The sequence below is a fragment of the Calonectris borealis genome, chromosome 2 (genome assembly GCF_964195595.1).
Source record: "Calonectris borealis chromosome 2, bCalBor7.hap1.2, whole genome shotgun sequence".
Classification (NCBI taxonomy): domain Eukaryota; kingdom Metazoa; phylum Chordata; class Aves; order Procellariiformes; family Procellariidae; genus Calonectris; species Calonectris borealis.
In genome coordinates, this window is record NC_134313.1 from 106,249,307 (window position 1) to 106,321,395 (window position 72,089).

Consider the following 72,089-nt stretch of genomic DNA (forward strand, 5'->3'; position numbering starts at 1 on the left):
GTTTTTTGGGGGGGTTGTGTGTAGGTTTTTTTTTCCTCCCAAGTCAAAGATTGTTGCTCTTGTCTTCCATTTCTTAAAAAAACGCATTAACAGAAAGTTAATGCTTCTAGAACAAACTTACCAATTCTGCTTCTGATTACTCACTTTTTTTGGTGAGAAACCTGTTCATATTTAGTTTCTTCAGAAAGGAGTAACCCCTGATGCGGGTAATGAAATTCAGATTTCTGGTATAAAAACTTCAGAATAACTGCACCTGACCCTTGGTTTCCTTGTCAAAGGAGCCATCAGTTGACACGAATCTTTTATTCCATGTAGAGGTAGATTACACTCCCCACAGGTTCAGTGATTTATCTACATGAAAACTTGACATAACTTACTGTTCAGTTTCAGAAGTGTTGCTCTGCATTATATTTAATATGCAATCTACAAATAAGAATTGAATGTTAGAACAATTGGCAGCAGGTTAATGCAGAAAAGAGGACTTTCAGAAAAGCAAATGCCATTCTAGTTCCCATGGCATCATCCCAATATTTGTTTTATATTCCTGAGAGAAAAGAGGAAAGCAGAACAAATGTTAAACCTCCCACACAAAATTCTCAGAGTAATATTATTATTCCCCCTAAGACTCCAGCCTTGCTGTCAGACTGCTTTTTCTGTCAAGTTTCCAAATGCCTTTATTGAGAAAGAATAATAATTATAATTATCCAAAGTTTAAGTCAGTGAGTTTTTACTCAAATAGATTAGCTGCACACTCTATCATTGAAAAATCTTGTACAGTCATTCATCTAATTTGCACAGCACGATTACCACAATCAGAGAGATTCGTATATACGCTTGTGCAAATGGGTTATTTGCCTAATCATCACCTTTATGGGAAAATTCCTGGTTTGTATCAGCAATCTCAGTATTTATTCATACAAATGATCTCAGTATTTATTTCTACACAGAAATATTCACTTGTGCAGATTTTTTTTCTGCACCTTCCAATGATGCTGTACAGCTTCTGATGAACTGCCATACCCTTCTTCTTATCAGTCCTGGTGTCTGCTTTGCATAATTCTTTGGGCTGCTAGAATTCCTTGGGCATAATTCCTTGGGCTTCCTAGAATGCTCAAGAAATTATTCTTTTATTTGTTTTTTTAAGATTTCAGTTCAACCATGTTTATATGCCTTTGGGGAGAGGAAATGTTATCAAAGGTCATTTGTAAATATGTTTTCAAGGCTGGAGACCCTGGTATTCCTAGAAACTAAATTTTAACTTGGCACCTAAGTGGTGGTACCACAGATGCTTAAACACTGAAATAGGCCATATAGCTTATCTGGTAATATCAGAAGTGATGTATAGTGAGGTAATTAAAGAAACAGAAAGCAACAAAAGCAATACGATTAAGTCAATAGTTGGAAACACACCTTAGCTTCTCTATGCACATATGACAATTCTTCTGTTTTCATTTATTTAGATGCCATTAGAAACTCAAGTCTTTCCTGGACTAAGTGGAAGAGGAGCAGGCAGAGCAGATCAGACAAGATGCTTTATAAGGTGTGATAATTAGACAAAACAGCTGCTTAAAAAAAAATCTACAAAAAAATCTTTTAGACAGTGACAGTCTTTGGACCTATGTCCTTTAAAAACCTAACTTTGGCACCAAACTTTAAGCACAGAAGTAGTGTCTTGCACCCCTGGGGAACTCAAGCAAAGGACCATGCTGAAGTACTCCAGATAAATGCTTTTCTGAATTAAAACCTGTCAAAGTTTTTGGAGTGTTCCCAAGTCATCAATCCTTTCTACTTTAAAGCCGCTTTCCAACACTCTACAATCCACCCACAGATGTTTATTTCACCAGATCTGCTTGCCTCTAGTAGCACCCTATAGCCAGCTCTGCAGTCTGAGGAAGATGAGTCCACAGGCTCTATCTGAACAGAATATGCCAGCTGAAGGATAAACCAGTATACACTAATATCTTCATTAGCACAGGTGATGTGTGAGTATTTGCCAAAGCAACATGAAGGTAGTTTTTAGTAGTATTTTATGTATATTTACAGATTAGACCGAGTTTAAAGGCAAGTTTATAAAAAAAAACCCCAACTTTATACCAATAAAATGCAGATAGGAAAATAATTGCTAGAATTGGAAACAGTAACAAAAAGTTAAGTGATAATACACCTTAATAAGCAGCTAAATACTTGAGTTCAGTTTCAAAGTCTATTCTATACTTTATTCAGCTAGTAGAGTTGACAGGATAATCTTACAGCCATCACATCCAGGCCCTGCTTTCTTAGACAACTTTGTCACCTAGACAGCTTTTTTCTGAGTGGGAAACATTAGCTGGGACACTGCTCCCCTTTAGGTGCGCTTCTACTTATGGTAGGTCCCAGCAATTGTATTTGTGCAGTAAGTGTGTTGAAAATATCAACCTTTAGAGTGAGTTTAATTAAAATGTTTAACAAAGTAATTTGATGACTTCCTAGTCCTCAAAAGAAAGGCTGTTCTTCCAGGGTTAGTCTTTACTCTGGGAAAAAAAAATGTTTTGGAAGCAAAATCTCTTACTGGACAGCTCTAGAGACTGCCAGCACAAGAGGTTGCCAATAAACAACCTACTCAGGTGCTCTTCCAGCAAAACTGAGAAAAGCCTAAGCACCTTCAAGTGGCCACCTCTTTTGGTAGCCCTGCTGAGGGAGGCCAAGTATGGTGCAGCATAAAGGAGCTGTTAATGGCTCTTCTTTTCTCTTTGTGATTCTCCTTTCTTAGTGACTCTGATTGAAGAGTTACAGTGGGCAAGTGAAGGGAAGCTTCAAGCTACCTCTGGCTCTTACATCCTTTCCATGGACCAAACCTGATCCCAAAGCCTTCTGAAATCAAAAGAAAGACCTAAGCCTTGCAGTGACATTAAGGGTCTTTCAGTCAGGCTGAAGAAGAGGTATTTGTTATTCCAGGCAACATTGGTTGGCACTTCTCACCACCGATGAACAATTCTGAAAAAATATCCTACTCTTTGCAGTATGTAGGGAAATGGATTAGTATTTATTTAGCCAGTAAGTCTCTAACAGTCTAAAATACACATAAAGGTAAGAGCTACTGTAGCTGGTTTATTTGTATCTATCTATAATTATAAGCTCAGTTTTACATTGAAACATAGCAAGCTCCTGTCTATGTGTAATGTCAAGACATTAGAAAGAATGGGATAGCAGATGGTAAAAATCAGATAGGCCTATAACTGAGTGGCCTAGGTTTGTGTTTTGCTCTGCTTTACGCATGGCCCCCAAGCTGTGGTGCTCATACCATGGTTTGACACAAGGCCCATATGTTTTCAGGTAGGTTTAAGATGATGCTGAGCTCTGTTCAAGGGAGAAATTGCTGGCCTGCAGTCCCTCAAGCAGAATTTGCTGTGACGATCCTGACCCAGAGCAAAAAGAGCAGCATGCTCCTCCAGGCCCTTTTGAATGGGAGTACAACTGTGTAGTTTTAGGATGAGGGCCTTTCCTGGGAGATTTTTGACTGCTTCACACCTGGATTGCTAAGGAGGCTGAGTACCAGCCTAGTGTTATTCCTAGAAGATTACCAACTGGAATAAAGCAACTGCCCTATTTAATGATTAATGATTACCTCAGATGGATTTATTTGGTGATCGTTCTCTCTAGCAGCAAAAATCCTTAAAGACAATTCCATGACACCTCTTTGCTGCTTCTTCCACAAGTAGTGCACCAGCATAAATGAGGAGATAACAAACTGCTGCAAGAAATAAGAATGGTAGGCTAAGGATGGAAGCTTAAAGCATATTTGCAATCAAAGAATATGCAGCCTCATGCTATTGCTTGAGCTTATGTAAAATGGAATTCCAGAGCAAATTACTGTACAAATATTTCTACAGTTCTAATGACTACAGCTTATGTCTATACCATAACAAAAGAAATCTGGGGGAAAGGAAAGTTGCGTGGAAAACAGTGTGCTCTGCAGTCTAGCTTGCTGCATATTGCTGAGTACATTTTGATCTAGCCTTGAAAGAAGTTGATCTGCAGCAATGTAAACGGTAAAAGGTGTTTTGCTGTAACTACTAGCATTGTACTCAAGTTTGGGCATTCCACTGGAAATGCTATTTCCCTTACCAACCCGTATAGAGATGTAAAAAGTTGGAAACTTCTTCCCAGAGAGTTTATCTTGGCAGCAGCAGGGAAGAGACACTATATGGCAGCCTGACTAGTAAAAGACAATGCAGGGTAGTTACAATCAGTGGTAGAAATTCTGTAGAGAAATTATACCACCAAGCATCCTAATTCCTGTCTTCCTGTGGAAGTGGACGAGAGTGGCACAGACCACTCCTGTTCCTTGAACGACTTTAGCAGACAAATGAAACATAAGCAGATATTGACCAGTCTATCCTTTGAACACACTTTAGGAGGGCAGATGAATTTAAAATCACAGGTAAGAAAATTGGGGAGACTAAAAAAGACAAGCAACTTGTCCAGAAATACATTCAGAAGACATCAAAGCAAAGATGCAAGTAGCAGATTTCTTTATCTGGCACAGAACAAATGATAAAAGCAAAAGGAAGGATTATGATTTAAATGTAATTTTTATTAAGTAAAAGGAGGGAATTATTTCAAACAAACTATATATTTTGTACTTCTTAATGGACAGAACACCACAGCTTTCTATACAATGCTTTTATTTACTCAAGTCTACCCAGAAGACTTCACTGGACCTTCAATCATTGTTCTAATCAAGGCTTATTATGTATGAAATATAACTTCATCTGGCTTGAATTTGAGCAAGAAATGCTTCTTTAATTAACTTCTTTAATGATCTTAATTATCTTTCATTTAAACTCAGACACGATCCTTAGAGAATTCAATGTACCATCATTAAAATTTGTAGACAAAGCTATTTTGTCTCAGACCCAGCAGTTTTGACATACAACCCCAGATGCCTGTTTTAAAATGCATGCATCTACATCTTCATTCTTTATCAAATTACCTGACACTTTTTAGCGGACCACATCAACTTTATTCTCTTCAACTCTTACAAACAAATATATAACATATAGATAAATTAAATAAACACAAATCCTTGGCTGATTTCTAGAAGCTTGCTCTAAAATCATCATATTGTTCTCAGTGTCTTGGCTCTCCTACCTTCTAAACCTTCTCACCCCTTTCTAAATGGAAAATTATGAAGTGCAGCACTGCACTGACAGTGACCCATGAAAGTAGGATCATTTGAAATGAATTGTGTATTTCCACGGGTCCAAAGTTTTAGACAGTTATTTAACCTTTAAGATTCATTTTAGAAAAATCACTGTCTTTGCATAAATTCCAGTGGATACATTGGGTAATAAAAGCCTTCCCTCTTCAACCTCCTCTCCCCCAATTTTGAAAATCATGTCACAGGATCTGGGTCAGAAATGAACACTTTTAGCTGCTTGGAAAAATGTTAGTCAAAGAAATATCTCATAAAATAAGCAGTCCTCAGCTTGGCAAAGGGTCTACATTTGCTTTTTGCAAGAAAAAAAAAAAGATTTTACTTCGCTATTTCAGGATTATTTAACTGTTATAAAATCCCATATTCCACACACTTTAATGTGCTATGCTGAAAGTCTTTGCCTTCACCAGGCTCAGAATTTCATCATCTATGCTTATAGTGACCTAGATCCCAGATATTTTTCTAAACCCACTACCCAGTGGATGAGATGGTTAAACTATAGTACAAAATAACTTCTGCCATAGCATGGAAAACTCACTGTTTCTCATCTTTGGATCAAATTCTGCAACAGCTTCTTTTTATTTGGCAAAACATTTTATATCCCAAAATCTCTCTTTCTGTAAGGCTAAGCAGAGAAATTCTATGGTGTTACATTACATTACAGCTAACATTACATTTTGAAGAGGGATTTTCACTGCAGCAAAGTAAGTCTTGTTCGTTAGGGCTTTTGAAACTTTCAGTCAGCATTCCCATTCTCACATGACTTGCTAAAACTCAAGGATTCATGCTTGCCATCTAGTGGCTTTAAGCAGAATTAGAAGCAATCCATGGAGAACAAAGTAGAAATTTTTTTTGTGCTAAAAGATGGTTGGTTTAATTTATGGTTATGTTTGAAAATCAAAAAATTGTTCTGGAATTGTATCTGGAATAGAGGACTGTTCCCTCCATATAACCATTAACTGAACACGGAAAGAAAACAGAGGATTAATGCATGGCCACTGAGTCTCCTGTGAAAAGAACAGCCACGGTTACTGCAGTTGAGCATGTGACAGACTTGTACTGACTGGGGGAGAAGATTACCCTGAAGACTCTTCATATCCAATGTGTCCTTCCTTACAGCAGTCCTGGAAATCCATAAGACAATCCAAGCAAAGCACAAACATTCTTTGTCTGCCTTCATTAAAATAAAATTGTTACCCATTTGCAAAAAAAAGGCTAAATAAGATTCCATGGGGGCTGATATGACTATCTGTTTCTGTTCTGCAGAAAATGTGTTAACATCAGAGTAGATGGTTGTTAAATACAAGATAGAAACAGTTCAGTCTAGAACCTCCCAAGCTCCCTCTTCCAGCTGAATGGCCTAATCCCTAGGTTGTAGTAAGGCTCCGTATTATATGTTCCTTGTGTAGTTTCATTTCCGTTGTACTCTTGGATATAAAGGAATGTCTCTTCAACAAAAGGAGCGGAAAATACTTCCCTCCAAAACCAATACAACCTGTTTCAAGGTGATTCTCTTCAAAGATACAGATTCAAAGTCTTTAGAATTTAAAATTGTGTTGAACTAAAATTTTCAAGAGAAAAAAGTCCAAAATGTCCATTCTATGCAGGGAATGCAGGGCAGTACTTTCCACACAACTGGAAAACAGGGGGAGATAAGCCTCCCTCATTGCGTGAGTTTTCTTTCTGGAATCACCACCTAAAACAAATCACTCATCAGAATTAGTTAACGACGATTTTAATAAAAGATTAAACTACCGCCAGCCATAGCACAAATCCATGTATTAGCAAAACTGCACATAATAAAAATGGTCTCTAAATTCTGCTCAACTCTCAGAATACTAACGTGTCCTAGTTTGAGTAGAAATACTTAGAATATCTATGAAATGCTAAGAAAAGGGTAAACTACACGGCTGGGGTGTCCTGGTTTCATCTGGGATAGAGTTAATTTTCTTCCTAGTAGCTGGTATAGTGCTATGTTTTGGATTTAGTATGAAAAGAACGTTGATAACGCACTGATGTTTTAGTTGTTGCTAAGTAGTGTTTACATATTCAAGGACTTTTCAGCTTCCCAAGCTCTGCCAGGTACACAAGAAACTGGGAGGAAGCATAGCCAGGACAACTAACCCAACTGGCCAACAAGGTATTCCATACCATATGATGTCATGCTCAGTATATAAAGCTGGGGGAAGAAGAAGGAAGCGGGGATGTTCAGAGTAATGGCGTTTGCCTTCCCAAGTAACGTTTATGCGTGGTGGAGCCCTGGTTTCCTGAAGATGGCTGAACACCTGCCTGTCAATGTGAAGCAGTGAATTAATTCCTTGTTTTGCTTTGCTTGCACGTGCGGCTTTTGCTTTACCTATTAAACTGTCTTTATCTCAACCCATGAGTTTTCTCACTTTTACCCTTCCAATTCTCTGCCCCATCCCACCAGGGGGAAGTGAGTGAGGGGCTGTGTGGTGCTTAGTTGCTGGCTGGGGTTAAACCACAACATGGGGAAAATGACATCATCTCGGATCAAGGAATGAGGAGGGGAGGAGGAGTAAACTGCAGGAACAGCTGGTCTTCACAGCTTTTATAGCCTTGATATAATCAATGAGTCTACAGAAAGACCAAACAAGCAGTGCTAGTAAGGTCTGTTTTCGAAGCAGAGAAAACGTGTATACCCTCAATGAAACATACACATGAACTTGCAATTTGTGGAGCCTCTATAGTTCTTAAAGAATCTCAAATCCAGACCAGAAGATAATGCCATGCTTTTGCATTATCATGGAAGTACTCCAATATCTGTTACATGGATCATCAAGACAGGGACACATGACAATATAGACCTGTATTGAATGAATACTCATTTTAAGTCTCTAAATCTCTTTACTTCTGTCCTGGTTAAATTTCTTCCTAGTGCTGTGTTTTGGATTTAGTATGAGAAGAATGTTGATAACACACTGATGTTTTCAGTTGCTGCTAAGTACCCTGCTAGTCAAGGACATTCAGCTTAAAAAACAAACAAACAAAAAAAAAAACCAACCAAACCCCCCCCCCCTCCCCAAAACCTCAAAACAAAACCAAAACAAGCACTGGGAGGGAGCATAGCCAGGACAGCTGGCCCAGCTGGCCAACAGGGTATTCCATACCATGTGATGTCATGCTCAGAATATGAATGGTAGGTGTGTTCCAGGAAGTAGCAATGGCTACTTGGTTATGGGTCAGCGCGGGTGGTGAGCAATTGCATTGAGCATCACTCATTTTGTATATTCTATCATTTTTTATATTATTATTATTATTGTTGTTGTTGTTGTTGTTGTTGTTGTTGTTGTTTGGTTCCCCCCCCCCCCCCTTTTCTGTTCTATTAGACTGTCTTTATCTCAACCCACAAGTTTTTCTCACTCTTACCCTTCCGATTCTCTCCCCGTCCCACCGCTGCATGGTATTTGGCTGCCTGCCAGGTTAAACCACCACAGTCCTTTTTGGCGCCCAACGTGCGGCTCGAAGGGTTGAGATAACGAACAGGTTAAAACAAATTTGTTATAAGCATTCATTATATCAGTTTAGTAGTCGCTGGTCACAATGTTGGTTTATTTGCTCTCAGAATTGTTGGATCTGTTCTTGGAGTTTTGTTATGTAGCACCTTACTGGCTGTATATACTGCTGTTTACCAGTATTTATGTAGGGTTTATCATCTCTGGGAAATGGATTAAAGTCATCGCTTTGCTATACTGTGTGACATCGGTTTATGTTATGATAAAATTATTGGTCAGGAGACTGTACTCAGCACTGCCGTCATTCCTGTTCTTCGGGAGCTCTCTCTTGGAAACTATTAATAATTACACTTTTTACCTCTTCTCCTCGGAGAGCCAATTTACGGGGGAGACAGCTTCCTTCACCTTCCCCTTCTCCTCCAGGCTGATTACAATAGCTCAAGGATTTTGAATATCCTTGGGATGTTCAAACCAGCATGTTCCTATTTCTATGTCTCCTGAATGTGTTTCATGCCTTGTTTAAGGTTAAACAGCTATTTAAGAATACCACCAAGAGATCTGCCCCGAGGCTGGATAGTTGAGTGGCAGGGTGTGTGGGATAGTATGGGCAAGTACCTAGGACAGTGGTCACCTCCAGTGTTTTGGAGCTTCACCCTGAACAAGTGCAGAATCCTGAAAAACTAGTAAAATATTTGGAAAACATATGCTGTCACCCTGGCAGTTCCAGAGAGACCCAGATTACTGCAACGTGCTGGGGCCTGGCCCATGCCTACCGAGCCCTGTTCAACACTATTCAGAACCCTCAAGGGGGAGAGAAGGTCTCCAGCTCTGATGACAAAACGATGAGCACTGCAGCTACTCCAACCCCCGTGACGGGCACTGCAGCTGAACCAGAGAACCAACCCTTGCTGGTATCCATCGCCCCTGTACAGAAGAGGAAATCTTGGAAGCAAAAGTCAGGTCACTTAGAAAGGGATGATGGAAAAGCAGGGCCATCACGAGGAGGGGAGGAGGAAGAGGAAGAACTCGTAAATGAGACGGAAACCACCCGATCCCTATCCCTGAGTGAGCTGCGAGATGTGCGGAAAGATTTCAGCCATCGTCCAGGCGAGCATATTGTCACCTGGCTGCTCCGATGCTGGGGTAAGGGGGCCAGTAGCCTGGAATTAGAGGGTAAGGAAGCAAACAGCTGGGGTCCCTTGCTGGGGAACGGGGCATTGACAAAGCGATTGGAAAAGGGGCACAGGCCCTCAACCTCTGGAGGTGACTGCTATCAGGCGTGAAGGAAAGGTATCCCTTCAAGGAAGATGTTATATATCGCCTAGGCAAATGGACCACTATGGAGAGAGTTATCCAGTACCTGAGAGAATTAGCCATGCTGGAGGTGGTTTATAGTGACCTGGACAACGAGCAAATGCCCAAAGATCCAGATGAAGTCCAGTGCACCTGACCCATGTGGCAGAAGTTGGTACAGAGCGCACCAGTGTCACATGCCAATTCATTGGCAGTACTGTCCTGGAAAGAGGAAGAAGCACCAATGATGGATGACGTTGTTAGCAGACTCCAAGATTTCGACGAAACTGTCTCCTCCTCCCTTGTTTCGGCTGTGGAGAAACTGTCCTGGAAGGTCCAGCAACCCAAAGAGGATATGTCCTATTCTCCACCTGTATGGACCAGTATCTCAACCATTAGGAGTCAGCATTTTTCTGCTCAAGGATATAGAAGGTACACACCATAGGGCACCCTGTGGTTTTACCTGGGTAACCACAGAAAGGACATGAGGCAGTGGGATGGAAAACCTACCTTGACCCTAGAGGCTCAGGTACATGAGTTGCAAGGAAAAACAATCACACAGGGGGGTTCTCCCAGGAAAAATGCTGCTCCAGTCTTCAGGAAAAAACAGTCTCACGACGGTCCAGTTTCCAGTGCACAGTTCCCCAGACAGAGTAGAAAGGCTGATCTTACTTTGCATTGTAAAAAAGAAATTTTGGACTTGCGCTTCCAAAAAGTGAGAAACGGATACTATGACCAGAACTAGAGGGGCCCTGCCTCCGGCCAGGTGGAGGAAAGGGACAACTGGGTTTACTGGACTGTGTGGATTCGATGGCCTGGCACATCAGACCCACAGGAGTATAAGGCTCTCATAGACACCGGTGCACAGTGTACCCTGATGCCATCAAGCTATAAAGGGGCAGAACCCATTTCTATTTCTGGAGTGACAGGGGGATCCCAAGAGTTAACTGTATTGGAGGTCGAAGTGAGCCTAACGGGGAATGAGTGGCAGAAGCACCCCATTGTGACTGGCCCAGAGGCTCCGTGCATCCTTGGCATAGACTACCTCAGGAGAGTGTACTAGGACCCAAAAGGGTACTGGTGGGCTTTTGGTATAGCTGCCCTGGAGACGGAGGAAATTAAACAACTGTCTACCTTGCCTGGTCTTTTGGAGAACCCTTTTGCTGTGCAGTTGCTGAGGGTTGAAGAACAGCAGGTATCAATCGCTACCACAACAGTGCACTGGCGGCAATACCGCACCAACCGAGACTCCCTGATCCCCATCCATGAGCTGATTCGTCGACTGGAGAGCCAAGGAGTGATCAGCAAGACTCGCTCACCCTTTAACAGTCCCATATGGCCAGTGCGAAAGTCCAATGGAGAGTGGAGACTAACAGTAGACTATCGTGGCCTGAACGAGGTCACGCCGCCACTGAGTGCTGCCGTGCTGGACATGCTAGAACTCCAATACGAACTGGAATCCAAAGCAGCCAAGTGGTACGCCACAACTGATATCGCTAATGCGTTCTTCTCAATCCCTTTGGTGGCGGAGTGCAGGCCACAGTTTGCTTTCACTTGGAGGGGCGTCCAGTACACCTGGAACCAACTGCCACAGGAGTGGAAACACAGCCCTACCATTTGCCATGGACTGATCCACACCGCACTGGAACAGGGTGAGGCTCCAGAACACCTGCAATACATTGATGACATCATTGTGTGGGGCAGCACAGCAGAAGAAGTTTTTGAGAAAGGGGAGAGAATAGTCCAAATCCTTCTGAAGGCCGGCTTTGCCACAAAACAAAGTAAGGTCAAGGGACCTGCACAGGAGATCCAGTTTTTAGGAATAAAATGGCGAGATGGACGTCATCAGATCCCAACGGATGTGATCAATAAAATAACAGCCATATCTCCACCAACTAGCAAAAAGGAAACACAAGCCCTCTTAGGTGTTGTGGGCTTTTGGAGAATGCATATTCCAAATTACAGTCAGATCATAAGCCCTCTCTATCACGTGACCGGGAAGAAGAACGATTTCAAATGGGGCCCTGAGCAACGACAAGCCTTTGAACAAATTAAACAGGAGATAGTTCATGCAGTAGCCCTTGGGCCAGTCCGGGCAGGACAAGATGTGAAGAATGTGCTCTACACCGCAGCCGGGGAGAATGGCCCTACCTGGAGCCTCTGGCAGAAAGCACCAGGGGAGACTCGAGGTCGACCCTTAGGGTTCTGGAGTCGGGGATACAGAGGATCCGAGGCCCGCTACACTCCAACTGAGAAGGAAATATTGGCAGCATATGAAGGGGTTCAAGCTGCTTCAGAAGTGGTTGGTACTGAAGCACAGCTCCTCCTGGCACCCCGACTGCCAGTGCTGGGCTGGATGTTCAAAGGGAGGATCCCTTCTACACATCATGCAACCGATGCTATGTGGAGTAAGTGGGTCGCGCTGATCACACAACGGGCCCGAATAGGAAACCCCAGTCACCCAGGAATCTTGGAGGTGATCACGAACTGGCCAGAAGGCAAAGATTTTGGAACATCCCCAGAGGAGGAGGTGACACGTGCTGAGGAGGCCCCACCATATAACAAACTACCAGAAAACGAGAAGCAATATGTCCTGTTCACTGATGCGCCCTGTCGTCTTGTGGGAAAGCATCGGAGGTGGAAAGCTGCTGTATGGAGTCCTATACGCCAAGTTGCAGAAACTGCTGAAGGAGAAGGTGAATCGAGCCAGTTTGCAGAGGTGAAAGCCATCCAGCTGGCCTTGGATATTGCTGAACGAGAAAAATGGCCAGTACTTTATCTCTATACTGACTCATGGATGGTGGCAAATGCCCTGTGGGGGTGGTTGCAGCAGTGGAAGCAGAACAACTGGCAGCGCAGAGGTAAACCCATCTGGGCTGCCGCGTTGTGGCAAGATATTGCTGCCCGGGTAGAGAACCTGACAGTAAACGTACGTCATGTAGACGCTCACGTACCCAAGAGTTGGGCCACTGAAGAACATCAAAACAACCAGCAGGTGGATCAGGCTGCTAAGATTGAAGTGGCTCAGGTTGATCTGGACTGGCAACATAAGGGTGAATTATTTATAGCTCAGTGGGCCCATGACACCTCAGGCCATCAAGGAAGAGACGCAACATATAGATGGGTTTGTGATTGAGCGGTGGACTTGACAATGGACACTATTGCACAGATTATCCATGAATGTGAAACATGCACTGCAATCAAGCAAGCCAAGCGAGTAAAGCCTCTTTGGTATGGGGGACAATGGTTGAAATATAAATATGGGGCGGCCTGGCAGATTGATTATATCACACTCCCAGAAACCCGACAAGGCAAGCGCCATGTGCTCACCATGGTGGAAGCAATCACCGGATGGTTAGAAACATATCCTGTGCCCCATGCCACAGCCAGGAACACCATCCTGGGCCTTGAAAAGCAAGTCCTATGGCGACATGGCACCCCAGAAAGAATTGAGTCAGACAACGGGACTCACTTCCGAAACACCCTCATAGACACCTGGGCCAAAGAGCATGGCATTGAGTGGGTATATCACATCCCCTACCATGCACCAGCCTCCAGGAAAATCGAACGATACAATGGACTGCTAAAGACTACACTGAGGACAATGGGTGGTGGGACATTCAAGCATTGGGATACACATTTAACAAAAGCCACCTGGTTAGTCAACACTAGGGGATCTTTCAATCGAGCTGGCCCTGCCCAGTCAAAACGTAGATGGAGATAAAGTCCCTGTTGTACACACAAGAAATACGCTGGGGAAGACAGTCTGGGTTACTTCTGCCTCTGGCAAGGGGAAACCCATCCGTGGGATTGCTTTTGCTCAAGGACCTGGGTGCTTGGTGGGTAATGCAAAAGGATGGGGAAGTCCGATGTGTACCTCAAGGGGATTCGATTTTGGATGAAAATAGCCAATGAACTGAATTGTATGATGTTAATTGTTATATGATATTGTATATCATTATTTCTATGGTTGCTATCAATGGTATAGCAGTAAAAATCACCCAGATTAATGAAGAATGACCTCCAATGAAACTAAGCAGAGTGCAACGATGATAGAACCAGATGAGCGCAGCAATAATGGAATCAGAACTGGCTTCAGGATGCAACAGTCCAGCACCACACACCATCTCTCCTGCCCTGAAAGACTGTTATGACAGATGGAGCCCAAAGTCATGGACTCAATGAACTCAATGGACATTTTAGAGGGATGGCCCATAGACTAAGGGAATCATATCTCTGTGTATATATAGGGAGAGATAAAGCGACAAGAAAGGTGGTGGTGATTAATCGGAATGTATTGAAAAATGTGAGACCTAAGCATGACATAGATGGTATAGAATAAGGGGTAGATACTGTCCTGGTTTCGGCTGGGATAGAGTTAAATTTCTTCCTAGTGCTGTGTTTTGGATTTAGTATGAGAATAATGTTGATAACACGCTGATGTTTTCAGTTGCTGCTAAGTACCCTGCTAGTCAAGGACATTCAGCTAAAAAAAAAAAAAAACCAAAAACGAAAACAAAAAAAAAACAAACCCAAAAACCCACAAGCACTGGGAGGGAGCATAGCCGGGATAGCTGGCCCAGCTGGCCAACGGGGTATTCCATACCATGTGATGTCATGCTCAGTATATGAATAGTAGGCATGTTCCAGGAAGTAGCAATTGCTACTTGGTTATCGGTCAGCGCGGGTGGTAAGCAATTGCATTGTGCATCACTCATTTTGATATTCTATCATTATTTTTCCTTTTCTGTTTTATTAAACTGTCTTTATCTGAACCCATGAGTTTTTCTCACTCTTACCCTTCCGATTCTCTCCCCGTCCCTCCGGGTGGTGGGGGAAGTGAGCGAGCAGCTGCGTGGTATTTGGCTGCCTGCCAGGTTAAACCACAACAACTTCAACAGCCACAAATCCACTACGGTCTAGAGTCTGTATAAAATTTTGCCTTTCAGTAGTCTTCCTATACCTGGCTTTTATGTAAGTTTCTTTCAGGTACCAGTATTTCCAAAACAATGATTGTAGGAAAAATAGAGTACACAATTGCAAATGACTGAAGGTGGTACAATCTTCTCCTGCCCACCCCCCTTCTTTTTTTGGGGGTGGATAGGGAGTAATATTTCATAAGTTATTTTCAAAAGTAATATAATGAACAGACACTTAGGCTTAACAAAGAGGCTCTGTTTACATAAGTATAGATGCCATAATAAAAATTTACTAGCACTTGACAATTGTGCAATTTTTTAATGCACAGTTTATAGCGTTCATCAATAAAAATAGCTCATGACAAAATCTTTCATCTGATGAATGTATATTATAACATTGATTTAAAAGATACAAACAAGGAAGTAACAAAATACACTATCATTAAAGTATTTCCAATACCAACAGCTAGGAGGCATGATGAATATCATCAACTTAAATCTCAGTATTTTATCTTCGTTTAAGAAAAATTAAACTTCTAATTTGGAAACTCCCCTAGCATTTCATTCTTTCAGCTGACTGCAGATAAAATACTTGCAAATACAAAAGAAAAAGAAGAGTTGACAGTTTTGTAACCAATATTATATAGGATATGTATTTACCACATGAAAGTTGACTCTGTTCCTTTAGGAACTGGATGGATACATTTCCTGGCTTTTGCATTACAGAATATTTTTCTCCACAGATCATTTTTAACTTTTGTCATGTTTATAAAACAAAACAAAACCAAACTTCATGCATTTTGAAGGACCTTCCTTACACATTGTAGTTACTCTTCAGTGAGAAAACATGGTTGACTCTGGTTCATGTCCTTGCAACAACACAAAAAAGTAGTATTACAAAACACCATTAAGTGATCTCTTGATTTTAAACTTTTGAACCTGATGTAATTAAAAAAAAGTAATACTTAATATTAAATTTCAAGATAAAGAGATATCAGTATAAAAGGTCTGGGTCACCACTGAGCACTTCGAATCCTTCAAAGTTTCATTCTTGTTATTTCAGAAGCAATAACAAATAGCACATTTATGGCAGAAGTATCAGATCCTAAGACTGAATTTCTATTGCTATTAAAAATATAAAAGAAATCAGAAGTGTAAGAACTGATGCATGAATAGGAAGTTAGTGATTAAGAAACAAGGAACAGAAGTCTGCCCACTTTTAATAACTGCAAAAGATGAAAACTGACTTTTAGCAAGAATTTTTTACAGTCCACTTATTGGCATTTGAAATAAAGCCTTTGAAAAATATGCTGTAAAATTTCTTAATTGTTTATTAATTGAATGTTTTGAAAAACTAGATTGGGCATTCCAGGTTTTTTAAGGTGTTGACAATCTATTTTACAGATGCATAGAAGTTGCACAGTTTGTATGAAAAACATGTAGTTTTCAGTGTTAATAATACAGACAACTATAAAACAGTAGAGTATCACACACAGTCTGCAAGTTTGTTTCTTTCTTCAAATTGTTTGTCTACTACAAGTGAAAGAGCCTGAAGAAACATTGTCATTGTAACACTGGGGGACTGAAAATACGAGAACATTTTGTTAGACACACTACAGCAAGAGGCATACATAATATTGTACATACAAATCACAGTATTTAAAAGAGAAATATTTTACTTCCATGTTACATAATTTTCAAAGTGCTACAAAACGTAAAACCGCAGGTTTATTTTAAACCAGGTAGCATAGTAAAGTCAAAGTCAAGCTATGCAAAGTCTTGAGTCAGCCACCATTACTGTGGATTTGCTTCAAAAAAGGTTTTTAATAATATTATTTATAAAGTGGCAGAGGGTTTTCTTTCAGCAAGAAATTATCAGAGAACCAGTATCAATGTTCTGTCACAACATTTAATTAAAAGTAGAATGCTGTTGGACAGGTCAATCCCACCCATCTTCTTCAATCTCATTTTAAATTATAGGCAGCACAAAATTCTTTCAGTCTACAAAGCTGCAGAAACAGTGCAACTTAGATTAAAAGAGGGGTTTAGGCCCAATCTTTTACTTCACGCAGTGTTCAAATGTCTTCCCACCTGCCTCAAAACCAAACCAAAATATAATGAATAGAATAAACTTACTTGAATATAAAGTGCATGTGCTAGGAAAGGAAGTTTTCTCAGGACCCGGCCACTAAGACCTTCACTTCTTCTACAGTAAAACAGAGACAAGTGCTGCTTAAATGCTAAATATCCACTCTTAAAAGAAGACCTTTCCTTTTTCTGTGTTTCTCCCATAAGTTGCTGTAAAAAACCTCAAATCTCAATTCAGCAGGTCACTTGCAGCACTTTTAGAAGCAGCAGGAAGTGAACAGACAACTTCAGCCTATGGGAGGCTATACAGTACAGAAAAGCAAGCCAGGGTACAGAAATAGTAGAGTCACATTTGCCCGCCAAAGCTTACATCATGCCCTTCACATCACTGTGCCATATCTCATGAGTTTGGGGGAATGTCTACACTGAAAGGGTATGGTACAGACAAACCTTCCATCCACTCTTGGAAGGACTTGAAAAATTTGTTTTGAAGGCTGGACCTCACAGCTACTGCTTATCTCCTTCTTCCCACCATTTACATATAGCTTCCTTTACCTTGCCTACTTGATATATGTTTCTGTCTCCTCCAAGCACCACTCTGTATGTAGAACACAAACCTCTATGCCTGGAAAAACTTACTTGCTTTTACTCCACTCCTCACTGGTTAAGATTCCATACTTCAGGAACAGAAGGAAAACACACATTTATTTTATTTTGTTCCACAGGGACCAGCACTTTGGAAAAAAATATTGCTTGATATTGTGAATATCATTTTTATTGTTTCAAGAATTGTTATGCTGCAGTGAAAGACTATTCACTCTACTAGCATACTCAGCAAATTATAACACTCTCCATTTACACTTCACTCCTTTCCCCTTTGCTTCTGTCCACTTATCTCGATGCTAAAAACTGACTTAGTAGATTGCAAGGCATGCCAAGACACTTTCTTAGCAGGCAATAAGGCCAATGCTATTTCCGCTAAACTGCATTACCATACACAATATCCATTGAAACCCTAAGGCATCTCACTAATCCAGCCAGCAATTTGTCAAGAGGACTTCAAAGGGCAGAGCAGAAACCAGAAGCAGTACTAGGCCAAGCCAGATCTGAGACTAAGAAACATTGGCAAATCCTGATCGCTTCCACTTTTTGTCCCCTGAAAGGTTTTGCACTAACCCTAACAGAAAAAAATTGAGAGGTTTCAGAACTCTAGCTGTTATGAAATTCAATTACTTTTATACATCATTCCACAACTCATTATAAATATACATATATATATATGTGTATATATATGTAAAAAACGTAGAATTTCAGAATCTTACCTTGAGATTTCTCTTAGTACAAGGCTTAACCTTGACACATTATTTTCTACGAAGCCTATCATCTCTAATTCTCTGAGTGTCAGGAGCTGCTGTCGAGGATATATTATTTGACACTAGAAAGAAGAGTTATACACTGTTGTATGAAAAACTTAAATACATTCAAAATTAAATTCCACAGTAAAAGTGGAAATACAGAGAAGGAATGAAATTTGTGTATTTTTGTTACTTAGGACATATGATTAAAATGTCAAATTTATTAAAATAAGACATTTTACAGTCTTGCTTTCAAAATATTACCTTCATCAGTTCTTCCAAGCAAGAAAGATATATTCTAAATATTGCTGCAGTGGACGGCGGTCCAATGTATTGCTTTATGTCAGCCCTGTCTACAAAGGCCATGTCAATTTTCTCCGTAATATTTGAAGTAGTCAGGATAACGACATTGGGGTACCTTCAAGATAAAAGCAGATTTTTAGGCCACATGTACAAGAACTATCTCCTTTTGTGACTGGCAAATTGATACCTTCCTTCTTATGACTCAAGCCATTTCATGCAATAAACAGTCGCATCACTCTTGTCAGCCAGCAGTTACATTAAATGATCTGAAGCTTGTGGCCAGTTATCACCGATCTATTTCAATGCATAGTCTCTTTCCTTCAGCTGTTTCTCACATGTCCATAGTTTCTCTAATCCTATTTTAGAAGTGATACACATTAACTATCTAGAGCCTACTGGCATAGTTTCTGCTACAAAAAAAAAAGACTATGAAAAGACGACTCGTAAATTTGAACATTTAATCTACATGTTTTCCATTTCAATTCAGTAGAAACTATATAGTTTAACTGGCAATGTGACACATTCTAACCATGGATGACATTAGAGTGAGCTTAAAAGAGAAGTAACATCTCCTTGCTCTAAGAAATATTGGAAGAACATTCTTAACCATAGCTATTATTAGATGAAGCCTGTGAACTTTTACATATGAATAAGCCACTTAGCTTTAATTAGCCGCAAGACAGGGCTAAATACTAGGGCACCTTTTCTTCTGTGAACAGAGCCAAGTATGCCCAAACAGGGGAGAAAAGTGGCAGGAATAAAACAAGAGATGGTACACTGCACTAAATCCAGCACGCAAAGCAGACCAAGCCATGAAGCTTGGTGCAAGTCTGCTTTAGATTGACATCCAGAAGCTGTGAATAATGAATTCTTCATTAATCTTATTCTTGTCTCTCCAAGCAGATATCATGACCATCTGTCCTGTATCTCTCCCTAGCTTTAAAGAAAGTATACTGTCTGTAGATTTAATTGTTAACTCAGTTACATGCAAAACATTCTGTTGGATTACTCCTGTTTCTTTTCACAATTAGCACCATTAACAAAGAATATTTCATTAACCAATTTGGTTTAATATTCCAAGTAGGAATTAAGATTTAGCAGGAATCCTGAAATTGCCAATTACCTCTTGCTGTTGCAATAACATGACTTTACCTTTTAATCTGATCTATTTGTGTCAGTACAGCATTCACCACACGAATAGCATCTGAAGGTTCTGTGCCTGCCTTGAAGGCACTGCGGGCTGCTGTAAGGCTTTCCACCTACAAAAAATGAAACCAACCAAACAAACAGAAAACCAACAAAAAAAAAACCAAACCAACCAAACAAACAAAAAGCCAACAACAAAAAATCACCAAATACCAAAAAAACCCATAAAAGATTGCACATTTGGAGTGCTGGCAGCAAGCAAATAACCCAGACAATACACCTTCAGGTCCTTGTGTCTGGTATCTAAAACTTCATCTTCAAAATCTTTTGTTAAGTAGGAATTTACAGGGAGAGGGAAAGGAATGTCAAGGAAGCAAAGTGTAGTGAGTGAAATTCCTGTTTAGACAGCATTACGGAGGCTGTTTTTCATTTTAATTAAATTTCATTGGCGGCAGGGGGACACACACACGCAACAGAATAATGAATACATTGAATTTAGAATGAGCTTCCCCATAGGAACTCCAATATAACAAAGCTAATAAGGTACATACTTAGTAAGTTGCTGATGTATGCAAGTCTGAAGAGAATCTAGACAATGAACTGAACCATAATAATGCTTTTTAGAGCTTTACAACATATGTAAGAGCGCAATTAATACAAATCTAGGCCACTTCAAAGTTTAAAACAATACTCCACTTGTAAACACACAGCAGCAAAGGAAATTCCACCAAGAAAGGTTTCGCTTCATTTTCAGCTGGAATTTGCCTGCTAAATCATACTATGTTCCTCCCAAATCTCTCAGATCTGCAGCAGTCAAGATTAAAATTCACTCCTCTGCACAGTTATGTAACTTACAGAAAAGCACAAATATGCTTTCATTGTTCTTTATGAATGAGCATTATCACTCATTATCATGAGTTCCCTCCCATCAATTTACTTTCTGCTAGATTTTATGTACATCAGTGCTATTAGAATCATACCTCATCAATCAGTACAAATACAAGAGCATCTTTGTCATCAATTAACTCTTGAATCTTCTGGAACATCTTGGTTACAAGCTTGCCACTCTAGAAAGACACCATATGCATATGTTTCACTATTTCCTTATCACACAACTTTCCAAGCCTTACCATATTTAAAGATGGAAATACCTGTCTTTTAAAGTAACTTTCTAATACAGCTTCTATTTAAGTGTTCCCAAACACATTAATTATTCTGAATAATCTTTGGTGCACACACTTATTTTATGAAACAAACTCAATAGAATCAGTGTAATTTCTAAAACACAAAGTCTACTTAATTAGCTACATCAATACATACCTCAGAAAACCATTTAGAGAAAAGGCTATGGCTGTTTATCTCAATTAACTGTCCATACCTATACCTAAAGTATGAAGGGAAAAAGAAGTATCAACTCTACTGTAAATAAAAGTCAGTGATATAATTAACTTCTGTAAGTCTCATTCCCTCCATTTCAACCCTGGAATTCTGTGAATTAGTACCTTACTTACTTTTCAAAACATAATACCTGTTTTGAGTCTCATTGTCATTTCCAGAAACGTGTCTCTCTAGAGAATTCTTTACATTAAATTGCTATCAGAATTCCTTCATTAGAACAGGTGCTATTTAAATATAGTTTAAGTAACAGTTACCATGCTAATGGCCTCATTCTTCTGTTCATGTAAGATTTTGTTCAGTATAGCAATAACACATATAAAAGCATGAAGCTTATTTACTTAGCTCTGCATGGATATCCTTAGGACAAAATATCTCAACCACACATTATATAGCCCATGTTTATTATAAATTCAGCTTGGGCTAGAGTCAGATCACTCCAATAATTACACATTATTTATATTACACCTAGTATTTTATGTAACATTTATTTTTTTATATAAATTTGTTAAGTTGCTATGAAGTTTAAGGCTAACTCTTATTACTTGTCCGATATACAGACTGACCTCTGCGATCCTTTGCCCTTTACTATTCACTGATGTATAACGTGAGCACAAACAAATGACTGTATCGCCACTGGAATTTGTTTTACATACCTGGGCACAAATAATTACACATTTTAAAAGGCATTAAAATATCCTAACCAGTCTCTCTATCAGATCAATTTTATTGCTAGCCAGGTGCACTATAAAAGAACTATGAGCATTAGCACTTGGCACCAGTTACTTGAAATCAGATATTAAATATCTTTAGGCTACTGAAAAAGAACAATTAACAATATTAAACTAAAGTGAAAAATTTCCAAAAATGATCACCTGTACGACAGTCGAATTGTCAGCTTCTGAGCCAATGCTTTACAGAGAGAGGTTTTCCCAGTTCCAGGAGGGCCTGGTTTGAAATCAAATCCATACATTACACAGAATCTGCACCAGATTGTTAATGACATGTAACATCTTTTTAACTACTGTATTTCATTACAGCACTACTTGTAGAATAAAAACACAGCAGACAATGACTGTGAACACCAGGGTATTTTGAGAAGATTGCTTACTCCACTACAGTCCTAGAGCTGAGCTTTGAATTCATATCTTTTTCAATTATTAGTATAGTTAGTGTAATAGTTTGTATGCAGACACCATAAAGTTAAAATACGCAACAGCAACATGTATCATCCTAGCAGGGCTGATGCTTATTAGCATTCTCAAAAATCAGTGCTATGCTTAAACTTGTATCTTCCTGAAACATACTCTTCTAACATGCAAAACAGAAACACATCATGCCCAGTTTGGTCAGCTGTCCACTTTCCCAGAAATCTCTACCCTGGGGCAACCCAGAGCATCTTAGGAAGTATGCTCTGATACAAACCTTCTGCATCTGGCTTGACACCCTATGGAAGAGCTACACAGACTTTCTCCAAACAGACAACAGACAAGTACAAGCATAGTTAAATAAAGTATGAATGTATGGAAGATGATATGTGGGTGTTAAACAAACTGATAACATCAACCAGATAACAGTACTTTCATTCAAAGTCAGTACTGCCATTATAGCACAAATGTATTTTGCACAGTTGTAGATTTCCCAGTATTAACTTCTTTGTGATCACAATAATGAGCTCATTACTCAAATTAAATATATCTATCATAAATATAGTTAACAGTCTGAAATAAATAGTTTTTCAAACAAAAACATCCTGCAGCTTCTAAACTGATAAACAGTTATAACTTAAGTATAATCAACACTCATAACAAACATTTCCACTATGATCTTTTATTTTTGAATACCAGTCTTGATGACAAAATTGTAATGAATCAATAGCAAGCTGCATTTTGCAAGAAAATGGTTTCAGTTGATGTTAATCTCATTTATGGTAGAACTTCCACAGTAAGCTAGGACTGGCTGAAGATTACGGCTTCACTGAAATAGTAATAACTAAATTAGCGAGAGTACTGCCTTCATACTTGGCAATAGAACACACAGTGTTAATAACACAATGCACAGATTGATTTCCTAGTTTCCTCAAAAGTTTTTATAAAGCTATAACTAACAAATTTTTTAATACTGTGATAGAACTGTAACTAATATATGGCTCCTAATGTCCTCAGTACCTGCATTATTTTTGCACTTTATACAAAAAAAGCAATAATAACTCTTAAAAATGAAAATTAAAAAAAAAAAACTATTGTCACTGCATTATACATTTTAGAATTTAAATTCCTGCAAAACATAGTACATGTGAACATTGATTTGATTCTGACATTACATTTCATCTGAATTTGTATTATATAGAGAATACTTCTCTGCTGCTTTTAGATCATCTAATTTCACTACACAGAAGTGCAATACAAGTTTTTCCAGAAGGAAAGTATAAACAGATAGCCAATGAATCTACTTGGTTTAAGACAGATCATTTTTACCATGCAGCAGAACAACTCTGTTCCACGATATCAGGTTGCTGTCAACATTTTTGTCAGAAAATAGTAATGTTGTCGTCACATAATCAAGTAACTAATTGAAGAGGAGAAAAAGAGACACACATATTAGAGACATATCAGCAAATACAATTACAAATAGAAGCAATCTCCTAATTATGTCTATTGTGTACTCTTAACAAAAAAAAAAGAATTGGGCTCATGTCTTTTAGTCATAAGTAAATTTTCTTTCTGCAAAGGTTGGAAATTCATTTCCTTCCTGCCCCCAGGAAAAAGAATAGCATGTACTGGGCACAAATGGAGTTCCAGAATTCATTTTACATGAATAAATGAAATACTTTAAGGAAGTGAAATTATTTTCATTTTTCATCGTCCCACTTGTAGTGTGTCTTTAAAACACAAGCTGACCAAGCAGAGAGAGTCAAAGACTCAAACTCCAGGTCCTGTTTAGATGTTGTACAGCTATACATTTGTTCAGTTTGTTGTAGTCAACCCACCAAACAAAGCATTTCCTGTCACATTTTAGTTCCTTTCTAGTGAAGCTTTTGTATCACCTACTGTGAGGAATTTGTAGATTAGTTATCCTTCCAAACAAGGGAAGTTGCATGTACTTCCCTGAATGCTTGCTTCTAAAAATAATACTACTTAATTTTAGAATTATCTAGAATTAGGAAGTAGAGAAGTCTTTCAACAAAATGAATATGAACTTCAGGTGTGAATCTGTACTGATTTTTACCTACAATAACACCTGATACCGTATTATTTTCTGTTGCTGTTACCTGTAACGTGCTTTTGATCCGTATGTGTTAACAGAACAATACAATAGTATTCCTGCAATATCTCATGTCCAAGATGGAGCAATTACACAACAGCAAAAAACCTGAACTTCGTCCAGCATGTTTTTCAATATTATATCGACACTGACTGTACTATTTTGAAAATTCACAGCAACCATTTCAGAGTCTATAGAACCCATCCGTACCCAGCCAGTTCCATGGTTTAAAGAATGAACATTCATCACAACTACTTTCACAGAAGTTAAGTCGTTCTAGATTTAGTCATTAAAAGCTACCACTTCTTTCTACCAACATACACAGACAGTCAACTTGCTGTTATTACACAGTGATCAACTTGCTGTTATTTAGTACATCAGTAAGTCTAATTAAAGTGTTGTCATTTCACAGATTATTTTGAAAGCAGTTCCATAAATTAGACAAACATTGATGTGTTAATTGATGTTTACCTTATCATGAAGAATTATAATCACTGGAATGTTTTCCTTTACTATAGATGGTTATAAAGACTTAAGTGAGAATACTGTATCTATGATATTATAAACAAGCTAATGAATTAGTTATTTGTGTCCAAAAAACTTCAGGTAGAAGCATATTTTTTTTAACAAGCACGGTAAACATCTCAATGAGTACTGTCATAAGAGCAACTGAATTGAATCACTTGTGGTTTTTACTCACATCACAATTACTAAATTTCAGATTACAGTATTAGAATTCTACAAGCTCTGGCAGTTATCATCGCAGCCTTTGACAAATGCACAGAATCTTCAAACTAGAAAATGACCCCATGGAACTGTTTTGTTTCTTCCCAATGTCTTACTAGCATTCAAGTGGGAGCGCGCTTACTCTAGTCCAATCATTCAATGTGCATTTGTATCAACAGTAACAGTGTTGGCTGACATTACTGCTAAACCAACAAATTGTCTAGCTGCTGCCAGAAACACACAGTTAAACTCCCATTCCCTTCCGCCTAGCCTGCATGCACCACTTCTATTACACGACCATCAGCTCTGGTCACAGTGGACCAATTAATGGGACAAAACCAGGTGGAAATTAACCCATCACACAATAAGTTGAACACTTTCAGTGATTTAGTTTCCTCAGGTAGCTTCCTGCAAGGTAACAAGAGTGCCAGTAGAAGGGAAGCACTGCAACCTGATAGCAACACACTTCTCTTTTAGCGATAGCAAGCCACCAAAATTGCCTTATCATTAAAAAAAACCCACACCAAAGACACAACAGATCTCCTGGGACCTTCGCAATGGAGAAAGAGAATTAATTTCAAAGAAAGCTGTGTACATTTTTTCTAAGCCTCTTTGAAGTTATTTTTTTCCACCAATTTTCTTCTCCCCTTCTAGAAAAACATGCAATTAATGAGTCTTAAAACAAGGTGCAGTATTTTAATAAAGTGAATTTTTACCCTGTTCTACAGAACATTCATTGTTTTCTTCACGCAGGCTGATGAATATGTCTAAAGCAAAAGTGAAAATAATCTGAGAATTTTAAGTTGCTACCAAAACACCACCTCCAGCTGTTAAACTTCTGATTTCTGTAAAATAAGCCAATGCATATGAAGAAATTCTGTATAATTTGTGGCATGAGCATCACTTAACCCTGTTTTCACAGGGAAACTGAGATTTTTTGCAACACTGACTTCACAGTAGTACATATTAATACGCGTCTGAAATATGATGTTTAATCTCAAAACGTCACCTCTGCCTTCTTTTGTTAAGTGTACATCAGAGAAGTATGTAACTATCAAAAATTATATAGATATTTTTGAGCTGGTGATTTCCAAATAACTTCTCCATGGGATGCAGCAAACTTCAAACAGGCTACATTTCAACTCTTACTTCTCCTCAAGCAATTTTAATTGTTATTCATTTTCAACTTACGTGTGATTTTACTTCAGTGTCATATATAAGACTTTCCCAAAGGCCATGGAATTCAGCTGCAAAAGCAATATATTATATACCTGTTTAGGATAAATCCATCTGGGAACTTGTAATCTACCATTGCAGCACAAAGCAGGATTCAAATTATCCTCAACCAAAATTAAGGATTAAGAACAGATATATGAGAGCAATTAAAATATATGGAAAAAAACATAGGAGTTATTTTTCTCAAAATGCAAACACTACTTTCTAACAGACAAATTCAGCAGTTTCACAATTTCTGTTTGCTCAAATAATTGTGAGGAGAAATTAATGTTCTTAATTTATTAACATGAAAGGAAAAATATCATTCTTTCCACCCTCAATAGGGGATGGACCTATATTTCCCCAAGATAGAGAGCTATGAAATGTTGGAGTGGGAGGAGGATTCCAAGCCCAATTTTATCATTCAGCTTTTTTTTTTTTTTTTTTTTTATTATTAACAACAACATGTAGAGGGCAAAAAAAATCACGTAGCTGAATAATGCATAAAAAACTAAAGTTGTGATTTAGGTATCAATCATTTCTAGCAGTTTGTTTCTAGCTTTCAGCAAAGAAAAGCAAAAAAGACTGAACAATTATAAATCACAGTAATATGGGAATCATGTCAAAGTATCAGATTGAATTCTTCCTGAAGAGAAATGTAATGGATAGTTATGCTTTTCATAACAAGGAAAGAGTAAGAGATGTCTCAGAATCACTGACTCTTTGAGCTGAGGCTCACACCTATACTTCTCCTTCCAGGTGCAGAATCCAACTTTCCTCAAGCCCAAGACAGTAACAGGCAGGCCACGCTCTGTTGCAGAGCAAAGCCTTAATCTTCTTTTCAGAAGACACTCTGAGAAATCTCAATCTCTTTAGTTTGTTTGTTTGTTCCAAATATAAGAGCAGCACTGTCTTGGGGGCTGGAAGCCAGCAGTGGGCTCTGGAAAATGAATGTTTAAACTGATGTGTTTCTTGTGAGTCTCCAAATAAAAATTTGGAATGCATCTTGTAGGGTTAAAAATTTGCATGCTTCTGATTATGACTATACATTTTATTCCACAAGACCAGTTACTTCACCCATCCACAACTATTACAGAAATCAATGACGTGTTGTGGAATCACCTATAGTAGTTCAGTCAAAACCATAAAGAAGAAAGTCCAAATATATTGGTTCCATCAACAAAGGACAAAGTTAAACAATATATACAAATAATACCTTTAACAGGTAACCCTATAAACACTTCTAGCCTTTTCAAGATTTTCTTTCATTGTAATTGCTCTAGACCCTCCAGAAATATCACATGGGTACCTGCTGGTAGCACCCAGTGGTTAGCTGCAATGATATCCTCATTCTCTTCTTCCAGGTTTTCAGAGCTTGGTCCTTCTTCATTCAGATGAAAAATATGAAGAGAAAGACTGCTTTTGCTCAAGTCAATAGGCTAGAATGGACATAAAAAGACTTTTAATACATTGTATTTCTCATTCAAAGCTAGTTATAAGAAAGTTACAGTTCTCAAATGGCATTCAGCTTTGAAGCCTACTACTTCTGTTTCAGACCTTACTAAGGGGTGTAGGCCCAAAAACTTAGCCACCTTTTCCTGGTTATACTAGTCAGCCTAATAAAAGATACTACATCGTCCTAGAGACCTTGTCTTGCTTATGCCCTTAGGTTATCATTAGTCTACCTACAATTAGTTCACAGGCATGTGAACAGAGCTGTACATTCTTGACTGTGAATACCTGTCTGTCTTTCAGTTTCAGCTCCGTATCCACAATCGACACGGACTGCACATTGCTGTTAAGGAAACCATCATCAAACTCTGTCCACTTGTAATCACCAAACACGATGTTATGTCTGTTCAACAGCTTCAAGACACTCATCCTGATATCTTCTTTCTTGGCCACACTAACAAGAAAGAAACAGCATTATTTATGGCATTGACATTTATAAGGATGTATGAATTAGTATCGGAGTGCTTTATTTCATACACTAAGCCTACATGGAAAACAGCTTCCATCTCACAAAAAAAAAGTCCCCAAAACAAACCACCCCTCAAAAAAAACCAAAAACCCCCTCATCCTCCCCTCCCCCGTAACAGTCTGCAGAAAAAACCTTATCGAATTCAGTTTGTTTGCAAAAGAAACAAGTTTGATACTTGTTTTTAATTTGTGTATTAAAAGACACAAGCCAAAGAATACTATTTGCTCTGTTTGCAGTCATATCAGGGGAATGGAATGACACAGCTAGAAGATTTCAAGAATGGAAATCAGTTATGCAATCTGACTGTGTTTCACTTAGGAAAAACAGAAAAACTCATAGCCAAGGTACTGGACTGAAGTTGGTACACTTAGCTTGGAAGCTCTATTACGTTTTCATGTCTGAGGACAGCTGTACCTCAAGATGGGAACATGCTATAAGGAAGAATTCTAGTAGAGGAGACAAAAACTAATGGAAAAGGAATACCATTTCAAGATTTCAGAAGGGCTGTAACTTTATTTTGCATCTCACTGATGCATTCCCAGTGCGAATTCCCAGTTCCTTGTCTTTTAAGTCTGACAAAAAAAAAAGCAGTGGATATTTTACACCTTGACTTTAGCAAGACCTTGGACAGACTCTCCCATAGTATCCAGATAGCCAAATTGGTAAGATAAGAACTGGATAAATGGACAACAAGGTGGCTGGACTGTCCAGCTCAAAGGGTTGTGATTAGTAGTACAAAGACTAAGCAGAGTGCCAGTAAGTCGGGCACGGAAAGGTGGGGTGGTGCTGTCAATACTGGGACGAACACTGTTTTTACATCTTCATTTACACCCTGGACAATGGGATGGAAAGCAACTGCAGCAAGTGTATGGATAACACCAAAGCAGGGAGAGCTGTCAATATACTAGAAAGCAAGGCTGCCATTCAGAAGGACCTCTGCAGGTCAGAGATATGGTTTGACAGGAACCTCTTGAAGTTCAACAAAAGTAAACGTGAACTCAAGTCTCTCCATCTACTGCCCAGACAACCGTGCAGACCAGAGGCCAACTGGATGAAAAGCAGCTTTGCAGAAAAGGACCAAAGGGTACTGGTGGACAAGTTGGCAATGAGTCAGCAGTGTGCCCCTGCTACAAATAAGGTCAACCTTATTTTAGGCTGTGCTAGCAGGAGTGCAAACGTTAGGGAAAGTGATTCTTTCCATCAACTGGCTCTTTGTGAGACCACATCTAGAGTACTGCATGCAGTTGTGGGCTCTGCTGTACAAGAGACAACAATATACTGGAACAAGTCTAGAATATGGCCACCAACTTGATTATGAGACTGGATCACACGACGCAAAAGGAGAAGCTGAGAGAAATCAGTTTGTTCAACCTTAGGAGGAGACACCTCGTGGGAGAGTATAGAAAAGGCAGAGCAGAGTGCTGTGCACCTGCAAGGACAAAAGGCAACAGACACAAGTTGCAGCAAGTAAAGTTCTGATCAGAGAGACCTGCTTGATTTCTGGTGAACTTCCACGTGTATTTGAACGTTGTCACACACGTTCGGGAGCGCTTGCTTCAAATCCCCAGCGGCTTCATCCATCCTTCTCGTTCCTGGGGGGAAAGCGATACCGAGGAGAAGCAGGCTTTCAGCGACCGTTATACGTCAGAGGCACAACCAGTCCTTCCCGGCACGGGAGACGCCGCGCCCCGACCACGTGCACCCGCCCATCGCAGGGACCGGCACTTCCCTCCCTCCCTCCCTCCCTCGGGAGATGGCGACCCCAGCCACAGGACACGCCGCGAGCGCAGTCGCGCGCACGGGCGGCCCGCTCATCCGCCGCGGGCCTCCACGGTGGAGACAGGAAATCACCTCACGCCAGACACGGCCCCGAGAACGGCGCGCTGCAATCGGGGGACACAGGTCCGCCCGGAGAGCAGAAGAACCGGGCAGCTCCTCTCTCTCCTCAGCACCCTGACTGCTGTGGGGGCTGCGCCTCCACCGCACAGAGCGTGGAAAAGACCCCGCTCGATAGCGAAGAGAACCTGACACACCGGGACACGGCTACCGGCTTTTTGTAAATGGCGGGCTGGCAAGAGGAGGCCCAGCCCTCCCCCCTTGACCTGGATCTTCCTCCGCGGCAGGCGGAAGGACTCCTTCCGTCCCGAGCGCTTCCGGTGGGGGGGCTGGGGCAAGACTGCCGCTGGTGGGGCCGGCTCTGCCATGGGGAAGAAGCACAAGAAACACAAAGCAGAGAAGGCGGAATGGCGCTCGGCCTCCGCCACTGCGTACAGCGGTAAGAACTGGGGGCGGCACAGAGCGGGGGGAGCCGTCTTTGTACCCGGGGACGCGTCTACCGTGTGCCCCTTCCCCCCTGTCTCCCTGTGGCCGTCGGCGGGACCCGGCATCCCTTCGTGGGCTGCGTCGCAGCGGAGCGCCTGGAGGGAGAGGCCCTGGTCTGAATGCGTGACCTGCCGGGGCCGAGCGAGCGTCCCGGGGCCAGGCCGCCGGCGCCGTCCCGTCGTCGGGGAGGTGGGGGGGCTGCGCGGAGCGGGGACGAAGGAAAGTGGCGTGCGGTGGGGGGTGGGAGAGGTGAAGCGGGCGGCGGCCTGAAGGAGGCGCGAAGGCGGCTCGGGAGGGGCAGGGGGAACGCGGAGCGGGCGCTGGTGTGGTGGGTTTTGAGACCAAGCGTCCTTGTGGTTCGTACGGCTGTTACTGATGGATTCTGGTTATTGCACTCAATTGCATATTGAGCGATACTTGGTTTCACCTTATTCTGACAAGAATCTTGTGATGTCTTCAGGGAAAGCCGAGGAGTTAGTTCCTTACGTATTACAGGTTTGTGGAAAATCATGATGTAAAATATGCTGAACAACTGTTTCTTAACTTGGGTTTGTTAGTCTTCGCTATTATTTTTCTCTCCAAATGTATTGCATGTATTTTCAACCTGCAGCAAATTCTTGTAAACAGCATTTCTAAAAGAAGCATCAGTAATTGCAGTATGCTGTCACTTCTATGTGCATTTATGAAATGTTTTACTTTTTAAATTTAGATTATGTGGATAAGCCTTTGGAAAAACCTTTAAAGCTGGTGCTTAAAGTTGGAGGAAGTGAAGTGACTGAACTTTCTGGGTCAGGACATGATTCTAGTTACTATGATGACAGATCAGATCATGAGCGAGAACGACATAAAGAAAAGAAGAAAAAAAAGAAAAAAAAGTCTGAGAAGGAAAAAGAAAAGCATCTAGATGATGAGGAAAGAAGAAAAAGAAAGGTAAGCTGTGATTTTTACAATTCAGACATACCAATCTTCTTCAGGCTTGCTTATCAGATCTAAAATCTGGCGCAGAGTACTAGAACCTTATTTTTGTTTTTTTTAAATCACTGTTGCAAGAAGCTTGTTGTTTGGAGGCAGCACTTCACAAACGTAAAAAACCCCTGTGTGTGTGGTGGTGTATTTCTCCCATTTAAAAGAGATATCCCTGTGATGATGTTTATAACGAAGTAAAAGCTTGTTTCTTGTAACTGTTTGTTTTTCATATCCATTTGCTTTGTCTGTAGGTATGAATACTTCCGTTTTTAAGTTGGATGTTTTGTATTTCAGCCAGGTCAGAAACATGTTTTGCTGCCCTTCAAGGAGGGTATTGTCAGCTTTTCAAATAAATCTAGATTGCATTTCTGTTCCTGAGATATGCTAAGTTATTGGACATTGAAATTGGTATGTTTACTCAAAACAACTTTCTGAAATCTGATCTGTTGGGTACTGTGGTACAATAGTCTTGTTGGCTCTTGTTTAGAATAACCTGCGTGCTAGGCTTTGTGGCTTTGTTATTAGCAAATGGTGTGGTCACTTTAGTTGTCTGTGCTGAACCTTTAGGAATTAGATTGAAATCAGCAAGAAGGCGTTGATGGTACACTTACGTGTACAATTTCGTTTTAATAGTATTTCTTCTGTGTACTAATGATTCTCTGACCTCTCTGGTTTTTTAATTCTCTTCTGTCATGTAGTTTTACTATTCTCATATGACAGTTTTTTGGTACTATGTATGTGTGTATGGCTAACATCTGTCATTTCGAATCAATTTATTTGTTAGGCTTGTATTACTTGAAAGTGATGTATCTTGTAGGATCATTGTGAAGCTCTTGAATACAGGGCAGAGTGGAAAATTTTTTTTGTACAAATATTTTCAAATGTTTCAGTTAAGAGTATGGCTAGGACTTGAAATGTAGCAAAACAACTGTCTTTAATACAAGAGCTTGCAGCATCAAATAAAATTATTTGTTCTGCCTTTGCTAAATTGGGGGGGGAGGGGTGTTTGGATTTTTTTTTTTCCCCAGAACTTCATCATTAGTGCATGCAAAAGAAGCTAATGGATGGATAAGTAACAAAACTGTAGTTTAAACAAGGTTAATGAAAGTATGCTTTTCTGTGCGAACATGAATAATGACTGTAAGATTATAGGAATGACTCAGGCATGCCTTTGCTTTGAAGCTCAGGAAGAGATCATTAATTGCCATCACTGTTACAGAGCATTTCTTACGGTTCTTTTGTAGGCTTCCGAAATTATCACCTGCTTTATTGATTCCTGTTTAATGCACCAAACAACAAAAACACATTGATCAAAGCAGAGCTACAGACTGGTCTTTACTGAGTAGTAAATTAACTTCCTTTACTCTCTGGTGTAGCTTATTATCATGCAGTTTTACATATAAATAGTTTCAGAGTTTGACAACATTCTTTTCAGTAAAAGTACAGTAACTAATGATAGAATAATAGTATATTAAATACAAAGAAGCAAAAGGTGAACAGTATTAATTTTAATCGGAGAAGAAAATTGAAAAAGTGACAGTGAAAATGTATGCACTATTTTTTAAATCATATTATGGCTCAGATAGAGTGAGTATTCCAAACGAAAAATCAGTCTTACCTTTTGGTGTGTGGGATTGCACATTCCAAGTATGTTCTTCTAAAATCTGTCTTCTTCCTGCTGTGCTAGGAAGAGAAAAAGAGGAAACGGGAGAAAGAACAGTGTGACACTGAAGGAGAAACTGATGACTTTGATCCTGGGAAAAAAGTGGAGGTTGAACCTCCTCCAGATCGTCCTGTCAGAGCATGCAGAACTCAGCCAGGTGAGCAGTGTGAAAAATTAAATAATCTTGAGGGTTTTTAAAAGCACGCACAACAAAACTTTGTCAAAGGTACCAAAATGTAAAGTTTCCATGAGGATTTGCTGAAATCTAGAGACTTTATTTTTTCCAACATTCAGAACTTTTTGCTGTCTGAAAAGTCAATATTCCTCTTTGTGCTTCTGAGTTTTAGTAGGTTTGTTTTCATGTGACTGAACTTGCCAAGGACATCTGACTCATGTTACTTGGCAGAATAAAGCTAGTATAAAAGTATTATTGTGTGTAGTGTTCCCCTAATTCCTTCTTCTTAGCATTCCGTCAGCATTTACAGAACAATGGTCAGAATGTCTGAAACTAAGTTTTGCTCAGTTGGAAAAAATCTTGTGGAGACTGCTTAGCAGTTGTAACGGCCTTTTTTTATAACCTATGTGGAGTTTTAACTACTATCTGTATTTTCATCAGAAGTATGGCAGTAAGTTGTGATAGGGTGTCTCTAAAGACCATAATCCCCCCAGTTTTCATTTACCAATCTTCTTTAATTCTCATCACCAGCCAGAAACTTACCAGTTCTGTGTGGTAAATTCTGCATGTTTAATCCCTTCAGATTTTGCCATGCTTTCTCTACCTGTAGCCATTTCTTGACAGTTAAAACTCAACATTATCCGGTGAACACCTTTACTTATAAGAATTTTCAAATACATCGTGATCTTGGTACACATACGCCTGGAAATGGAACTTAGTAGCAAAAAGTTGGGTCTTTAGGAATATTGTGAGTCCTTTCTTTGGAACACTGCCCATTGACTGGTCAAGTAATTTACTGAGGAATTTTATGACTGCACATTAAATTAAGGAATGGTGTCCATCAACTGTCAAGGTGACCTAATAGGGGTGACTGAAATTTTCTGGTCAAAACTTTATGTCTCTGGGTAGTATGGAGCCTTGAAAAACTGACAAGCTAAAAACTGATCTCTATATTGACAAGGCTTCTATTTTCATCTGCTTGGAAAATGTCATTTGAAAGCATATAAATTACCTTACCTGTTCTGGTTAAGAAGGGAAATGTCTCTCCATTATCATGATGAAGAGCTGGAGTTTTAATTCTAGATTTCAGCATGCTGCTGCTTTAGTTTTTCAAACTTCACATTAAATCCAGTCTCTCTGAAGTATATGCATGGAACTGGTAATTAATTTGTAGTGTTTATTGTTTAATCTGTACAGGAAGTAAAATCATAATCAGTACCTCTCTTGCCAGCAAATCTGCATCTATTTATCACTCTTCTTTTTGACTGAAAAGATTCAGAGAAGCTAATTGCATTGGTGTTATGGTAAAGAAACAATTAAAATTGCACGGATAACATGTTGTAAGAATGTGGATTTCCCAGCTGCAGTATTTGAACAACAAAGTTTCACTTTTCTTTTCCTGTAAAAATACATAACACCTTACTTTCACCATATTAATACATTTTCTTACAACTACTAGACTTAGCATTACATCTGCTTTAATGTCTACTAGTTTGTAACGTGATTAAAACTCAGTCAGTAGTAAAGGAGAAGAAATAGTTACTGTATGCTTAGAAATCTGATGTGCTTCTGCTTTGAAATCCATGTCTCATTGACCTTCAGCTCAGTACAAGTTGTACTTGTAGTTAAGATTTTCTCTCTGGTATTTATATTTTTAAATAAATAAATATACCTATATTCTGTTTCATTGCACTTACCTGTGTTTCCATCTCAAACTGCAGCTGAACATGAGAGCACACCGATCCAGCAATTACTAGAACATTTCCTTCGCCAGCTTCAAAGGTATTAAGCGTATTGTATCTAGAGCTGTGTCGACAGTGTCTAATGTATATTTTTATGTGTTACTTTACAACTTCTTATCCTGGCTTTCTGTTTGAAAATAGTGCCTAAAGACTGGCTGTAATATGTTTGGTAACCTTTACAACCACGTCAGACATGGTAGTTTTTAAATTAGTTGAGGAAAATTATTACCAACTATGCAATTCTAGCTTTTGGTGGGGACGTGTTTTGGGCAGAGGATATGTTGCCATTATAAATTTATTAAATATTAATGATTTAGTTTAGGAATTATAAAATGGTTATGAATTTTAATAGTTTAAAAGATTGAACTGTTTTCATGAAATATTGTTTTATTCTGTGTCCTCTGTCAGATACCAAAGCAAGTTCATACCTGCTTATTTGATAATCCTCTTAATTTGGAGAGGCTTTTTATTTTATTGTTTTCCATAAGATGTTAACCCTGTACCTCATGTTTTTTTTTTTAAAAAAAAAGCAACAAACAACAAAATATTTCATTTTCCTTTTTTATTACGTAGCAATAAGCTGAATTTGGAACTATTTCGAAAATATTAAACACTGTAGTTATTTTTAGAGGACCTCATGAACAAGAAGAATCAAAGAGGTTATTACTCAGTGAAGCCAAAAGACCCATTTGGAGTGTAGAGACACAGAAAGCATACAAGAAATAATTAAGTAAATCAAGAACTAGCTGAATCCCTTTCAAAAGGTCTACATATGTGTAATCAAAATTGTCTCCTGTATCAGGAAATTTTTCAAATATGCTTCTGTTTTACGAGACTGCTTTTAGTGTTTTCTTTTTAAGTAGTACTATTCTTTTTATACCATTAATGTGGTATAAAAACAATAATCATTTTGTTTGCTGATATAAATCTAAATGTATTGTTTTTATTTTTAGGAAAGATCCTCATGGGTTTTTTGCTTTTCCAGTCACGGATGCCATTGCTCCTGGATATTCCATGATAATAAAGCACCCCATGGATTTTGGTACGATGAAAGAAAAAATTGCAGCGAATGAATACAAATCCGTCACTGAATTCAAGGTGAATTGATAGAGATTTAGTTATTTTGGAACTCTTTAGTACGAAACTGAAGATTCTTTTTGAATGTAGAAGCCTTTCTGACATTAATTATTTTAATGTGCATTTTTTCAGAACTGAACGCTTTTGTATATTCTGTGTGTCAGAATGGGTTTCTTGCTTTGTTTTTCACTGTGGAAGCTCTATATTTGTCAGATTCTACTACAATCTACTATAAATTACTGTGGAAACCAAGAACATGCTCTAAAGTTCTGTGGAATTCATGCTGCTAGACATAAACAGGAGTAATACTATCGCAAAGACTTAAGTGGTTGAAGAACCTGGAGCTCCTTTTTTTTTCTTTTTTTTTTTTTTTTTTTAAATCTAGGCCTGGTTAGATTGATTAAAAGGCAATTTTGACATGTCTGCAAGAAAACTGTGGATATATTGAAACATTTTGTGTAAGATTCAGTGACAACTATGTATTTTTTATCTTTAATTATCCTGTTTTCCATATAACTTCATTTGGAATGGTCTTTTGGCAGAAACTTATTTGGCAAGTTTATCAGCAGCTTGCCTTAGCTATGTTGTGTATTGCTATTGCTGTAATACTTTATTGGTTGCATTGTGGTTTTACAGACAGTGCAGTAAGAAATCTTTTCATGGTATTGTCAGCTCCTGGAAGGAAAGCAGTTTTCTTTAACTGATTCATAAAGTTCTATTAGCTGCCTTCAGTATTACTGTTTTCTAGAGCACTGTTGATACAATAATAGACTTGGCAGAGAGCATTGGCTTGCTTCTTGGGGTTAATTTCTTTTGAAAGGTCCAGCAAGGTGAGCAAAGAATGGCTTATTTTTCCTATAGGTGCTTTGACAAAGATTATTCTGTTTTGTTATATATGCTTTATTTTTCAAAAAAATTATAGAGATTTATAGGAAATAGTAAAGAAGAATTCATAATTGCATTGCCGTCAGCAATGCCTTCAGGCCTTTAAATTCTGGCTTGCTGGATTGTCTTATTCAGCAACTTAAAAGGGAAGTTTGAATGGGAGCTCTGTGGCTCTGTTTAATACAGGCAAGGTTGCAATATTGAAACTGGTGGGATAGCAACCTAAAAAAAATGAGAATTGCAGTATTGTTTAGACTGACAGATTCTTTTTTTTCTGAAGGACTTGGTTTCTGCTGATACTCTGAGGAGCAATAAATGGTTGCATCTTACAGTGACAAAGAGGTTGGACTCTCTTGCTGGATATATGAGTGTACCTAATTATGCTTATGCCTTTGTAATTCTGTGTAATACAGAAATGAAGTTTATAGGTTTTTGACCTCTAAAACAAGGCCTGCTCAAAGGGTTATCTTTCATTTCTGATATACCTATTATAATTACCTGAAGCTAGTCACAAGCCGATAAATAATCTGCCTAAGGGTAGAATCCGCAAGAATCCGCATTTGCTGCATTTAGAAGAGGGGAAATCGCTGCAGAAAACTTATCAGTTTTGCTGCCGAAAAAAGAGTTTACTTCAAAGTTGGGCAAACAAAAGATTATTCTCTCTCCTTTAGTGCAGCACGTCAAAGGCCATCACTAGATGTATAGCTCGCATGGGTTTCTTTATCTGATTGTTGGCTCATAGTTTGCTCCTCCATGTCACCCTCTCAATTTCTGTTTTTGTGATGGTCTCGTTAAGTGAAGGCAGATGGCTTAAATGCCACAGAAAGTCACAGACTTGCTTGATGACAACTACTAAATGATTAAAAGAGCACTGCTCTGACACCCCTGTGTGGAAACAGGAAATAAAACGATTTTTTGTTTTTAGAGAATCTGATCAGGATTGCAGAAGGGCAAGCTTATTTTTTGTAACCATTGGGTGCCAGAGAAAGTCTGTAGAAAGACTTCTATGTCCAACCGCTATAGTAACCTTCAAAAATCTTTGTCTCAGCAAATCTATTCGCTGATCTGTAAACTCAATGGGTTAACTTTTTAAAAAGCATACCATTGTGTTTGCATACACTTTTGCACAGAGTGAAGTCATCATCAAATATAGTGGACTCATGCACAAAAAACATTTGCATTTATGTCTACAGAATAAATGAAACCTAATTGCTTAAACAATCATTGTTTAAATATTGAAAAGTTATTAAGAGAGAAAAATATATTATATTCTTAAATCAGGTGCCAGTTTATTTTGTTAGGATCCAATTTGTGAAGTGCCTGGAAAGACTACTGCATGATTCTTGGTTATTGATTTGCCAACTTCAGGAATTTTCAGAGGCATATAATAATGTTTTTTTAATTCAATGTTTCATAGAGCTTCTGATAATGCTTTCTGTGCTTTACAGATCAGTAGCACATGACTAGAAAAAAGGCACCCTAGAAAAAGCTTTTGCAATCTGCAACAAATTTTTGTGGTTCTGTTTACAGTGGAGTGTGTTGTACCTGTTTTGGGAACTTGCATCAGTAAAAATTACTTGAAATTATGTATGACGGATAACCATTCAAAGGAGAAGACAAAATCAGGCTTGGCTGCTCTGTTCTTTTGTTACATGTGATGAGCATCCAGAAGGCTGTTTCCTATGCTTTGAAGTTTTCTTTTTTTGTTTTTGTTTTAGTGCAAGTGACTGAAGAAGTGGTCAAATTACTAGAATTAAAATTATATGTAAGACACTTTGTATCTTTTTGATTGTATTTCTCAAGTCTATTCTGATTTAGAAGGTGGGAAAACCACCAAAAAGTACTTACTTTGGTGTCTCAGTCCTCCTATTAATTACTCCATTTCTTCTGTTTGGTCCATTTGCATAAGGAGGAAATGTTACATTTGGCATTCAGGGAAAAGTGTTGTGGTGTTTTTTTTTTTTTAATAACCAAAAAGCCAATTCCAAACAAAACTGAGCATCTTGAAGAAGCAAAAAGTGCTCAAACCTTTGCAATTCTGTGTTACCTTTTGGCTTGCATTTACTCCATGAGCCTGCTGCTAAAATATTATTGTGTTCTTCACAGAGCTGCCATGATGGAATGGTATCTTCCAGTCATTTAACAAAGGAATTACAAACAAAGGAGTTTGAAATTTTAAAAGTTCTTTTGTTTTGTATTTTACAGGCAGATTTTAAACTGATGTGTGATAATGCAATGACTTACAACAGACCAGATACTGTTTACTACAAGCTAGCCAAGAAGATACTGCACACAGGCTTTAAGATGATGAGCAAAGTAAGAGACCTATTAAAAACAAAAAGCAGAAACTCTTTGGGGGTTTTATTTTCATACTTAAAAGGAACATAATTAGTAACAATGATAAATGTTACTTCATCCATCTGTGATTAATTATAGCAGTGCCTGCTAGTGCTGCTATATTTAAGGGCTTGATAGCATTCTTGTTAAAACCACACCCTTACTTCTCAACCTTATATGCACCACTGAAGTCTGTAGGAGCTTCTTCCACTGGCCTCAGTGGAAGCAATTAAGATCCACGTATATAAAACCCAATTGTAAAATATTGCTTCTGGCTGAAACTTTGAAAACAAGATCTCATTTAAGTTTTGTTTCTGCATAAACAAGAAAGCTTTTCTTTTTTGGAGGTGGGGAGGTTTCAGGGGTTTCACAGATGCGCGTGTGCAAACACACTTTTTACTCAAATACAGTTGTTGGCTTGTAAAACGAAGTTATTTTGGTGAGCTGCTCTGTGTGTGTGCGTGTGTGTGCGCGCGCATGTGTTGCAGTTATGGTAAGTTTTGTGTAAAATAGGCAGTTGTCTTTGCATATGCAGTTTTTTTTTTGTTTGTTTCTCTCTTGATAGTTGGGCTGCAGAAATTCTGATGCCATGCTACCATGACCAAATCATGTTGCATCGCCATTGGAAACGAGGCATTAAGAACAAAATAAGGCCATGGCCATTCCCATCCCATCCCATTATCATAGCATCTTGGCTATGAGGGAAAGGTTAAGTCCCTGCCGCTCTGTCCTTTCTGATTCTAGGAACGGCTGTTAGCTTTGAAGCGCAGCATGTCGTTTATGCAGGACATGGATTTTTCTCAGCAGGCAGCTCTTTTGGGTGATGAAGACACAGCAGTTGAGGAACCTGTCCCTGAAGTTGTTCCTGTACAAGCAGAGACTACCAAGAAATCCAAAAAGCAAAATAAGGAAGTTATTAGGTAAAGGTTTTAATGGGCATGCTTACTAGTTCGTTGCAGCTTTTGTAATATTAGACAGCAGGAAAGAATTGAGGAAAAAACCTTCTTTCAGCATTTTTCCTTGTGGTCCATAGGATAAATGGGCAATTTTATTGTCTTTTATTTATTTATTTATAGAACTAGTTTAATAACCCAGTGATTCCCAACTTGAAACAAACAATTCAAAGAATGACTGCATATTCTTTTAAACACTTACAGTTAATGTATATATAGATATTTTTATCCTCCTTTATATCTATATTAAATAATGAGTAGTTTCTTCTCATGAGGTTTCATTTTTAACATAGCCACAAATACCTTTCGCATTTTGTCCTTTTTTTTTTTTTTCTTCTTTTCTTCTTCTCTTTTCTAAAATGATTGACTGTATCAAAATCTAACAGGATCTTTCTGGGAGGCCAAAGTGGTCCCAGATCAGTAAATGATTTTATTTAACTTTAGTCTTATCTGGTAGAATATAGAGGTACAGGAGATTATTTCTGGAGCAGATGATAACATCTTCCCAATGAAATCTTATTAAGCTTTGTAAAAAACATTGCTAGTGCAATAGCTATCTTCCAGCTAATAGGCACCCCTGTGTCACAAAGTCACGTTTTTATGGCTAAAATCTAATTTTAGTCAAATGAAAGGGTTTTATTTTCTGTTTTATGAGGCGATTTTAGCAGAAACTGAGATTTACAAGTGAATTATGTTGTTCAGTGTTCTTACATAGGCATCCTAGGATAGATGTTGAATTTAAATTGTAAAGCATTATATCAACTGGAATTTTATGAAAATAAAGCTGTAACAGAGCATTGCTAGTCATGTCTTAAATAATCTGATCATGTAGATATATTCTGCAGGCTTCTTTCTTAAACATCCAAAGTAAAAAAAGTGAAATGTAACTTGTTATTTCAAGTTCAATGCTCTCTCATTTTTGTTGAAAGTGAACTTTAGAGTTCTAATCAGCCGCATGTTTTTTGTTACACTTCAAGCATTTTTGTAATCTTGCTTAATGTCTGATGGAAGAAGTAGTATTTTAATGTAGTTGTTTTGTGGAAATAGGAGACTGCAACATGTATCTTCAAAAATAATTCTAAACTGAGTAATTTTTTTGGCTGGAACTATTCTATTGTCCGCATACAGAAACATATCTGTTGCTGAATCGTGGAGAATTATCAAAGTGTAATTTGTTTTTTGTTTAATGGATTGTGTATAGGAATTAACTGAAAGTACCTTTCTGTAAACAAGACTTGATTGGGGGGAGATGGTTTGGTTTTTCTTTGGTTGGTTTTTTTAGAAGATATGATGATTTGGTTTGTATGGTGCCCAGAATAATAATTCTCTTCTGATTAATTCTTACATGAACTCCATTACAGGAGTAACTTTGTACTTTGCCACTTTTTGTGTGCTCGCCTTCAAATACATATAGCTAACAGAGCAAGAAATTGAGACTGCCAAGCAATATAGTACTGTTCTGTCTTTAATATCTACCTTAACATACAATTCAGATAGTTAAAAATAACTGACCTTTAATTTTATCCTGATACCAGTTTCCTTGCAATCAGTTGTGGTACAAATTTACTTTCCTGTTTTTTTCAATGTTTATGTAGCTTTAGCAGTTGGAATTAATTTGGTTTTTCTAATTAACTTGACTTTTTAAACACTTGTATTTTGGCATCAATAGGATAGATATTATTCTTCTTGATGTACAATAGGAGCTTTGGGGGGAGAATCAAACCTAATAGCAGATATTTTTGCCTTCCTATTTCACAGTTAAACAGAGAAAGAGCTGAAATCAATGTTTGCAAAGTGTTAAAGCAGTTTAAATCTCTATACTGTAGTTTAAAAACTGACTTGATCACTTGGATATCCTAATATCTAAGTAGTTTTTGAAAATTTTGTCCAGGATGTTGCAACCTTCTGAACATTCTCTCAAAATTCTTGTCTGTTAAGTATTCTTTAGAGTGTGATAGAAAGTGCCAGTTGTTGAGGAGTTTCCTGCTGTGTACACCCTTTCTTAAAGTTTCAATGAAACAAAAATCGTGTAACAGATTTGTCTCATAATAGTATGATCCTGTGATGTTTTTATTGTTTTTAATAGCAAAACTTTCTTGTGTATCGGATCTGAATCTCTATACAGAGAGAAATTCTTAGCTAAGCAAATGGAAGAAGATACCCCAGGAGAGAGAAATGGATTTGGTGTGAGGAGATGCTCTACCCAGTACCTAAGGTGTTTGGCCCTAGTGTCTAATGTCCATATAATGCCCTGAAAGATTTTGATGTACAAAGTTTATTTGAAATATATAATATAATGAAGACTGCCATGTCTTATGATATCTTCACACTTCCCCTTATAATACTACCTTTCTCTGATTTTATATAATAGCTAAGATATGTCCTGTTCCATCTTAGGTATGCTTATTTGTTATGTTTTTATTGTTTTGGTGCTTTAATGAAAAGGGATCTACTGAAAGATAAATGTTAAATTCTGTAATTTCAATGAGAAGGAATGGTGTGATTGATACTAATTAGGAATACTAGTTGCCAATATTAACAAACAGGAATTAAAGGACTCCCTGTTAGACTGGGAGCAGTGTCCTACTTCTACAAGCAACTAAATGACATAATCCTCATAAATGCAGCCTGTTTTTTGGGTTTTTTTCTCAGATTAGAGTTACACAGTCTCCATTCCCTCATAATGTAATTTCTTTTCTGCATCTTTCTATGTGGAATGTGTGAAAATAGGAAATTTGTGCATATGGGAGTCTAAGGACGCATACAACATTCATCTTGTATTAATGCAATTTTACTCCCAGTCTCTGTTTTGTAATACTTCCTCTATTTTCATCAAGGTACAGAAACAAATTTTTGAAGTTCAGTAGTTTGGTAGTTCTCAGCTTCTGCTGCAAAACTTCAGTTTCATAATATGATTATAATTCCACTTCAATGCTGAAGTAGACTGGTACTGGGAGAGGAGTGGGACTGATTGTTCTATTTAGCAAATCCAGAATTCAGCCTTTTGTTTTGTTTTAGCTTTTAATTTCTACAGCTACCCCTCTTTTCTTTCTTAGTTGCATATTTGAACCTGAGGGTAATGCGTGCAGCCTGACAGATAGCACTGCTGAAGAACATGTCCTGGCACTAGTGGAACATGCAGCGGATGAAGCTCGGGATAGGATCAATCGATATCTGCCCAACAGCAAGGTCTACTGCACAACAAAGTTCACAATTCCATTTTATGTCTGACTATTGAATGCTTTGTTTCATCTTAGGAAACAGGCTTTAGTATTACGTTTTCTGAGACTATAGCATCTAGGATGTATGCTCTCTGTGGAATACCAATGTGACTATTGTCTACCATTTAGTTCCCACTGAAGCCCATTGTAGGGTGTCCCAAATGGATCTGAAGTTGTATTGTGTGTTTAACATCTTTAGAAATTCACTTACAGAAAACAGGGAAATGTTGTTCCGTCTTGAATTTGGCTTCCCTAATTGCAACCCTTAGCATTGAAAGTGATTAAAATAGCATCACACTCTTCTTATTGTTGCAACCTCAGAAAAAACAAACTTTGGCATAGGTTGAAGGGTTATTGGGATTTTCCTCCCAACCTAAGGAATTCGGGAATTTTTAAGTGTTAAATTACTGTTTTCAATGAGAAGTCCAGAAGCTCGTGTCGTTTTGTACTTACTGTATTAAAAAGGGAATACCAGAGTGCAGGATCTGAATACAGCTTAAAATGCTTCTTATAGTTTTCTGTCTAAGTAAGCAACTCCTCCTTTGAGTTTGGACTGTTTTGGATGATTGCTTCTATATCTTTGTGGTTCTATTTACAGATTGGTTATCTGAAAAAAAATGGAGATGGAACTTTATTATTTAATGTAGTAAATTCATCTGATCCAGAAGCAGAAGGTAAATGCCATAATCTTTCAAGCAAACATTTCTAATGTTGAATGTTCTAGCAGATTTTGAAGTCTTAACTGTACATACAGATCCTGTGTAGTACACGTGAGTGTTAAAAAAAAAAAAAAAATTATTCCCCAAACCATTTTCCCCAACTATATTTATTATCTCCAATATAAGATGTTTCTTTTTGCCTTTCAAATTTTCACTCTCCAGATGCTCTGTTTTACTGATACTAACAGTAAGAAGGTAAAATAATATCTATTTATAAGCACTTATACATGGCTACAACTTTATAGAGAACTTGGAAGACAGGCTTTTGCTCCAAGTACCCTGTAGTGTTAAAATCTAATAGGCAAAAGGTGAATGAAAGCGCTGTAATCCTGTGTAAATGTGCAACGCACAGATGCAAATTCAGAATCATCTTTTACCTTTTTTTATTTCCTAATTTAAATTATTTGCTAAATTTCAGTTTTAAGTTAATTAGGTTTTGCTTAATTGTTTCTCTTTAGCTCCTTGATCTTTTCTGTGGGTTTTTGTTTGTGTTACTAGTATAAATTATTTATATTGTCGTATGCTTTCCACTTATTTTAGTTTTGAGCTCAAAATGCAGAAATGTTGAAAGTTTGTAATGAAATGTCATAGTCTTTATGCTGTATGTCATGTTGATTTAGCACTTCGTTCTCTGCACCTTTTGAGATTGGAATTCATTCACAGCTTACCTACTGTTGCGTTGATAAATGCATGAACCCTTTTGACTAGTCACGTTTCTGTTGATTTTTTGATTGGGAGATACAAGCCTGTAACTCTATTACTGTCAAAATTCCTTTTCGTTTGCTAGTAAATTTTTCTGGAATGAAATTGAGCATTTCGGCTGCCATTATGCCCTTACCTATTTCTGAAAAAGTCAAATAATAAAGTGAATGTGATTTTAATACCTCTGAAATATGCCACTGAAAATTTAGACAGTGATGGTAATGGGAGCAGAGCAAGCTTTCACTGTGTGCTGTAAAGTACTCTACTGCTTCCTGATGTTTCTGTGCTCCAGAATGTTTTTTGATTGTTTTTTATAGTTAAGACTAGTTACACTGAATTTACAGCTAATAGCAGAATCTGAATTTTTGTTGCAATTTATTTTTTTTTTTTTCCTAGTAAGGTTCTACGGATGAACTTGCTTTTTGTTGTTCAGTAATTGAGCATAATTACCATTAGATTCCATAACAGCCAGAGAGATTCAAAATAACTGGAAGTGTCCTAAATGTTGTTGGGATTAGAGAACCTGAATTACACTACCTATCCTTAATAAAAATGTACAGATTAAAAGACATTTAGCCTTTATAGTAACTGCAACTTTTTAAAATAGCAAAATCGAAATATTCACCATAAATTTTAAACATGAAATGTTTTTCTAAAAATTATCATCTTCTTTTAATCAAATTATTAGAGGAAGAGACTCACCCAGTGGATCTGAGTTCACTGTCAAGCAAATTATTACCTGGCTTCACTACACTGGGCTTTAAAGATGAACGAAGAAATAAAGGTAAATGCCAAAGAAAATGTTTTAACTTTGTGTTAATTAAGTTTGAGCAATTTCTTGATAGAAAATAATTTCAGATTATACCTGTCTCCAAATGAAAGGTCACTTGGTTGTTTCTATAATATACAATTATTCCATTTACAGTAGAATGCAGTTTTAATTAAATTTACTTTTTTCCTTATTAAACATAACTTAATTAGGAGTTTATGGATTAATGTTTTGCCTTAGTGTAATAGCCACACTAGAAGCTTTCGAATAATGGTATTCCATTTTCTCTGGAGGAAATAATTTTTCCTGAGCAACTGTGCTTAGAGTTGAGAAATAAACCTTTTGGTCTGTCCTGGTTTCGTCTGGGATAGCGTTAAATTTCTTCCTACTGCTGTGTTTTGGATTTAGTATGAGAAGAATGTTGATAACACACTGATGTTTTTAGTTGTTGCTAAGTACCCTCCTAGTCCAAGGACAGCTCCCATGCCTACTGAATGAGCTAGGTACACAAGATGGGAGGGAACATAATCAGGACAGCCAGCCCAGCTGGCCAATGAGGTATTCCATACCATGTGACGTCATGCTCAGTATATGAACGGTAGGCGTGATCCAGGAAGTACCGATTGCTACTTGGTTATCAGTCAGTGCGGGTGGTGAGCAATTGCATTGTGCATCACTCATTTTGTATATTCTATCATTATTTATTATTATTATTATTTTCCCTCTTCTGTTCTATTAAAGAGTTTTTCTCACTCTTACCCTTCCGATTCTCTCCCCGTCCCACTGGGGGTGCGGAGGGAGTGAGTGAGCGGCTGCGTGGTATTTGGCTGCCTGCCAGATTAAACCACGACAGGTCATTTGCATTTTTGTATCATATGACAAGGATTTCACAAACTGTGGATTTTTTTTCTAGTATTACTGACATTTTTAATAGCTTTTAAACTGCTGTCCAGAAACTGACGACAACAACAACTGGCAAACAACAGTGAAGTAGACACATGCAAAAAGCAGAAATATAAAAAGGCGTGGGGGGGATGAATCTTTTTTTTGTTGGAGTCGGGTAGTTAACTTAGTTCTTTATTTTCCAGTAGTGTAAATATGTTTATTTATATGGTTAAAATAGTTGCGCTGATTGTAGAGTCTGGAATTGTCCTTGACATACAGCTCTTGATTTCAATTGGAGGAAAAACCACACTGCATTTTCTGTATCTGTTTCAGAAAACAAAACCTTCTTTTTCTTTTTTTTCCCCCAAGTGATCTTTTACACTTGTGTTAATCATTTGTCATCTCTTTCTTCCACCTGTCTAGTAACTTTTCTTACAAGTGCTAGTACAGCACCTTCCATGCAAAACAACTCTATATTTCATGATTTGAAATCAGATGAAATGGAACTCCTGTACTCAGCATATGGTGATGAAACTGGAATACAGTGTGCCTTAAGGTAAGCGCTTCCTTGTTAGGAGACCTAACTTCTAGCGATTTTATGAAAAGCAATTTGGACTAAATTGTCAACTAGGAGCCTCCAAATCCTGATATTTTTTCTAAAACTTATTTTAAAAATAACTCACTATAAAACTTGAAGCTAGCTTTCATCCTGGTTGGTGGGGTCTTTTTGGGGTTTAGTTTTGTTTTGTTTTGTTTTGTTTTTTTCCATTTGCACTTTTAAGTTACCCTATTTTCTTGGAAGGCTGTTACGGATCTTGTTATTAGGGTCTTTGACCACAGGATATTATAGGTTGCTAAAGATTTTAGCATTTTGCTTTAAACCCAGCACTAAGTAGGTTTAGATAGGCGAGTAATAGATTTCAGTGACTTTAAAACAGTGATATTTTTCAAGGAGTTTCAAAACAGTTAAAGCTACTTGAAAAGGAAAATGCCACTTAACATTAAATTGTTAATCTTGGGGGGAAAGAATTAATGACAAGGTTTTTTCTTTTCTATGTGTTTCTTTTTAACCCACTACTAATGATAGTTGAAGTGAAAATTTGCTGGTAGTTGTGAAAAACAAGTTTCTACATACATTTACTTCCATTTAAAAAAAAAAAAAAAAAAAAAGAGAAGGGAAAAAACCCTATCTGGAAGGCCTTAACTGCTTTTCTGAAGAAGCATAAAAGAGTAAAAGAACAAGGAAAATGTAGGTGTAATGCAGCGTAGTTGGGGAAAATCATATTATAAGTTGAAATTTTTTTACAAAAGTAAACATTTTCTGTAATGCTTATATCTCCATTCCTACTAGCTTACAAGAATTTGTGAAGGACGCTGGAAATTACAGCAAGAAAATAGTAGATGATCTTCTGGACCAGATCACTAGTGGAGATCATTCCAAAACTATTTATCAGCTAAAGCAGGTGTGTCCTTGATGCACAGAAATGTCACAAGTTCACCAAAATAAGAATGGACCTATTTCTGTTTTTTAGTATTGTATGAGATACTTTGTTTTCCACTGTCAGTTTAAGCAGTGCAGGCTTAGCTGTTCATGCTAACTGTTCATCCAGGTCTGTTTAATATCTTTAATGATCTGGATGAGGGGATCGAGTGCTCCCTCAGTAAGTTTGCAGATGACATCAAGTTGGGCGGGAGTGTTGATCTGCTTGAGGGTAGGAAGGCTCTGCAGAGGGACCTGGACAGGCTGGATCGATGGGTGGAGGCCAACTGTATGAGGTTCAGCAAGCCAAGTGCCAGATCCTGCACTTGGGTCACAACAACCCCATGCAACGCTACAGGCTTGGGGAAGAGCTTTTTCCACTGGAAAGCTGCCCAGTGGAAAAGGACCTGGCGGTGCTGATCGACAGCTGGCTGAACATGAGCCAGCAGTGTGCCCAAGTGGCCAAGAAGGTCAATGGCATCCTGGCCTGTATCAGGAATAGTGTGGCCAGCAGGGCTAGGGAAGTGATCTTGCCCCTGTACTCAGCACTGGTGAGGCCGGACCTCGAATACTGTGTTCAGTTTTGGGCCCCTCACTACAAGAAGGACATGGAGGTGCTGGAGTGCGTCCAAAAAAGGGCAACGAAGCTGGTGAAGGGCCTGGAGCACAAGTCTTATGCGAAGCGGCTGAGGGAACTGGGACTGTTTAGTCTGGAGAAGGGGAGGCTGAGGGGCGACCTTACCGCTCTCTAAAACTACCTGAAGGGAGGTTGTAGCGAGGTGGGTGTTGGTCTCTTCTCCCAAGAAACAAGTGATAGGACGAGAGGAGATGGCCTCAAGTTGCGCCAGGGGAGATTTAGATTGAGTATCAGGAAAAATGTCTTCACTGAAAGGGTTATCAAGCATTGGAACAGGCTGCCCAGGGAAGTGGTTGAGTCACCATCCCTGGAAGTATTTAAAAGACATGTAGATGTGGTGCTTAGGGACATGGTTTAGTGGTGGACTTGGCAATGCTAGCTTAACAGTTGGACTTGATGATCTTAAAGGTCTTTCCAACCTAAACGATTTTATGATTCTATGCAACCATGCAGTGAACCAAATTAGAAACTGAATTAATCAGCAGAGAAGTAATCCTTTTCTTTTATCCAGCTAGATCAGTTCTCCAGTGTGGTTCACTATATGACTGCAGAAAGGAAGAGGCAGGGGGGTGCAACATAGCGGGGGGGGGAGGGACCAACCAACTGAATGGTGTTCGGGCAGCCGTGTCATTCAACGCCATGACTTACATATCTGCTTCTGAGTTATATTGTAATGCGTTTGTTAAGGATTTTTTTTTTCTTAATTTAAATGCAAAATATATTCCTTGTGGAAGGATTAATTATTTGGAACATTGGAACAATATTGGAGAATAGCTTAATATTGCTGTACAGGTATCTATTACCCAACAGTGCTAACTTTTCAACTCCTGTAGTACGTCTGAAGGAAAAACTTCAAACTTATTTCCAAAAGCACTTTACTTAAGAGATTCATACTGAGACTGGAGAAGAGATTTTTCTCAGAAGTGTCTATAATTCTAGTGGGAATGTTTGCATTCCCAAGACAAAATAGACTACCAGGAACTGCAAAATCTTGTTTCATGTTATCTTCACTCTGAAAACCACTCTTAGGTTGAAATAATTGTCTGCTGTTTAAAATGATGACATTCTGAATGATTCAAGAATAAAGAAAGGGAGGCAGGGGGGAGGATGGAAGGTACTCAGACGTCCTGACATGGTGGAAATGAGATTATGCTAAATCTCTGCAGACTTAGAAGTAGAATAGGGTGGGTGATGTTTGGGGAAAAGGCGACAATAGAATGAAAAATACAGAGGATCCTTCAGAATTTTCTGGGTATCTTTTCCAGTCCCTACTGGAAAAAGATTGTATATGAAACAGGAAGAAATGTAAAGGATTAGTTCAAAAAAATTCGAAAGTTCAGAAACAGTATTTTGAATATTCTTCTACATCTAGAAATGTGTGTGTACAACATATTGAACTTAGCTTTAAAATAAAACATGTGCCTTTCCCTTTTTGCCACCTTGTTCTATGAATGTTGTTCCAAATGAGAATTTCTGGCTATTTACACTTAGCAATGCTGTTCAGTTGTGACATATGTGGGTATATACAGATTTTGTGCAATTAAGTGTGTTTCAGTGATGATGTGCCATTGTGTTTTATGCTTGAGTATTTTGTGCTGCTACATTTGAGTAAGCATATATCTGAAAGTGCAACCTTAAATGATTTGGAATCAGAAGTTACTGAGGTAATGACTATGATACTGCACTTGAATATAAAGTTCACGGGCAGAAGAAATAGTGTAAGGGGACTACGATTAGTTAAAATGCATAATACTAAAATATTTCAAAACAGTATCTGTGTCGTGGTTTAACCTGACAGGCAGCCAAATACCACGCAGCTGCTCGCTTACTTTCCCTGCCCCTTCCCCTTGCCCCCCTCAGTGGGACGGGGAGAGAATCGGAAGGGTAAGAGTGAGAAAAACTTGTGGGTTGAGATAAAGACAGTTTAATAGAACAGAAAAGGGAAAATAATAATAATAATGATAGAATATACAAAATGAGTGATGCACAATGCAATTGCTCACCACCCGCACTGACTGATAACCAAGTAGCCATCACTACTTCCTGGATCACGCCTACCATTCATATACTGAGCACGACGTCACATGGTATGGAATACCCCGTTGGCCAGCTGTCCCGGCTATGTTCCCTCCCATCTTGTGCACTTCGTAGAGCATGGGAGCTGTCCTTGACTAGGAGGGTACTTAGCAACAACTGAAAACATCAGTGTGTTATCAACATTCTTCTCATACTAAATCCAAAACACAGCAGTAGGAAGAAATTTAACTCTATCCCAGCCGAAACCAGGACAAACTGTTACATTGTAATTGCATTACAGATATGTGAAAAGCTAGCTGTCTCTAGCCTCATTTTGTGTGTGAAGTTTGAATATACTTGAAATTGTGTAAGAGAGAGGTCTTTCTCGTACGTTGAATAAAAGTAATTGTTAGTATTCTTTCCTTCCAGAGGCGAAACATCCCAGTAAAACCACTGGATGAAGTTAAAGTAAGTTATGCTGATACTCAGTCTGGGGTTGGTTGTTTTGTTTTGTTTTGTTTTTTACTGGAAAAAGTGTCTTGGCATTTAAAGCACAGAAAGTGATGTTCTCTAGGCTTCCAACATTCTAATTCCTAATTTTATTTAATATGCATCTGTTCTGTATAATAATACTGAAAAGATTGGTAAGTGAAGCATGTGATAAAGAAGAGGCTGTTAGATTAGTCCTAAAGAGATTGTCCTAAGAGGCTATCCTGGTTAGTTCTAAATTGTTTACATGAATGTATATGGTCACCCATTAGAGAAGAGCTAGTCTTTATTTTTTTGTAAAGGTTCTATGCAAATATCAGAAAACATGATAGTGTTCTGTGGTGGCCTAGGATCTGATTATGGTAAGCCAGTAAATTACACAAACTAAGAGTATTCTTGGGAAACATAAGTATAAACTATGAAATGTTAAGATCTAAAATATGATTTGGTTCTCTAGGTTCTGCCTGTCCTAATAAAAGAAGAACACAAGTTGCGTAATACCTGTCCGGATTCTTCCAAACAGATTATGGTAAAATGGTTTGTGTGTATTAAAAAAACCAACCAAACAAACAAACAAAAAAAGGGAGTATTGAGACATTCATTTTGTTTTAGTGCAAGGATGTACATACTCTGAGGTAAAGATTAAAATTACAGTATCTAGAATAAGTTTCCAGTACTTAAAATGGATTCTCTGACATTCAGTCTATTTTAGTTTAGTGGCTTTGTTTGTCCTGTTGTTCTGTATTCTTTAGTTTAATTCAGCATGCATAACTAAATCTCAGAGACAGAAAGACCACTTAGGAATCTGAAAGATATTTTGCTGATGAATATTTGAGGTTCAAACAGCTGTAAAAGTAGAAAAAACCAGTAGTATTTATCAGTTTTACTGCATCCATTGAAAATGTCTATTAGAAAGTAGGGGTAAATAATGCGTATCTTATGCTTTCATAACTACTAATCAAATCTTTCTTTAAGTGGTACAGGGTTTATCTTGCAAATTATTTGTGACAACAGAAGATACGCACTGAATTCCATGGCAATTCACATAAAAATTATATGGATTACATTATAGAAACTAATGAAATTTATAATTTTATAAATATTCCTCATGTTTTGTGGAAAGGTTTGTATTTCTCTAGAAGGTGACTCGTTAAGTTAATTCATGAAAGTGCTAAGTTTCATATTTCTAAAAGATAATACCTGGTTGTGTATTTACCTGCATGTCTTATTCCTCCTGCTGGAATAGGCAACCTCAGAGAATTCTGTTAGAATGTGTTTTGAAGCTTAACAACTTTTACTTTGATCTCTTACTTTTTGTCATTTCTTAGCAGTATTGCAACAGGTATGGAAAAAATGAAATTGTTGTAGTGCAGGCTGTATTTCATTATCCAAACGTATAGAAAAAATACTTGAGAGACCAGCTCCAGCTGATACTGTGTATAGGGTGGCCCACCCTACTGGTTTTATTAGTCACATACTAAAAATTCCAATAAATCCAGTATTGCATTGAGAAGGTGAGGGAAAAGGGGATCTGGGAGGGGTTGATGATGGGGCATACTGATAATGTTTCCCCCCGCGAGGGTTCTGCCATGGGACAGGCATGAACTGAGCATATAATTGAGTTCCAGAGGATTCGATAATGTTGGTTTCAACAGTCCTGGATGATGAGATGAAAGATATTTAGACTACCCTACAGATCCTTTGCCATTCATATGACTGGTCTGTCCTGCAACCATGTTTGAGCTGCCTGTGAGTTGCAGGTTAGCCAAGATGGTTATGGATGCTCCAGTCTCAAGTGCTGTGGTGCACGCTTTTGAGAGTATGGATTCATGCGTTTACCTTAAACATCAAAAAGTTGTTATGACAACTTATCACTATTGCTAGTCTTTGTTCCTTGTATTTTAATAGGTTGGAGAATCTGCTGGAGACAGTAACACTTCTGACTTAGACTTTCTCTCTATGAAACCATATTCAGATGTATCTCTTGATATTTCTATGTTAAGTTCATTAGGTAAGTAATTAAATATGCAAGCCATCAGTTATGGTTTAGTTGTACCATTTAGGCAAAATAATAGCTGGATTTGCTAAGAATAAAAAAGTAGTTCAAAAAGTAGTAATAAGTCTACATTTGAGAGAGGTAAAAGTGTAGAGCTGGTACAAGATAAAAGAAACCTTAATCTGTTTTTCCTTTGAGACATCCATGTGCTAGCCAAGCTAATTTTTCCTGTACCACTGAAAAAACCAAAGTATTTGTACCTCACAATTTTGATAGCTTTGCTTGTTTTTTATGTGTTCATAGTAACGTAAATTTTAAGAATCAGTGTGGAGCTTTGGCTCAGAAATGTTATTGCTTCATATGCTGTCTTTTGAAATAACTTGGGAAGTAGGTAAGTATGTGCAGCTCAATCATATCACCACTTCGAATGTCCCAAAACAAAAATCAAAAGAAACTTCAGGTGTTGGAAAGACTTTAGCTTCAAATAAGGCAGTTGTATAAAAGTATTAGGATGTTGTTTCAAATACACGTCTTTGATAGGTATCCTTCTTTAAATATTACAAGAAGTAATGTTCCCATTTCTGCAGGCTGCTGAGCTGGTCAAATGTCTTCAAAAATGTCATCATGAAACAAAAAATACTGCTTATGGTTTAAGATACTTTTAATTCAGAATGTGAAAGATGCCAAAATACCTATTATAAAACATAACCAAAGTAATTGAAAGCTTAAAGAAAAAAAAAAGATTTCTACAGATTTCTCCCATAGGTGCAGTATTCTTTGAAAAGCAGTTGTAAGCTCTGATTATGCTGTCACACACTAATTTTATTGCAGTTCAGTAAAAAATTAATAAATATCTTTTTTATACATAATGTTTAGACGTATCAATCTTACTATTAATTTCTTGCTCCACTGAAAGCTGCTTATATTTTTCTTCTTTGATCTTTCTATAAATAATCATACTTCTAGATTACTTAGCTTCTAGAGAGAGTTTGTGGCATTATTTCATATTGTAATTCTTGCAAAGTTAGCAAGGTCTGCATTGAAGACAGTCCAAAGAGAAGGGAGTTTATTTTCCTGTTTGAAGTTGAGGGAAATTTTTTTTAACTCTTCAGATGAAAGAACAGCATATGTTGGCACACACTTCCAGTTCTTTCCCATTTCACAATTTTATTTTGTTTACTATAAAATCAGTGTAGCTGGAGAAGATACTGTTCTTAAAACCTTCTGCGATGTGGATTTCTTCACCTGCATAAATTACATGTTCTATTTTAACTGTATTTTAAGTTAGATATTTAATTAATCTTTCTACTGACTTCCTCTCCTTTGCTGCAAACTATATGCGTTATTCTATGTCTGGAGTTTAACAGACAAATTCAGCTCTTATAGCTGTTTAAATACTGGGAATCAGTTCAGTTTCAGCCATTTCCCATGGCACTCTCCTTCATCCTCCAATATCGCCAAATGCATTTCAACATGTGTTTCTTGAAACTCAAAACAGATTTGCAGCTGTTGCCTTTTAGAAGTGCAAAGGAAAATGCAAGATTGAGGTTGTTTATGTAATAGACAACACTTAATTTATTTTAGAATTTTTTATAGCGACTTGGTAATTCATGAGTCAATCTGCATGTGCTAATTATGGGTTTTGGTTGGTAACTGGTGGCCCTTAGGGAAAGTGAAGAAGGAGCTTGATCATGATGATAACCATTTACATCTGGATGAAACAACTAAGCTGCTGCAGGACCTGCATGAAGCTCAGGCTGACAGAGTGGGATCCCGGCCTTCATCCAATTTGAGTTCCCTCTCCAATACTTCTGAAAGAGACCAACATCATCTTGGTAAAGTTACCTGTGTCACAGAAGTTGCAGTACTTCTGCTCTAATTGAAACTGGTTAAAACTTACATTTTAATTTACATAAATCTTTGCATGATACTACTCTGATAAAACAGTGTGCTGACTACAGGATCATGTTTTAATTTTTAAATATGCATAGCGAAGGCAACTAAGACGACATAGTTTTGACCTGTGGAATTAAGGACACTAATTGTAGTTAGTTATTTTTTGATTAGGCATGATTGAAGTAATTGTGAAGTAAATTGGTACTGACTGGCAAATCCCTATATGCACTTGCATTTTATGCTCTTAGAAATACTAAGGAGTATATAACTTTTATTTTACTTCAGCATAGTTGTATGCAGCAAGTAACAGGTGGGATTCTACAATAGCCTTCCATTTGTCAGCTGTAAAATTCAGTGATAAGACAGGATGATAGGGTAACATACCACTTAACAATTTGGTGCCATTTCTGAGAAGGTAGAAGATGTTGGTTGGATGATACTTAATTACATTTTGTGTAATTTTTCAACTCAGTAATAGAATAATGACTGCTTTTTCAAAAACGATCTAAATTACTGAAAGAATCTTGCAATTTCTCTTTCAAAATCTCCTGTTTAAATATCATTTAAATGTCTGTCTTGATTTGAAAGTCTGAAAGGAACATGTGAAATAACCATGCTGTTTGTATACGTAAATATATCTCCATTATTTTACTGTACTTTTTAAGGTTTTGATCTTTTTTTCCCCACATTCTACAGGAAGCCCCTCTCGTCTGAGTGTTGGAGAACAGCAAGACATGGTTCACGATCCATATGAATTTCTTCAGTCTCCAGAAACCTCAAATGCCACTACTAATTAATCTGACATGTATTATATCTATTTTGTATTTTAATTTTATTATGTTTTTATAAAGTTTTTGTCCATGGCAGAAACCTCAGTTTTGTCCTCTTTTCTATGAGGATCCTATATAATATTATCATATATGCTGGATTAAACAAACAAACAAAAAACAACCTACTTACTACATCATGTTGTTAGCAATGTACCAAAACCTGCTTTTGATTTGTTTGTTGAGGGAGATCATTGTCTACTGGTGTGTGAATCTTGACTGAAAAACAACAAATAATGTGTTAGAAAATTTTGTATTTTATAGAAACTAAAAAGTGATCATTTTCCCAGTATCATGGCAGCAGTCATTAAATGTTTCTGGTAGAGTTATCTACCAATTCTGTTCAGGTCTTAACTTGAACATCTTCAAGGAGGAATATTTTATTTCAGCAGTGACAGAACTGCATGAATTGTGATCATTATTATGTTTCCTGTCTCCTAACCCTAATAATCTGTCAAAGTTGTTTCTGTTCCCCCATATTTTTAAATCTTTTTTTAATCACTCTAGAGAATGCTTAATTTGAGAGTAATAATACTTGGTAGTTGCATTAAAATACTCACTACGAGAATTCTACCCTGGGTCTAAAAAAGATGGATGTTTTTGTGATCCCTTGTGTCTTGAAACACAAAGAAAATATAATACTTATTTTTTAATTTGATGTGTATATTTACTTGGATGGAAAAAATACTGGATAAGGTGTGCTTTTCCGTAATTGTAAAATAAAACTTTTATAATTCAGTACTGATGTAACTGGGGGATTTTGTACTGTTGATATGTACAAGCTGGACAAATGTTATGAATTTACAATATTTTGTAAATATTAATAAAAATACAAAACCACTTTTGATGTTTGCAAATATCTTGTTCTTGCCAGGAGAAAATTTGCTTCCTTATCTTTACTAGGTCTGAAATACTAGGAGTTTTTGGTCTGAATTTTTGTGCTGCTTCAAAAGATAAATTTCATCATGCCACATGTAGCTGTAAACAAAATTAACTGAATTTCTAGGAACCAACAAGGAAGTCTGTCAGATAACTGATATCAAAGTCTTGATAAAGTCTAAATAGGAAGATCTGTTCACTTAAACTAGGTATTTGTGGTCTGGACTGTTTCCTCTCCCTCCCCCTCCGAAATGCCTCTTCACAGCCCCTCCCCCACCCCACTTCTTAGGGATATGTGTTTTCTGTTTAGCTATTACATGTCATTTTATGTTCAAACAGCTATGAAACTGGCGGCTGCCATTTCCCCTCTATACGCTAACTGCTGCCTCTTTCTGTTGCCACAAGTCATTTGTGGGACTTCCACCTGAACTGGATCAAAAACTTCTGAGTCCCTCCAGTCAGTCAGTTTTGCAAAACAATTAAGGGAGCTGGAAATAGTGAGGGTCATGGAACAGGAGCTCTTGAAATCAGCATTGTCTGGCAAAGACAGTTTGACAGCAAAGCCTTTGTAATTATGAGCTGTCTCAATTGCGAAGGATCTGACACCTACGCTTCTCTCAGAACAAAAATCTGCAGCATATCCCTCATGCTGCCAGTACATTGTTCTTGTGTCTTGCCTTAATACTGAACAGAAACATGGATTTTTTTATATGATACTTTGATAAATCAGGTAAGTATCTTACCCACGTCAGCTGCCTTTGATGTAAGTATCTTGGTTTTGCAATTCATCCTGATGTGAAAAGTTTTGGTCACATAGAAAGTTTGCTGGCTAACAGTGCTATTTATCTGTTACAGCTTTAAATGTTGGAGTGTATTTTTAATCATTAGCCTGCAAGCTCTTTGATTATTTTTTTTACAGAGTGCATATGTTCTGTTGGTCAAGAAAAGTTGGGATGGCACAGCTAGAACGGGCAGGAGGAGAACTGGTAGAGGTTATAGCAGAGCCAAGATACTCATCACATGAATTATTGAGGGATGATGTTTACTTTTGAGTATATAGCAAACATATTCCAAAGTGCAAATGTGTAATTCTGTGGGGAAAGGTTTTTTGAACTTGGACCAGAGATTTCCTGTAAAAAAACTGGGATGTTTTTGGAGAGTCAAATTAAATGTAAATACTACTGTATCATAGATTTTGTGTAGTAATGGAGGTTCATGCCAAACCTTCACTGTTACTCTTTCTCAAAGAGCAATTTTTGCTACCTTTGAAGTGCTTTCAGAGCTGCAGGAGAATAGCATGAATTTGGGCCTAGGTTCAGTTCACCCTGGTTTTGCTGTACTGCTGTTAATGATGCCCTTGTGAACTGGTTGTCAGGATAACTGCACTGGCAGTCCTTTCTTCCCCTGTCAGTAGGTTGTCTCAAAGTTAAACCTTGGAAAATCTGAGAATTACGAAGTAGAGAAAAATAAAAGCCCAAAAGAGCATTTTGGTAACTTGTGAACACTAATAAACTTTTGCCATCTCCTCTAACCTCTGCTTTCTTTTCCTCCAGCCTCAGGTGTTAGTGTGTTACCTTCTTCCTTTTTCTTGTTTTAGTCTTGTTTCAAGCACAGAGCATATGGATTTTTCAAGAAAAAACTCTTGCTTGCTTGCTTGCTTTGTTCAGCTCCTAGGACACATTTTGACACTGGCTAATCAGTACCAAGGAGATGTTTGAGATAACTGAGAAGGGGCAGTCTTCTGCAATCTACAAACACAGATGAGGGCAATGAGATGTATGATCTGGTTGTCCAGTGACTACATGGTTAAATGGCAGTTTCTTTTAATGCAAGAAGCAAGCAGCCAGCCTTGTTCTAAAGAGTAAAAGCTTCCCTTTCCTACACACACATTGTGCCTATAGCAGCAAGTTATCACATCGAAGGACATGTTTCCCTTAATTAGGGTCAATAAAATGAATGCAAGCAAGGCACGTTTTCATGTCCACCCCTCCAATGAGTCATTCGCAGGTTTAACAGTTCGTTAATGAAATCCAACATCCTGATGGTTACATGGGCTGCGTGAGATTTTTTTCCCTTAGCATTAATTTTCTGAGCCAGTTCTAATCAGATAAGTGATGAGGGTATAGTCTTTAACCTTGTTGTCAGGAAAAGCAAAGATATGCAAACCGTAACCATGGGACAAGCTTAGACTTTGAGATATCAAGCACCCTAGCAACTGGGATCTACAAACAGCAGCTGGAAAACACATTCTCCTTATTATTTCACTGAATGATTGTTTTTACACTGACACTACTGCATTCATTTACAGGGATTTTTCTCCTTCTCTCCCCCATGTAAACAAGTCTCATTACAAAGCTCAAAAGACAAATATTTCAAATATAGATGAACAATTTGGACTTGGAGAGCTGCCTTGTAACGATGCAACAGAACACAATACCTTATCTCTGTTGGATAAGGAATGATGTCAACAGTAGCTATGTTAACAAAGAGGTCAATAATGACTAGTAAACATAACCCAAACAATTGAGTAAGTGAAGGGTAAGGGGTTGGTGCAGAAGAGAGACTAATGCTTTTACAAGGCCTTTAAAAAAAATTCTTCATTGCTTTGTATTGGGAACACACAAAGCAGGAACAGACAGTTAGCTGGACTCTTTTTTTTTAATCATCATAGAGAAATCATCATTCTCTTTACATATATTCCACAGCAATCCACTTCCAGACACTGCTAACTCCCAACCACTTAGCAGAAAAGATGGTCAGACTGGTATCTTGGATGTACAAATATCCCCAGCAGCATTTTGTGAGAGACAGTATGTGTGTACACAAGAGAAAATTAGCATTTCTACTGAGCCAGCGGAGAAGGCCAGCTATGTAGAAACACATCATGATCTCAACAGGTCACAATACAGTGCAACAATAAACAGTTCATTAAAAAAAAAAAAAAAAAACAACCTAAAACCCACAAGCAACTTTTTCTTTATTCTCTGATCTCCCTTGGACAATTCTTGAAAAAATTTGTTGGCTCACTAATTTTACTTCATGCTCTTGATAAATAATTCTTCCTTCTAAGCACCTTGCCCATACCGATGGTCCCAGAGGGTTCTGGGCAGAGGCTACTTTTAAGAACAATGCTAAGAAAAACGTCAAGGTAAATGCTCCTCATTACTGTTCTGCCTTGCAGACTCCATCTGAAGGCTATGAGAACTATTCATACCAAACAACTGTATCTTCTCTGATCAGTCTCTGTTTAAACAAGTATCAATAAATATTGCAACTGAAAATAACACATCTTCATTTTCCGGTTTACTTTGTCTTCTTTAAGGGCTTTGCCAATCATACTGTACAGTACTGCACCTGCCAGGTGCCTTTCCCTATGAACAAAAAATAAACTCTAACAGTTGCCTCACAAAGGTCTTATGACATCCGAGTGATACATACCTTCAAACTGCTGAACACACCTTACCTCAGCTCTTCAATGGGTGGCTGGAGTTTAAACTTCTCCTCTAACTCCTTCTGGAATGATAAAATCTACATTTCAGTGCCTCCACATTTTTTGAAAAACCATTCTGCTTTTACCTAGTTTGCAGGCAATATTTGTGAAGTCCAAGTAAGTATGCTAAGACAAGAACGCTAAGAATCAGCTAAAACAAAAAAACAGCCTTTAAAACCAATATCTACTCCATCAGGATTTTTCACCAAAATTCTATAAAAGTGCTTATTTGCTTCTTTGTTTGTAGGAAATATGGGTGCTATCAGTTGAACAACAAACAGATGATTCCATGATGTATTTATTTGAGATACTGCCAGAAATCCACACCTTGCACTAACAGATCTGACTCAGGGCACACAGTGCTTGGGGGAAAAAAAATCAAACAACAAGAAGAAATGCATGAAAAAAACCTCACCAAACAAAATTTCATTCTAGAGCCAACATTGAAAAGAAAGACATAGGGAATTCCTATAAAAGTAATTAAAGGAAAAAGACATCAGAAAACAAAGAAAGTTACACTGTTTTTTCCTGGGTTTTGGTTTGGTTTTTTTTTTTAAAAGGTCTTTCCAGTGTAAACTGTGTCCCTAATCTCAGCAGATACTACATGAAATGCTACAGTTAGCCAATTATCACAGGTGTTTACAACAAATACTTGCATAATTAAACAACCATTGACAGCAATTTTCAATTCAGTGAATATTCCAGCCACTTAGACCTTGGCAGAAAGCCCTGTCAAAACAGATACAAAGACTACAAAAAGCAGGGCAACACAGAAAGTACATTTCATGCTCTTAATGGTGTAAATGTCTAAATAGACATCTAAAGAGTGAAGAAATTAATTAAGCTCCTGACACTTACCCAATCAAAGTAGCTTGAACAGAGAATGCTCAAAGCAATCTTTTACTGTCTGTAAAAATTCTGCTGACAAATTTGTTGCACTTTACCAGTGCACAAAGCGTGCAAGTGACTTCTGCACTATTTGTTCCTCAAAATAGCATTTAACTAGGATTAATCAGGACTTGCAGCCCCTTGCAGATCTTACCAGCTTTAGAAAGGCAGTTGAACATCAAGGAATGAAATGTAAAGGAAAGACCCTGCAAACTAACCTGGAAAATCACAAAATATACCAGTGTTTTTCCTGCAGTGCTGCCACTGTTTTTTCCACTAAGAATAACGTGAAATTTAATCTAGATTTTGAACACACTTTTCTGAATTTTGTTCCTACTCTCTTTTGCCTGGGTGCAAGAATGCTTTTGTATAGTTTTTACATTTTTCCCTCTACTCCCTGCCCTGCAATTATTTAGACAACCATCTTTCCAAGTATTACTGCCCACAAGTCCAGTGCTCTGCATCAAGGCAGCCAAGAAGAATATTTATACCTGTGTCAAACTATTTCAGTACTGTAGCTACAGGGGAAAAAGAAAGCAGCAGACTAGTGTCGCTTAATTTAGTGAATGATATGTTTAACTTCAAATTCTCTGAAGATGGATTTACATCTTTCTAACATTTCTGCTAATATCCAGATTATTTTCCATGTTACCAGAGGCTGTTTAACTAAATATAACGAATATAGTTCGACAGTTTCAAACCTGGTTTTTAACACAGAAAATGACCGGACATTATGTCTATAGGTTTCCTTTGCAGCTGTAGACTTCTGGGAATTATTCCTCAAGCAATACATAACCCTTCTGAAAACAAACGTGTTCTTTTCACCAAAATATGGGTATGTCTCATATAAAAATAAACCAAAATAATTCTCAGTTTATCATAGAACCAGTAACACAAAAAACTGCCCGTCCATGATGTCAGTCCTATTACTGTGTCCTCATTTAATTGCCTCCAAACTGGCTTGAAATTTCTCAATGGCACAGGCAAGACTGAATGCAACTGTTCTAAGGATGAGCGGGATGGGTCCGAATTGCTTTTGCAACAGCAAAAGAAGATGGCCTAATATGAGGCAAACATGTGGCTAGGACCTGGAAGGGTTGGCTTAGTTTTCCTGCTGCTGTTTAGGAGCAAGGAAGCTAGGAGAAGTGGAAACAACTTGCTTCTTCCCCACCCTTTCCTTGCCGTACTGTCTTCCTATGCCCCTGACCTCAGTCATTCTCTCAGCTGCAGGCAAACTCCCACCCAGGAGTCTGCCATAAAACAAAGCAAGAAAACAGAAGCATGACCATGCTCTTGCTGCTAGCCTCTGTCAGTGCTCTGGAGCAGCCCCTGAGTTGTATGACTTTCACTTCACAATTCCCAATTCACAGTTCTCACACATCAGTAGGATTGGTGGACATGCTTAAGTGTGAAATCTGATTGTGTACCAAGTGGGAGGTTTTCATCATTCAGGACTTGCAGTTGTTCGTGCAAATTTCAAAGCCTCCCAGAGCCTTAAAAATAAAATAAAAAAAAAAACCAAACAAAAAAAACCCGGACATATCCCCGAAGACCAGAAGACTTATCCAAAGAAAGAGATGAGGAATGAAAATAAGGTCGGTAATTTTCATCAGGAGAAGATATTCAGAGCGGCACAGCGCATTTTTCTCTAACAACCTGTTGATGAAGAGTATAATTGTCTCCTGCCTTTTTAACATGAGTGACTGCTTTAAATATGTCAAAACCATTTACCCACTAACTTTCTCTGTTGTGAAACTGGAAGTAGTTTTGGTGAGTTAAAAGATTTGAATACTTTCCCCCCAAATACACTTACCTGCTCTCTCACCTTTAGACGAGAAGCTGAAGCATTCTAGGCACTAGAACAAGGAAAGGTTGCTAATTTACTAAGACATGAATGCTGAATGATAACAATCCAGGACGTCATGTCCAGTCTGTAGGAGGCTTTTGTTCTGATTTTTGGATTGCTTCCATGGCAGGAAGTTGCTTCAGTTGTTGCTTTAGAGTTTTGTCAGAATCACGATAGCAACAGAAAAAAAAACCCTAGAGCAATTAAGGTTTCTGGTCTTATTAAAATTATTCATTGCTTTATTGTTTTGTGCAATTATCACAAAGTTATTATGAGATCATGCACATGTTTCCTACTAGGTTCATTTCAAAATGCTGCATCAATTTAAGGAAAGAAAATACAGATTGCTTGTTTCTCTATGCTATGTAAGTTTTTCCTCTAGCACATAGTTTAAAGCAAAAACCAAAGCTAAACTTCATAACTTTTGTCAAGTGTTGAGAATAATCCTTTTCTTCCTCAAACCTGCTGTAGATCTTATTTACAAAACCAGCGTGCTAGATTCTGGAAATGATAAAAATCATCACTTCAAAAAATTCTGCCATTCCTATCAGGGAAAAAAATGTTTTCTCCATCTCTGGTTTCAGGAAAATTCCAGGTTGTCTCAAACTTAAACCTTGGAAAATCTGAGAATTTGATGGGATGAAAGAGGGAGTATATTTGCTTTTAAGAGTGGAATTTCATTCATTCATTTCATTTCCATTCATTAATGGAAAAGGGAGTACCGGAACAATTAATAGAATCTGAACTTTGCTTTAAATTTACATTTCTATTTAAATATCAACAGCAAACTTTAATGTAACCTAAATCAAAACTAAATATTTTTCGTTTAAGTCAAATAGCATAGCAAGGTTGATCTACAGTTATATTGATCTACAGTTATGGTTGATCTAAGATCTTGTTTTTTCCACTTTCCAGAGAAAATTTGAAATAAAACCTCCCTAAACCCCATGGTTTTAATAGTTTTTAAAACTTCCTCTTTCCCTTTCATTTTGAAATTTCATGTATCAATTAGTGAAACATTGAGTTAATAAGTTAAAAACAATCCTATGCTAATTTATTACCAGCTATAGCTCTTCTTGTTAAAAATGCTATTTTAAAGTACACATTTATATGCTATTTATCCACACATTTGTATTACATTCTTAGCTTACATCTTGACTTTTGCCATCGAGTTTGATTGTTGAGTTTTAGTGTTTTGCTATGCTGCAGCTGAGGATTTTCCTGAGAATTCGACTTTACCAGCCACAGATATAGCTAGCAGTTCAGCAAGGAAGCCTTAAAGAGCCTTCAATGCTCCTGTACCTCAAAATCAAAATGCACTGATGATCTCCATCAGTTCTGTCAGCACTCAGGAGCTCTAAAACTCTGATTTCTAGAAGGAAATGCAAATTGACAAGGGGTGGTTTTTTATTGACAAAAAAAAATCTAGAACTGATGACAGGAAATCCTTACAACACAGAGAAGATCATAACAAGCAGATTAAAAAATAATTTTTATATTAATAAGTTAAACCTGGAAAACAAATTCTTACAGTTAAAAAAGTCATGCCTTTACAGTTTCATGATTTGTTTTCTTCATGTCCTCAACTGAATATTTTACTACAAAAAGTTCTTGTTAGTTCTGATTTGGTTTAAAAATGTGACAAAACATCTTGCTTTCAGGTGAGCTTTCATACAAGTGTGTGGGAGTCGACATATGTAAATATAATGTTGAATACATTATTTTGTGTCTTCCTCTTCATTCTCTCCCTCCCCTCCCCCCCATTTAAAAAAAAAAAAGCATGGTCTAAGCTGAAGCTTTTTCTTCATGTTCATAGATCAGGAATTGAACAAATTAAATGAATTTGATTCTGTTTGCGATCAAACATAAGTTGATGTCAACTCATAGAATCTATTAATCAGCCAGTGAAACTCCCCATTTTGTGGAAATGTTAGCAATGCTTAGTCAGTTTCAAACATCCCCATATCCCACATCTAAAAGACATTTTGTTGCATATTTTCAAATAGAATTTTTTTCCTAATTTGGAATATACAAAAACATAGGAATTCAGAGAAGTTTTAAAAGTAAACAAAAATAAGATAAAAATGTAAAATAAACTACTAAAGAGAGTAAATTGCTCAGAATATAACAAAAGAGATCTGGCAGAAGCGCAGCAAAATGTCACGGGAAAGGAGGCCAATATATGACAGCCTGCAGCTGCAACTTTCAAGATATGTATCTGTAGGTTGAAGAATTTTATTTCACTTGAATCTTAATGAAAATTAACTTATCTATCCTCAAGTCCTGACATTTTACTCAGTGGATGACTATTCTTCCTTACAACTTAGTTACTCTGATCCTGAACCACTGTAACCGACCAACACACCCCCACAATGGAAGAAGGCTCAGAAGAGATGACCAAAAGAATAATTATCTCAGGAAGAATATAAAGAATGACCACCAATTGTTGTAAAAAAAGCTGAACTTACCTCAACACAAGGGGGACTGGAGGGTAATCCTTGTTTTAGATACATGAGTGTACCAGTGGTCATTGGGTTGTATAAACAGTCTTCCTTGAGATGACTAGTGGAGAGTAATGTCCTCCTGAGCTAGCCAGACCACCATGGGGGAAGTGGATATGTGGTTCAGCCCAACAGAGAGTATCAAAACTGAGCAACCGATAAAATGTGTTTTAACTTGTGCCCATTTTCTCTTGTCCTGTCAGTAGGCACTACTGAGAAGAATCTGGCTCCCTCTTCTTGACTCCCTCGCGTCAGGTATTTGTACGCATTCATGAGATCGCTCCTGAGCCTCCTCCAGGCTCAAGAGTCCCAGCTCTCTCAGCCTCTCCCTTATATGAGAGATGCTCCAATCCCCTCATCATCCTTGTTAGCCTGTGCTAGAATTGCTCCAGTAAGTCCATATCTCACCTGTACTGGGGAGCCCGGAACTGGACACAGCTCTCCAGATGTGTCTCACCAGTACTGATCAGAGACAAAGGATCACCTCCCTCGACCTGCTGGCAAAGCTGTGCTGTATGCAGCCCAGAACACGGATGGCCACCTTAGATGCGAGGGTGCATTGCTGGCTCGTGGAGAACTTGTAGTCCACCAAGGATGCCAATGACCCTCTCTGCAGAGCTGCTTTCCAGCCAGTGGGCTCCAGCATGTACTGGTGCATGGGGTCATTCCTCCCCAGGTGCAGGACTTTGCATTTCCCCTTGTTGAACTTCATGAGGTTCCTCTCTGCCCAGTTCTCCAGCCTGTCGAGGTCCCTCTGAATGGCAGCACATCCATCTGGTCCATCACCCACTCCTCATAGTTTTGTATCATCTGCAACATTGCTGAGCTCCTCACTCTGCCCTGTCATCCAGATCATTAATGATGATGTTAAACAGGACTGGACCCAGTATCGACCCCTGGGGTACACCGCTAACAACTTGCCTTCAACTGCACTTTGTGCCACTGATCACAACCTTCTGCGTGGGCCCGGCCCTTCAGCCAGTTCTCAATCCACCTTGCCGTCCACTTATTTTGTCCATACTTTGTCAGCTTGTCTACAAGGATGTTATGGGAGGCAGCGTCAAGAGACTTCCTACAGTCAAGGTAAACAACATCCACTGCTCTCCCCTCATCCACCAAGCTGGTCACCTCATTGTAAAAGGCTATCAGGTTGGTTAAGCATGATTTCCCCTTTGTAAATCCATGTTGACTACTCTTGATCATCTTCTTGTCCTTAAGTAGTTTGGAAAAGGTTTCCAGGAGGATTTTATCCATCACTTTCCCAGGGATTGAGGTGAGGCTGACCAGCCTGTAGTGCCCTGGATCTTCCTTCTTGCCCCTCTTGAAGAAAGGAATGGCGTTTGCCTTCTTACAGTCTTCAGGAACCTCTCCCTGTTGCCATAATCATTCAAAGATTATTGAGAGGGTCCTCACAGTGGTACTGGCCAGCTCCCTCTGGTCTCATGGGCCTGGGATTCCTGAAGGCTGGTCTTACCTGTTGAGGCAAAGAAGGCATTGAGTACTTCAGCCTTTTCTGCGTCATTTGTCACCAGGCACCTTGCTGCACTCAGCACTGGGCCCAAATTTTCTCTAGTCTTTCTTTTGCTGCTTGTGTACTTGTAGAACCCTTTCTTGTTGCTCTTCACATTCCCAGATTCAGCTTCAAGTGGGCCCCCAGCTTTCCTAACCCCATCCCTGCATGATCAGCCAGTATCTCTATGCTCTTCCTGCGTCACTTGCCCCTGCTTCCTTTTTATCTGAGTTCAGTCAGAAGCTCCTTGCTCATCCATGCAGGCCTTCTGCTACCCTTACTTGATTTTGTACTTGCCAGGATGGGCCATTCTTGAGTTTGGAGGAGGTGATCCTTGAATATCAACCAGCTCTCCTGGACCCCGCTTTTCTCTAGGGCCATATCTCATGGGATTCTTCCAAGGTTATCTCTGAAGAAGCCTGTGATCTCTGAAGAGGCCTGTTCTCCTGAAATCCAGGTCTGTTGGTCCTGCTTGTTGCCCCACTACCTCCTCTTAGTGTCCTGAACTCCACCATCTCATGTTCAGTGCAGCCAAAGCTGACCCCACCTTGCAGATGAGGAAGAACTGGTTGGGGGGGTGGAAGTACCAGGTCCAGCAGAGCACCTTTCCTTGTTAGCCCCTCGATCACCTATGTCAGGAAGTTGTTGTCAATACACCAGAAATCTCCTAGATTGCTTGTGCCCTGCTGTGTTGTTCTTCTAACTCACTAGGAGTGATGAAAATAACTGTCGTATCTTTCTGATAATTTGCAATGTTTTAATTTTCGGATCCAAAACTATTCCTTGTAATCACAAAAAATCCATTGAACGTACAAATGGATTTTTTTTTTTTGGTGTTTAGCTACCATAAATACACCTTAGCAATAAATGTGATATACAAGGATGTAGTATATACAAGTGCATCTCTCCTCTAGTACTTGCTACTCCATCTCATATTGCCTGGTCCAAAGATGTAACTGTGGCAGCTGCTTCTTTTGAGACAGCAATGACAAACTTGCGCTGAAACTTAAATTCCAAGCAAAATAATGTTATGCACATAAAGGAATCATGTCAACACAGATATTCAAGCTTGGCAAAATCTTTAATGAGTACAAATGATGGCTGAGGGTAGGAAGGTCGTCTCTCAGGAAAAAGCCACCAGACAGGTTCATCTTGTCTCTTTGGCAGTGAAACTGCCATTTCACAAGAACTTCTTTTCACTCGTTCTCCAGTTTTTCCTTATGTATTCTCATTGAAGATATAAGACATGGTGAGGCCAAAAAATCCTATAAACTTTTCTCCCAGCAGGCAAAGGACTTGCATAGATATTTGTAGACGGTTGTCCTCCTCTTCATACATACACTTACTTGTGAAACTGTGGAGTACCTAAATCTTAGCACTTCACAGACCAGGGGAACTGTCCACACATGTCAAGCACCCTGGGAAACAGAAATACAGAAAATATATCAAGAGTTGGGCGTTCATAACAACTTGCCTTGCATCACAAAGCAATTCGGTTCTATATGGAAGCAGAGAAGCGGGGGGAGGAGGGGCCGGTTTTAAATCTAATTGCTATTGAAAGAAATCCCTTAAGGGAGTTCTTTGGATAAGATAGACCCAGGCACTTTCAGAAGTGAGAGGACAAGAAGTAACTGGCACAAGTTGCAACAACAAAAATTCTGACATTTTCTGATAAGGAAAAACTTCTTCACCATGAGAATGGTCAAGCATAGAAACAGGTGCCCGGAGATGTCATGGAATCTGTGTCCTTAGAGGTTTTCAGCACTCAACTGGACAAGGCCCTGAGCTAGCTTGGATGCTAACCTTGACTGAAGCAGGAGGTTGGACCCCCAGAGATCCCTTTCAACCTATTCTTTTCTAAGATTCTGTGATTTATCTGCTATAACCATGAGATAATCCTCCTGAAAGGACGTGAGATTATAGCCTTCTGGAATAACTTTCTATGAAAAACGATAAGAAACCCCTGGGAAATTAATGGAGAAAGTAGCAACACTATCTTCAGTTTAATTTTATTACATTGAGAAGGCAAGAACTCCAGTTATGGGTAGGACAGACTAGAAGGAGAAATCGTACTGATTGTACTGAGAATGTGAATATTGACTGATAAATGCTGTTGAGAAATATTTAATCTTCATGATTAAATTAACATTAGATTAAATAAGATTAGAGATTTCTCTTTAAGGTGAAGATAATACTGTATCATAACATTTTGATAGGATGACTTCAGTCAAGCGTAGTTTTTCATAGTCTACCTGGGTGAGTCCAGGGAAAGATGACAGGTTCCACATTCATCTAGACTGTTAAACTGTTTTAAGATATGGATGAGAATACCTCTAACAGTACTAGGAAGTGTCATTATTATGGAAGACTTGAATTTTCCAGAAAGTTTAGAGGACAAATTTTGTTAATAATAGCTAATCCAGACATTTCTGTATGAAATTTCCACTATTTTTTTTTTCACTGAAGGATTGCTGAGCCAACTCTATTGATTGCTATTTTAGACTTGATTATGACGATTAATTAGAAGAGAATTCTTTAGGAAATTTTTTGGTTGAAGAAGCATGACTTGATTTAGCTTGAGTTAAACAATGGGAAAGAGCTTTCACAAGAGCGGTCTGTTTCCAGGAGAACTGAAAGTAAATTCATCACATTTAACCATGACCCCTCTGGAATCAAACTGGGAAATTTACTGTCCATAACAAAGGTGCTGTTTTGCAGGAAGACAAACTTTGGTAATGGGATACAGGAACCAGTTGGGCTTTGGTGCTACAGAGCTCAGCAGCTTGAATTTTGTGAAGATTTGGAATCTTTTAATCTGAAGATACTGAAATGGTCAAGAATCTATAGCCTAATCAGAGGAGGAAAGTCTCAGTACAGATCTCTCTATTCCCAGGATCCTTATAGAGGTTGTTCAGAAAATTAATAAGGAATGCAATGATGAGTAAAGATACAGTTTGGAAAGTATGAGGAAATACAAAACAATTATTACCAAAAATGAAGTTGATTTAGACCTTGAAAAGATATTAAAACAAGTTTATTTAGTCAATGTACAGTAACACAGGGTTCTCAAATGGAGGACATGAGAGACCACCATTCTGTGGCATGTTCAGGCTTGACCTCCGTGATGCACAAGTCTGTAGCATAAGCTATTTCCTATTTACTTTCATGTTTATCTGTTTTTAAAATGATGAGCAAATGGAGCTTGGGGACAGAGTTGTGTTTTGAAACATCCATGTGCAGCTCAGCTGGAACCGAGTGTGTGGGCTTCCCCGTGCAGGACACTTGCAGCTGGGTAGTGACTGCTGTTTGGTCCTGAAACTGGAATTCTGCTCCTGCTCTAAAGCACGCTTATGCCTTCAGGCAAATCCCCCAATGCATCTGATGTTGACAGGGGGTCTGAACTCCATCCAATACTTTGGATGGGAGCAACATAGTCCTGGGACCTTTCTTCAGCAGCATTTGCCTCATTCACCACAGGAGCTCCAGAATCTTCACTGGTTCGCTAGATCCGCCCAGCACCAGGTCAGCAGAGGCCTCTGCCAGCCCCACCTCCAACTCTTCTTCTGGGCTCTCAGTCTCTTCTGCACTCACAAGACTTTCAGGAGGAGCTGGGCCTTCTTACCGTCTGAGTAGTGAGCTTGCAGGTCCTGCAAGAAGAAATGGTGAAATAAGCAGTAAGAGCAAAACGACTGTGTCCTGCCTGGGAAGCAGTGGGTGCCATGCTTTTCCCAGGATTCTCCTGGGAAAGTGTTGCATGTTCTGCCCAGCTGCATTTGCAAATATATATTCTTTTATTTCTTTGTAGATGTTGCACTACGTCAATTGTATCAGCTGAGGAATTCTTATGCAGAGGGAATGGCCACATAGGGGAGCATTGCACATTGTTTGCATGTATGCCGGTGTCTGCATCAGGATATGGAGATCTCCCGTCTTGCTCCTCTGACCACATGACAGATGGTAAAAACAAAAGGTAATGTTAGGAACAGTTGTTTGACAAGGACAATTAAAGTCTTACAGAGAAATTTTGTTCCCATCTCTACTCTGTTTCTTTGTTTTCTGTTGGTATGAGCTAGAAGGTTAATGCTGAAATTTCTCTCTGTGTGACTACATCTTGGAAGATTTATATAATTGTGTTGAGAGATTTGAATGTTGTCATGAATCTGATTCCTTTTCTTCCGTTAGATGTCAGACCCAGAAACAAGGTGATTAGCCACTGAAATGTGAAATAAGGGTGTTTTATAGGATTTGTTTGCTTGATTAATTTTTTTTTCCCCTTTTGGGAATGGAGAAGATACATCACAACTCAAACCTGAATACTGTACTTGACTATTACTACTATGTCTCACTCTCCACACTCAGATTTTTCTATTCTAATACCTTTTTTGGCTCAGAAGTTCTTTAAGTGGTAACTGGTGTGGAAGGAATACTTTGAAAAAATACGACCTGTTTTTTTTTTTCAGATTACTCCAACTTCTTCTAACTGCTCTTGTATCTAATGTATTTTCCCCAAGCATTTGAGGATACTCCAAGGATGAGCTGCAGCTGTGGAAAGGGAATCTGTGCTAGATGAAATGCAAAAATTCTATGCTTAAGGGAAGTTTTTGGTTGTTAATAACCTAAATCACTACCTCTGCTGCACATACATTTTCCCATATAGTTGCAGCAATGCTGAAGAAAGCATACAGCCAAGCTTTTCTGTTTGGGAGTTGTTAAAAATGTGTGTATGGCAATGTGTTTGGGCTGCTTTGCTGCTCATGCATTCTGATTCGTCATGACCTGTGGGTTCTTGGAAGTAACGTGTATGATCTGCTGCACTGTGACAGTGTTGGCTGTTGGAAAGTGTTTGCATGGACACACAGC

At 38.4% G+C, this 72,089-nt stretch overlaps 2 protein-coding genes across 11 annotated transcripts; one reads left to right on the top strand and one right to left on the bottom strand.

Annotated features, from left to right (window-relative positions):
* Positions 1 to 15,155: 15,155 nt before the first annotated feature.
* Positions 15,156 to 29,939, bottom strand: TRIP13 (thyroid hormone receptor interactor 13). Its single transcript, XM_075142895.1, has 13 exons — positions 29,848 to 29,939; positions 28,118 to 28,283; positions 27,687 to 27,816; positions 26,354 to 26,409; positions 23,650 to 23,740; positions 22,048 to 22,120; positions 21,098 to 21,161; positions 20,758 to 20,844; positions 19,784 to 19,890; positions 18,593 to 18,746; positions 18,296 to 18,408; positions 17,022 to 17,091; positions 15,156 to 16,467 (listed from the first exon to the last, which is right to left on the bottom strand). The coding sequence occupies exons 1-13, from the start codon at positions 29,937 to 29,939 to the stop codon at positions 16,372 to 16,374; spliced, it is 1,299 nt and encodes a 432-aa protein (XP_074998996.1). The 3' UTR covers positions 15,156 to 16,371.
* BRD9 (bromodomain containing 9) lies at positions 29,555 to 56,955 on the top strand. 10 transcript variants are annotated; one of them, XM_075142883.1, is made up of 18 exons: positions 29,555 to 30,633; positions 31,390 to 31,610; positions 33,334 to 33,466; positions 35,206 to 35,266; positions 36,180 to 36,324; positions 39,394 to 39,504; positions 40,270 to 40,445; positions 42,565 to 42,693; positions 43,535 to 43,667; positions 44,298 to 44,373; positions 45,809 to 45,904; positions 47,198 to 47,330; positions 48,126 to 48,237; positions 51,337 to 51,375; positions 51,854 to 51,925; positions 53,305 to 53,407; positions 55,060 to 55,227; positions 55,985 to 56,955. In XM_075142883.1, exons 1-18 carry the CDS (start codon positions 30,561 to 30,563, stop codon positions 56,083 to 56,085), a joined length of 2,082 nt encoding a protein of 693 aa, XP_074998984.1. In that variant the 5' UTR covers positions 29,555 to 30,560; the 3' UTR covers positions 56,086 to 56,955. The 10 variants fall into 10 exon arrangements, with proteins under 10 accessions (XP_074998984.1, XP_074998986.1, XP_074998987.1 ...); XM_075142885.1 differs by having other exon boundaries at positions 42,604 to 42,693; XM_075142886.1 differs by having other exon boundaries at positions 40,330 to 40,445.
* Positions 56,956 to 72,089: the final 15,134 nt, after the last annotated feature.

Excerpts from the sequence above, each read along its gene's own strand:
- BRD9 (XM_075142883.1), top strand. The coding sequence starts at position 30,561 with ATGGGGAAGAAGCACAAGAAACACAAAGCAGAGAAGGCGGAATGGCGC. Across the intron at positions 44,374-45,808 it reads ATCTGATCCAGAAGCAGAAG|AGGAAGAGACTCACCCAGTG; the intron begins GTAAATGCCATA and ends TCAAATTATTAG. Across the intron at positions 45,905-47,197 it reads AGATGAACGAAGAAATAAAG|TAACTTTTCTTACAAGTGCT; the intron begins GTAAATGCCAAA and ends CCACCTGTCTAG.
- TRIP13 (XM_075142895.1), bottom strand. The coding sequence starts at position 29,939 with ATGGATGAAGCCGCTGGGGATTTGAAGCAAGCGCTCCCGAACGTGTGT. Across the intron at positions 28,284-29,847 it reads GTTCACCAGAAATCAAGCAG|TGTGGCCAAGAAAGAAGATA; the intron begins GTCTCTCTGATC and ends CTTTCTTGTTAG. Across the intron at positions 21,162-22,047 it reads ACAATTCGACTGTCGTACAG|GTATAGGTATGGACAGTTAA; the intron begins GTGATCATTTTT and ends TTCATACTTTAG.